Source organism: Bos grunniens, chromosome 9, assembly GCF_055505025.1.
Source record: "Bos grunniens cultivar Pamir isolate PY7600 chromosome 9, Bosgru_T2T1.0, whole genome shotgun sequence".
Classification (NCBI taxonomy): domain Eukaryota; kingdom Metazoa; phylum Chordata; class Mammalia; order Artiodactyla; family Bovidae; genus Bos; species Bos grunniens.
In genome coordinates this window covers 20,395,674-20,467,762 of record NC_141173.1, presented here as the reverse complement: position 1 = coordinate 20,467,762, position 72,089 = coordinate 20,395,674, and the positions used below count along the sequence as shown (strand labels likewise).

The 72,089-nt window shown below is 42.1% G+C and overlaps 1 non-coding gene and 2 pseudogenes across 2 annotated transcripts; all 3 read right to left on the bottom strand.

The window, feature by feature from the left end:
- Positions 1-29,184: 29,184 nt before the first annotated feature.
- Positions 29,185-29,290, bottom strand: LOC147365661 (U6 spliceosomal RNA). The gene has a single exon (XR_015133521.1). It is a non-coding gene; the product is annotated as a U6 spliceosomal RNA (small nuclear RNA).
- A 23,970-nt stretch (positions 29,291-53,260) lies between these two features.
- On the bottom strand, positions 53,261-60,118 carry LOC147365660 (mitochondrial import inner membrane translocase subunit TIM44 pseudogene; annotated as a pseudogene).
- A 1,404-nt stretch (positions 60,119-61,522) lies between these two features.
- Positions 61,523-62,292, bottom strand: LOC147365659 (peptidyl-prolyl cis-trans isomerase A pseudogene; annotated as a pseudogene). Its single transcript, XR_015132640.1, has one exon. The product of XR_015132640.1 is annotated as a peptidyl-prolyl cis-trans isomerase A pseudogene (transcript).
- Between the last annotated feature and the right edge of the window lie 9,797 nt (positions 62,293-72,089).

Sequence of the window (72,089 nt, the reverse complement as noted above, 5' to 3'; positions counted from 1 at the left end):
TACAATTGCCAACACCATACCACATCCCTCTTAGGTATTAATCTGGTTCCAAGAGACCCAAAAGGCTTAGCCAAAAGAAATGGGATTTTTAAATTCAAAAGAGCACATCATTTTCCAACACACACGCTTATTTTATATTTAAAAACGGTAATTCCAGAAACTCTAGATAGTTACAAAAATGGCAAAATCTCGCTTAGAAAAGCCTAGAATTATATTGTTGTTTCATGTCCTGAGAACTTAGCTTGGTAACTGTCAAGCTGTGTGTCAGTGTGCAGTCCTTCAGTCATGTCTGACTCTTTGTGACCCCATGGACTGTGGCCTGCCAGGCTCCCCATCCATGGAATTCTCTAGGCAAGAATACCCGAGTGGGTAAGCCATTCCCTTCTTCAGGGCATCTTCCTGACCCAGGGATCGAACCGTATCTCTCTGCATCTCCTGTGTTGGTGGACGGGATCTTTATCACTGTGCCACCTGGGAAGATGCTTGAGAGCCCCCAGTATGAGCAGGCATAAATGTGGGTTGAAATCCATTTGCAGCTAAGGGTCCCAAGAAACTGCTGTCAGGAGTATTCTGATGGAATAAGTTCATTTAAGAAGTACACTTGAAAATTGTTGTTGTTCAGTCACCAAGTCATGTTTGACTCTTCGTGACCCTATGGATTGCAGCACGCCAGGCCACCCTGTCCGCCACTATCTCCTGGAGTTTGCACAAGTCCATGTCCATTGAATCGATGATGTTACCCAATCATCTCATCCTTGTTGCCCTCTTCTCCTTCTGTCCAGTCTTAACAGCATCAAAGTCTTTTCCAATGAGTCAGCTCTTCGCATCAGGTGGCCAAAGTATTGGAGCTCAGCTTCAGCATCAGTCCTTCTAATGAATATTCAGGGTTGATCTCCTTTAGAATGGACTGGTTGGATCTCCTTGCAGTCCAAGGGACTCTCAAGAGTCTTCTCCAACACCACAGTTCAAAAGCATCAATTCTTCTGTGCTCTGCCTTCTTCATTGTCCAGCTCTCACATCTGTAATGACTTCTGGAAAGACCAAAGACCGTGTCCTTGACTATACGGACACTTGAAAGTAAGGCTTCCAAAATGAAACAAGTAGAATATGACACCTATTTTTTAAGGCGTTCTTTTTTCCCTGTTATTTATTCATTTATCTATTTTTGGCTGCTCTGGGTCTTTGTTGCTGTGTGGGCTTTCTCTAGTTGTGCCGAGTGGGGGCTACTCTCTAGTTGGGGTCCATGGACTTCTCCTTGAGGTGGCTTGTCTTGCTGTGGAGCACAGGCTCTATGCGCTCAGGCTTCATTAGTTGCAGCACAGGGGCTCAGTAGTTGTGGCGCATGTGCTAGTTGCTCCCTGGCATGTGAGATCTTCCTGGACCAGGAATCAAACCCACGCCCCCTGCATTGCCAAGGGGATTCTTAACCACTGGATCACCATGGAAGTTCTAGGCTAACTATTTTAATTGGTATGCAAACTCCCCCAGAAGATTTCAAGATTCTAAAAATAGCTTCACTGAGATATTCTTTGCTAAAGGGTAATGAAAAATTAAAAGACATACAAGGTGAGAGGTACCCAAAACGAAAGGCTGTAAGACCAACACAACAACTGCAGCTCGTCTCTACTTTCATTTGAGTAGTCTGTCAGTACAGGAGCTGCAAAGAGACACGGGTTCAATCCCTGGGTCAGGAAGGTCCCCTGGAGAAGGAAATGGCAACCCACTCCAGTATTCTTGCCTGGAAAATCCCATGGACAGAGGAGCCTGGTGGGCTACAGTCCATAGGGTCACAGAGAGTCGGGCATGACTGAGCGACTGTGTGCACACATGCAGAGTCATTCTAGTAATCCTTAGTCTGAACTATCCTTCCTCTCTGAAGAGACTGTGACTATAAAAAAAGCCCACCAACTTAGCGGTCTTGCAGACGCCCCTCCACATATCTATCCTTGAAGGAGGACCCCTGTAAGGGTCCCTCCAAAAGTTGATGGGACTCTGGGATTTTCTGGTAAAGTGTTATGTTATTCCTTTAAACACTCAGGGAAAAGCTAAATTAAAATTAATGGAAAACTTTGCCAAACTGTGGTAGATACTGAAGCTACAGGAAAGAGGATCCTGGGAAAACTGGTAGAAACCAGACAAGGGTGAAAATTCTTACCAGAGTCAGCGCTCCCAAGTCTTTGCAGTATCCAAACACTTTGCAGTGAAAGCGTCTGGGATTCCCAGGTGGTGCTAGTGGTAAAGAACCTTCTTGCCAGTGCAGGACCCAGGGTTGAGGCCCTGGGTTGGGAAGATCCCCGGGAGAAGGAAATGGCAAGCCACTCCAGTATTCTTTCCTGGAGAATTCCATGGACAGAGGAGCCTCACCGGCTACAGTCCATGGGGCCACAGAGAGCTCTCTCACATCTTTGTAGTATCCAGTAGAGAGAGGAAAATACCTTCTGCACCCTTTATGTGGATGCCTCTTGAGTCCATCATGTTGTTCAATATTGCCATAAATATATACTGTTTGTCCTGGCTGAAACCTGACAAGATATTTAAAGGGTTTGTTTTTTTTTTAAAGTAACTTTATAGTCAGATACATATTTGTCAGAAATTGGAAACTGATCTTCAGCATCTGATAGGAATCTTTTTCGGTTTCCTCCCCTAACCTAAAATGAAACTATGAACCCAGAGGGAAAGAAAAGTCTTCTAAAGCCTTTGTGAAAGGATTTATTAAAATATTCCAAAGACAAACAGCTCTAAATCCAGGACGCAGAAATCTTTTGATTTTATCTTAGTTAGGAATCTCCCTGATATTAACAGCAAAACAACAACCACAAATTAAAGATAATGTAGTTGGATGGGGATGAATCTATGATGTAATTTAGGTTGAACTCCAATTGTTTAAGGAATTGAGAGCAACTGTTCTTAGCTTACAAATCCTTGCAAAACTAGAAATGCAACTCTAGAGGCAATTAAAAATCTATCTGTTCCTTTTTACCAATTCTCAAACGTCCTCTATTTATCTCAGTTCATTTCAGTCACTCAGTTGTGTCTGACTCTTTGCAAACCCATGGACTGCAGCATGCCAGGCCTCCCTGTCTCAAAAGGCTTGTAAATATTGTGAAAATTCTCGCCTTAGGAAACCAAAGCCTTTCTTTGGGAAAATTGCATTTTTTTCTTCTTTTTTCTCTGTACTTTTGAGACCTAAGTGTAAGTCTCTTACACACTTCAGGGAGGTAACTCTTATCAGAAGGAAAACTAGAAGGGGAAAGGTCACTTGAAACTTAGGCAAATAAAATTTTTATAAATATCTCCTCCACAAATATTAGTAAAAACTTTAGCTATCTGAGCAGGTATTTTAACTTATTCTATCTACCAAAAAAAGAACTTAGATCCAACTTCTTTTATAACTAGTGAGTTTTGTATCACTGTAACTGATTCATGGCAGTACTTTTTAAATTACTGCCATATATATAATCATCTTCCCAGGTGGCTTAGTGGTAAATATATGTATATACATATATATATAATAGATGTGTGATATGTTATATTTTCTACCTCTAGATGGTATTACCAAAATTAACTTGTAAAAGAACTCTATTTTTTAAATTTTTCTAAAGAAAATTAAGCACTTAAATGGAGAAGGCAATGACACCCCACTCCAGTACTCTTGCCTGGAAAATCCCATGGACAGAGGAGCCTGGTAGGCTGCAGTCCATGGGGTCACTAAGAGTCGGACACGACTGAGCGACTTCACTTTCAGTTTTCCCTTTCATGCATTGGAGAAGGAAATGGCAACCCACTCCAGTGTTCTTGCCTGGAGAATCCCAGGGATCGGGGAGCCTGGTGGGCTGCCGTCTATGGGGTCGCACAGAGTCGGACACGACTGAAGCGACTTAGCAGCAGCAGCAGTAGAACAGCCACTGAACTTGGAGTTACATGATTAAGTTAACATTTCCCAGATTACTCAGTGGTAAAGAATCCGCCTGCCAATGCAGGGGACATGGGTTTGACTGTTTTCCTTTGTTCCTTTGTGCTCACTTCTCTGATTAAACTTATTCTTTGGCTAAAGTTTTTCCACAGAAAGAAGGCAGGCTGAGGACATTGGGGGGAAGGACCAAAGGGTCCTGCTCAGTAGCACGTCCACTTACTGGTACTTACGGCTGCATGCCCAGCTCCCAGTTCAGTGGCTAGCATGAACCAAGGGCTTAAGAAATCTCTGTTGGATAGAAATTGGATTGCATGATATAGAAACAATGGAGCAAATGAAGAAAAGTATCAAACAACACAGTCTCTTCACTGCACCCAGGAGGAGAAAAATCACATTGCTCTTTGGAATTTCTGGAATGATTTTAAGAGCTGTGTGTTTCACCAGGTCATAATTTCCCTGTTGGCTCATGGAATTAGAGAATCAGTCACTACAGCTGGGATGGGCTGGCATCATCACCACTCTTTGTTGTCTCTCTGTTATTACATAATGGCATTGCAGCAGGCATGAGTAAGGCATACTTACACAATCCTGAGTTTCTTGAAGAAGAAGTGCCTGTTAATCATATATCAACTCCTCGCCAGCCCAACAGGTAGATTTAATCTTGGATATTTAAGTAGATGACATGTCAGCAATATAGACAGAAGTTTTATAAGGAAAGAAATAAAAAGAAGAGGTAAAAATTATTTTCCAGGTAGCTTATTCAATTGCAAGAGAGACATATTGCTAACATGATGACAGGGAAGTGAATCGGTGTATTAGACGAGTTTCTCACACCAATATCAGATAACGAAGTATACATATTGTGGGTGATGATTAAAGAAGAAAACAGTAATCATTTAAGAGTAGGAATGGTGTGAATAACCAAGGATTAAATAGGAAAAGCAATAGATTGTTGGCGGGAAATGCACACTTAGTCAAAGGGCTTGAAACTATCCTTTTTTAGTTCTGTTCTTTAATTTATTAGTTTTTACAATTGAAGTATAATTGATTTTCAATGTTGTGTTGATTTCTGCTGGACAGCAAAGTGATTCAGTTAAACATATATGTACTCTGTTTCGTATTCTCTTCCATTATGATTTATTACAGGATATTGAATGCGGTTCCCTGACAGCCGTGTCGGACTCTTTGTGACCCCATGGACTATACAGTCCATGGAATTCTCCAGGCCAGAATACTGGAGTGGAGAGCCTATCCCTTCTCCAGTGGATCTTCCTGACCCAGTAATCGAACCAGGGTTTCCTGAATTGCAGGTGGCTTCTTTACCAACTGAACTACCAGGGAAGCCCGCTCTGTGTGGTAGAGTAGGCCATTATTGTCTATCCAATCTATAAATTTTAAGTCTAATCAGGTGACCACTACATGATTCAACAAAATGGGATTCAAAAACTCCTTATCTGCTTTCAAAAAATTCTGCACTTCTTAAAGCTGAAGATATTCAAAAAGAGTGTTGCTGACTCCCTTTCTACTCGTGTGTCCATTCACATAAGCCCCAGTGTGCACGTGATTGTTTTCACAACAGGAACATCTCGATGATCTGTTTCACTTTTATTTATTGAGTTAATTTTACTCAGTCTCTTTATGGACAGAATTTGAGGAGGTGTGCAAGCTAAGTTGCTTCAGTTGTGTCTCACTCTTTGCAACCCTATGGACTGTAGTCTGCCAGGCTCCTCTGTCCATGGGATTTTCCAGGCAAGATTATGGATTGGGTTGCCATGCCCTCCTCCAGGGGACCTTCCTGGAATCGAACCCATGTCTCTTTTCCTCTTGTATAGGCAGGCAGGTGTTTTACCACTAGCGCCACCCGGGAAGCCCAAGGCTAATGAAAGCAAGCAGTTCTTATTCAACCTGTTCACAACTCCTAGCATAGCCTGAAGCATGGTAAGCAGTTTAAAAATGCATGTTTAGGGAATGAATATAGGATCTACGGCCTTCCCTGGTAGCTCAACTGGTAAATCCGCCTGCTGTGCAGGAGACCCCAGTTCAATTCCTGGGTCGAGAAAATCCCCTGGAGAACAGATAGGCTACCCACTCCAGTAATCTTGAGCTTCCCTGGTGGCTCAGATGGTAAAGAATCTGCCTGCAATGCAGGAGACCTGGGTTCGACCCCTGGGTTGGAAAGACCCTCTGCAGGAGGGCATGGCAATCCACTCCAGTACTTTGGTCTAGAGAATCCCATGGACAGAGGGGCCTGGCAGGCTGCAGTCCTTGAGGCTGCACAGAGTCGGACGTGACTGAGGCGACTAGGCCGCAGCAGCACAGGATCTAAATGACTAAGGAAAAAATCTAGTTAAAATAGTCATTACTATATTTTGGTTCCAAAATCATTCTTTTCATGAGGCTAACAATTCCTTGGAAGGCATGCAGGTTCTATTCCTTATATAATCTAGTATCAAGTGGAATTACTGGTTTAAGGAGCTTATGTCTCTACTGGGGCTGTAAGTAGCCAAATGCCAGTGAAATGCCATAGAAAACATCACCAGTTCCATCACCAAGTACCTTAACTTTTCCTTTCCTGACAAAGTTATACTAAAATAATAACAATAACTTTTATTAGAAAATTCCCTTAAAAATGTAGCAGAATTTAGAAGAGGAATGGATGTGAGAGAACATCACATCACTGAGTTTCAAATGTGCTAAAAATGCAGATTCCCGGGTCCCTCTCCAGTCCTACAAGATCAGAATATTCAGGAGATGAGGCATGAAAACGTACATACTTTAAAAACTAAGTAATATTTTCAGAAGCACTGCCATCTCCTTTGTCATCTAAAGGACCTTTGGTCTAGAGGGGCGAGCTGATGAGACCCAGGATGCAGAGTTCAGAGTTCCAGGCAAGCAGGACAGAGTCATTCTTCTGCCTCTTTCCCATCCACTGTTCAGCGGACCCTTCCATATTTTCTCTTGATGCTTGCTTCTTGATTTCTAGCATCCATTCCCTAATGATTTGATCCTCCTTCTAAGCACACAAGTAGCCTCCTCTGGTATTCAAGGATCAGTGCCATACACTGGCAAGAGATGCTTGGCAGATGTGGGTTTGTGTCTTGGCACTCGGTGAATAACCTTGGTCAAGTTATTCCACTTCTTTAACCTGTCATTTCCACATCTGTAAACACTTGCGCAGTAATAATCTCACAGCATTACTATGTGCTCTGGACTGAAAGTTTGTGTAGACCCTTGCAGACTTGTAACTTTTAAGTCCTGGCTCTCAATATAATAGCATTTGGAGGTGGGACTTTGGGGAGGTAATTAGATTTAGATGAGGTCATAAGGATGGGACCTCCCTGATGGGATTAGTGCCCTTAGAAGGGAATGAATAGAATAAAGCTCTTTCTCTCTCCTCCATGTGTGGGTATCTTCAAGCCAGGAAAAGGACTCTCACCAAGAAACTGAACATGTTAACACCCCAAGCTTGGTTTTCCAGTCTCTAGAACTGTGCGTAATAAATATCTGTTGTTTAAGCCACTCAGGCTAAGGCATTTTTGTTGTAAGAGCCTGAGCTGACTAATATACCATGAAGATCACACCAGAGCATGCTTGGCACATATGAGATTCTCAATGATTGTTATCTTCCTTATGAGTTATTATAAAAAGGGTGAGTACTTGATATGTTAATTTCTTGTGCAACTACCTACCACCCTACCCTGTGGGATGATGGATCTGGACTAAGATGGATGCCAGGTGGCAAAAGTCCAGCACATTTGCATAGCAATGCTTTCAGAGAGGCAATGTGGCTAAAGGGGGCAACTTCTAGGGGATTTGTCTTGAAAATTCAAAGCAAGATGATTGTTTTTGGATTCTATGCTCTTCAGGTGGATTGAGGGAGACTTATTTCTTTTTTATTTTTATTAAGGTTGGATGATTTTTCTGTTTATTAAAATGAAAATAAATGTTGATTAATGTGGCATGAAAATCATGTTTGAAGAATTGATTATCAACTATTGAATGAAATAAAATGTATTTAAGTAATATTTTAAAAAATTAAAAAAAATAAAGTCACCTTGTCCCCTGTTCAGTTCAGTCTCTCAGTCATGTCTGACTCTTTGCGACCCCAAGAACTGCAGCACACCAGGCCTGCCTGTCCATCACCAACTCCCAGAGCCTACCCAAACTCAGGTCTATTGAGTTGGTGATGCCATCCAACCATCTCATCCTCTGTCTGGAGTTTCAGCTTTAGCATCAGTCCTTCCAGTGAACACCCAGGATTGATCTCCTTTAGGATGGACTGGTTGGATCTCCTTGTAGTCCAAGGGACTCTCAAGAGTCTTCTCCAAAACAGTTCAAAAGCATCAATTCTTCGGTGCTCAGCTTGCTCTATAGTCCAACTCTCACATCCATACATGACCACTGGAAAAACCATAGCCTTGACTAGACGGACATTTGTCAGCAAAGTAATGTCTCTGCTCTTGAATATGCTGTCTAGGTAGGTCATAAGTTTTCTTCCAAGGAGTAAGCGTCTTTTAATTTCATGGCTGCAGTCACAGTCTGCAGTGATTTTGGAGCCCAGAAAAATAAAGTCAGCCACTGTTTCCACTGTTTCCCCATCTATTTGCCATGAAGTGATGGGACCGGATGCCATGATCTTAGTTTTCTGAATGTTGAGCTTTAAGCCAACTTCTTCACTCTCCTTTTTCACTTTCATCAAGAGGCTTTTTAGTTCCTCTTCACTTTCTGCCATAAGGGAGGTGTCATCTGCATATCTGAGGTTACTGATATTTCTTCCAGCAATCTGGAGCCAGCATTTCACATGATGTACTCTGCATATAAGTTAAATAAACAAGGTGACAATATACAGTCTTGACGTACTTCTTTTCCTATTTGGAACCAGTCTGTTGTTCCATGTCCAGCTCTAACTATTGCTTCCTGACCTGCATACAGGTTTCTCAAGAGGCAGGTCAGGTGGTCTGGTATTCCTATCTCTTTCAGAATTTTCCATAGTTTCTTGTGATCCACCCAGTCAAAGGCTTTGGCATAGTCAATAAAGCAGAAATAGATGTTTCTGGAACTCTCTTGCTTTTTCGATGATCCATTGGACATTGGCAATTTGATCTCTGGTTCCTCTGCCTTTTCTAAAACCAGTTTGAACATCTGAAAGATCATGGTTCATGTATTGCTGAAGCCTGACTTGGAGTATTTTGAGCATTACTTTACTAGCATGTGAGATGAGTACAATTGTGCAGTAGTTTGAGCATTCTTTGGCATTGTCTTTCTTTGGGATTGGAATGAAAACTGACCTTTTCCAGTCCTGTGGCCACGGCTGAGTTTTCCAAATTTGCTGACATATTGACTGCAGCACTTTCACAGCATCATCTTTTAGGATTTAAAATAGCTCAATTGGAATTCTATCACCTCCACTAGCTTTGTTCGTAGTGATGCTTTCTAAGGCCCACTTGACTTCACATTCCAGGATGTCTGGCTCTAGGTCCGTGATCACACCATCATGATTATCTGGGTCGTGAAGATCTTTTTTGTATAGTTCTTCTGTGTATTTTTGCCACATCTTCTTAATATCTTCTGCTTCTGTTAGGACCATACCATTTCTGCCCTTTATTGAGCCCGTCTTTGCATGAAATGTTCCCTTGGTGTCACTAATTTTCTTGAAGAGATCTCTATCTTTCCCATTCTATTGTTTTCCTCTATTTCTTTGCATTGATCACTGAGGAAGGCTTTCTTATCTCTCCTTGCTATTCTTTGGAACTCTGCATTCAGATGCTTATATCTTTCCTTTTCTCCTTTGCTTTTCACTTCTCTTCTTTTCACAGCTATTTGTAAGCCCTCCTCAGACAGCCATTTTGCCTTTTTGCATTTCTTTTTCTTGGGGATGGTCTTGATCCCTGTATCCTATACAATGTCACAAACCTCGGTCCATAGTTCATCAGGCACTCTGTCTATCAGATCTCATCCCTTAAATCTATTTCTCACTTCCACTGTATAATTATAAGGAATTTGATTTAGGTCATGCCTGAATGGTCTAGTGGTTTTCCCCACTTTCTTCAATTTAAGTCTGAATTTGGCAATAAGGAGTTCATGATCTGAGCCACAGGCAGCTCCTGGTCTTGTTTTTGCTGACTGTATAGAGCTTCTCCATCACTGGCTGCAAAGAATATAATCAATCTGATTTTGGTGTTGGCCATCTGGTGATGTCCATGTGTAGAGTCTTCTCTTGTGTTGTTGGAAGAGGGTGTTTGCTATGACCAGTGCGGTCTCTTGGCAAAACTCTATTAGCCTTTGCCCTGCTTCATTCTGTACTCCAAGGCCAAATTTGCCTGTTACTCCAGGTGTTTCTTGACTTCCTACTTTTGCATCCCAGTCCCCATAATGAAAAGGACATCTTTTGGGGGTTTTAGTTCTAAAAGGTCTGGTAGGTCTTCATAGAACCGTTCAAGGTCAGCTTCTTCAGCATTACTGGTTGGGGCATAGACTTGGATTACTGTGATATTGAATGGTTTGCCTTGGAAATGAACAGAGATCATTCTGTCATTTCTGAGATTGCATCCAAGTACTGCATTTCAGACTCTTTTGTTGACTATGATGGTTACCCCTTAATACTCACCCTTTAATCCTGCCACTGATGTCCTGGGCTCTTACCACCAGACTTCTGTCATTAAAGTCTCTACCTGCCTTCCCTACTAAAGCCAGTGTGCTCTGCAGCAGGTAATCTTTGGTGTGGAGACGGTTATGATAGATATAGTTTCATTCATTTATTCAACAAGCAGTCATCAGTTCAGCTCAGTTTAGTCACTGAATCATGTCCTACCCTCTGTGACCCTATGGAGTGCAGCACACCAGGCCTCCCTGTCCATCACCAACTCCCAAGGCTTGCTCAAACTCATGTCCATTGAGCCAGTTCAGTTCAGTTCAGTTGCTCAGTCATGTCCCAGTCTTTGCAACTCCATGGACTGCAGTACACCAGGCATCCCTGTCCATAACCAACTCCCAGAGCTTACTCAAACTCATATCCATCAGTGATGCCATCCAACCATCTCATCCTCTGTCATCCCTTTCTCCTCCTGCCTTCAATCTTTCCCAGCATCAGGGTCTTTTCAAATGAGTCAGCTCTTCGCATGAGGGCCAAAGTATTGGAGTTTCAGCATCAGTCTATTTCCTTTAAGATCAACTGGTTAGGTCTCCTTGCAGTCCAAGGAACTCTCAAGAGTCTTCTACAACACCATACTTCAAAAGTATCCGTTCTTCAGTGCTCAGCTTTCTTTATAGTCCAACTCTCACATCCATACATGACTATAAAAATGACCATAAAAAAAAATGGGTTCAACTGAGCCACTGATGCCATCGAATTATCTCATGCTCAGTTGTCCCCTTCTCCTCCTGCCTTTGATCTTTCCCATCATCAGGGTCTTTTCCAATGAGTCAGTTCTTCACATAAGGTGGCCAAAGTATTGGAGTTTCAGCTTCAGGATCAGTCCTTCCAATGAATATTCAGGACTGATTCCCTTTAGGATTGACTCATTTGATCCCCTTGCTGTCCAGGGGACTCTCAAGAGTCTTCTCCAACACCACAGTTCAAAAGCATCAATTCTTCAGTGCTCAGCCTTCTTTATGGTCCAGATCTCACATCCATACATGACTACTGGAAAAAAGATAGCTTTGACTAGACAGACCTTTGTTGGCAAAGTAATATCTCTGCTATTTAATATACTATCTAGGTTGGCCATAGGTTTTCTTCCAAGGAGCAAGTTTCCAAATTTGCTTTTAATTTCATGGCTGCAGCCACCATCTGCAGTGATTTTGGAGCCCAGGAAAATAAAGTCTGTCACTGTTTCCATTGTTTCCCCATCTATTTGCCATGAAGTGATGGGACTGGATACCATGATCTTCGTTTTTTGCATGTTGAGCTTTAAGCCAACTTTTTCACTCTCCTCTTTCACTTTCATCAAGAGGATCTTTAGTTCCTCTTTGCTTTCTGCCATAAGTGTGGTTTCATCTGCATATCTGAGGTTATTGATATTTCTCCTGGAAATCTTGATTCCAGCTTGTGCTTCTTCCAGCCCAGCATTTCTCATGATGCACTCTGCATAGAAGTTAAATAAGCAGGGTGACAATATACAGCCTTGACATACTCCTTTCCCAATTTGGAACCAGTGTGTTGTTCCATGTCTGGTTTTAACTTTTGATTCTTGACCTGCGTACAGATTTCTCAGGAGGCAGGTAAGGTGGTCTGGTATTCCCATCTCTTTAAGAATTGTCCACAGTTTGTTGTGATCCATATAGTCAAAGGCTTTGGCATAGTCAATGAAGCAGAAGTATATGTTTTTCTGGAACTCTCGTGCTTTTTTGATGATCCAGTGGATGTTGGCAATTTGATCTCTGGTTCCTCTGCTTTTTCTAAATCTAGCTTGTACATCTATCTGGAAGTTCTTGGTTCACATACTGTTGAAGCCTGGCTTGGAGAATTTTGAGCATTACTTTGGTAGTGTGTGAGATGAGTGGAATTGTATGGTAGTCTGAGCATTCTTTGGCATTGCCTTTCTTTGGGATTGGAATGAAAACTGACATTTTCCAGTCCTGTGGCCACTGTTGAGTTTTCCAAATTTGCTGGCATGCTGAATGCAGCACTTTCACAGCATCATCTTTTAGGATTTGAAGTGGCTCAGCTGGAATTCCACCACCTCCACTAGCTTTGTTCATAGTGATGCTTCCTAAGGCCCATTGACTTCACACTCCTGGATGTCTGGCTCTAGGTGTGTGATCACACTATTGTGATTATCTGGGTCATTAAGACTTTTTTGTACAGTTCTTCTGTGTATTTTTGCCACCTCTTCTTAATATCTTCTGCTTCTGTTATGCCTGGGTGGTTTCTGTCCTTTATTGTGCCCATCTTTGCACAAAATGTTCCCTTGATGTCTTTAATTTTCTTGAAGAGATATCTAGTCTTTCCCATTCTATTGTTCCCTTTATTTCTTTGCATTAATCACTTAGGAAGTCCTTCAAGGAACTCAGGGTGTAATCTGGGAGTAATTTCTGGATCCTAGAAACTGTGCTCTGCTTCCATTCCACAATCTTTGACATTACCCTTGTTTCATGAAACAGTACAAGCCAGCCATGTCCTGTAAAACAGACTCATATTTATCAATCCTTCCATGCAGGTCCAAGTCCAGTCATAAGTTGAGCATGTTAAGAGTGGAAATGAGGGTTTCCTTTGTGGCTCAGTGGTAGAGAATCTGCCTGCTAGTGTAGGAGACACTGATTCAAGCTCTGGACCAGAAAGATTCATATTTCACAGAGCTATTAAACTTGTGTGCCACAACTATTAAGCCAGTGCTCTACATCCGTCTATTCAAGGCTATGGTTTTTCCTGTAGTCATGTATGGATGTGAGAGTTGGACTGTGAAGAAGGCTGAGTGCTGAAGAATTGATGCTTTTGAACTGTGGTGTTGGAGAAGACTCTTGAGAGTCCCTTGGACTGCAAGGAGATCCAACCAGTCCATTCTGAAGGAGATCAGCCCTGGGATTTCTTTGGAAGGAATGATGCTAAAGCTGAAACTCCAGTACTTTGGCCACCTGATTCGAAGAGTTGACTCATTGGAAAAGACTCTGATGCTGGGAGGGATTGGGGGCAGGAGGAGAAGGGGACGACGGGGGATGAGATGGCTGGATGGCATCACTGACTCGATGGACGTGAGTCTGAGTGAACTCCGGGAGTTGGTGATGGACAGGGAGGCCTGGCGTGCTGTGATTCATGGGGTCTCAAAGAGTCGGACACGACTGAGCGACTGAACTGAACTGAACTACAGACAGACTGTCATTACTGAGCCCATGTGACCTAGAGCCTGTGCTCTGCAACAAGAGAAACTACTGTAATGAGAAGCCCCCACGCTGCAATTAAAGCATAACTTCTGCTCACTGCAACTAGAGAAAAGCCCACATAGCAAAGACCCAGCACAGTCAAATATAAACACATAACAAATAAATAAATAAGACTTAAATGTTAAGGAAAAAAACGATGGAAATGAAATGTAAGATCAAATTCCACAGTTGTGGCTGACGGTAAGCACTTCAGCTTTTTCTTCTCCTGATACTGCAGTCACTCCCTGAGGGTAAGAGCAGGTTTCTTCTTTATTTTTAATTCAAAGCCACTAGTGAATTTCCAGTTCATTTAAATGTATCTGAGTGCCAGGCACATTATAGATAAGAGTCTCTTGAGCTTGAAGTCTAAAGGAACACACTTTGACAAATCACTCGGGGTCAACGGGGAGAAGGGCTTGGATTTCTCCCCCCACAGGAGATGACAACAGCGATCCCACAGTCATCAGTGACGGAAGGAGTGCAGCCCAAGGTTAGACCGTCACCATCAGCGCAAGCTATTCCAGAGGTGCTCTTCCAGTGTACTTTTAATAGAAGAAAGGGAATCTTCATTTCTGCTACTGGAAGCAGGGCCACTTTCTTGCGCAAGGGCTCCGAGGAAAATGGTTCTCGGTTTAGTCAGCTATAAGCTTGGCAGGTCCCTTTTCCTGTCCTCCAGGACCACCGTGAGAATGTGGACTCAGGAGCATCTTACCCCAGGCCGGCTGCCCGCTCGGCTGGTGTGATGTCCGTGATGGCCACTAGAGGGCGATGAGCTTCCGGACAACCACGGTGCCTGAGAGACCACGGTGGTCCCCGGAGCCCAGGGCCCCTCTGACCCGGCTCAGGTGTGTTTAGAACGCCCTGGAAACAGAAGGCATGAAAACAGTTAAAGACAGGATTTCCAGGCAAAATACAGGACCCAAGTTAAATCTGAATTTTAAACAAATAACAAATACAAATGTTAAATCACTGTTTATTTAAAATTCAGATTTAACTACGTGTTGTGTATTTTTCTTCTCTAAATATGACAGCCCTCATCAAAGGCCAAAGGGGCCTGGAAAGAATGAAAACCTTTCTAGGGGATGGGAGGCGAGGGGCGGGAGGCGGGGGTGGGGTGGGGGCAGGGCGGAGAGACAGGTTTTACTGCCTTCTTATTTCTTGAATCTAGAACAAAGCTTTGCATCCTTCAGACTGGAAAGCCTTATTCTCTCCACAGTTGGCAGAAAAGCAGAGTTGCACCCTGAAGCTGTGGCTAGGAGAAACATGTATTCTCTACACCAGAACACCTCCATGATCTTTTCCATGGACAAATGGATCATCAAAGTCCTTCCTATGTTCAGAATTTCTCCAAAAGGTGTAAATATTTTTTAAAGAGAACATCCCAGCTCAGGATGCCATAACATGAGCTCATGGTGAGGGCTCGTTTCTTGGTTTGCAGTAGCCACCATCTTACTGTGTCTTCACATGGAGGGGAAAAAGCTCTGTTCCCTACATCCCCTTTAAAGGCACTAATCCCATTATGGGGCCTCAGCCTCAGGATCTCTTTGCACCCTAATCACCTCCCAAAGACCCACTTCCAAGTACCACCATCGCCTTGGGGTTAGGGCTTCAACATATGGCTTCTGAAAGGATAAAAACATTCAGCCCATAGCAGAGGAAAAGAAGGAAAGCTCTGTCAGTGAACTTCCTGAAAGATTGCTGGGCAACCTGTGGGAAATCAATACCAGGCGAGAAAAAGGTATAGATTTAAAAGCCCAGGTTGACAAGCAACAGGCAACGAAGGGAACCAGGTGTGAAGACAAGAAAAATGAGGACCCCCAAGAAAAGGAGGGCTGGGGTTATAATTGCCACATTTCCAGTTGATGCTGTTGTCCAGTCCTGGAGTCCTTTTGAGGGTGCACTGAGGATCTGAATCCGTGGCTCATAGCAAGTTAACAGTAACTTCGGAGGCCCCCAGTGCACGGTCATGAATTGCTATTCATCAGTGATAAGTCTTCTCACACTGAAGGAAGTCAGTCAGTCTCAAGGAGCATTTTTATTTCTCTGAGCACTTAGAAAATGCCCTTTGTGTCCTAATAAAGGGGCCTTGTGCTCACCGTCAGCCAGCACGTCTCTCCAAGCTTTGCTTCTTTCCTTGTTTCATCTTCAGAGGTTACAAAGATACATGAAATAACGAGAAGGTTTTTAGGACAAATGTCTTTACAAGCATCACAGAAGGAAGCATTTCTTCTTTGCTTCCTTTGCCCCAAGGTCGGTATCAAGCAGAGTTCCTAACTGCTGGAAGAAGCTGCATCTGAGAGGACATTTAAATGACCTTGAAGTCACAGCACCATCCTGCACTCCTGCAGGTTGAGCATTTTCCCAAAACAATTGTGAAGCTGGTGATGTTAATATCGAATTAAAGCAGCAGGGGGCACAATTTCTTCACAATGTGCTGGGCTTTTTTGTTATTATTAGGAAAAGACAGAGAGAAAAAAAAAAAAAAACCCACCTAAGCTGTTTCTTTGTGCTGTTTTTGAGATCAACCCTACCGGGTAAATAATCCAGATCTCAAAATGTCACACACGTATTCATTTTACACAGAAAAAGGCAAACTAAGCCGTCTAAGAGGAGTAGGTGAATTTACTGACAGTGCCCTGCTAATGATATCATTTCTGCACTAGTAATTCTTTATTTTTATTTTTTAAATAAACAATCATAGAGTGAGAATGTGTAGGACTGTACTGTACGTGCAAAGTCCTGCAGGCAAAGGCTTTTTAAAAAATTTATTTCAAGTTTCTCCCTAGAAACTCCGAGCATGGTGGTGACCCCCATTCTCCGGGGCTCTAGAAAATTAGAAGGCAGATTTCAAACGATTGATTTCATCAAGATTTGTGGCAGTTACCGGCAGGGGTTGTGTTTGGTATCTGTCTTGCGTTTTGAGACAGGTTGTGTGTTTAGAATACCTCCAAATTAGGTTGATAGTATTTTCTTTTGGATTTGCTAAAACGGAGTAGGAATCAGTGCACTTGACTCGTAGCTGCGTTCGTATGTGTATACATATACATACACTGTTCATGTACAGAGCCCTGCTGCCAGCTCCCGCATTGTCCCACACTCAGTGCTATCTTGAATTAATCACCTTATTTCTTTTGGCTTTCATTTTATTATCTCCAAAAGCGAAAACAGCTTATCCCTATCACACAAGAATACTGAAGATTCTGAAAATCTCACCATGCATGCATGCTAAGTTGCTCAGTCGTGTCCATCTCTTTGCGACCCCATGGACTGTAGCCTGCCAGGTTCCTCTGTCCATGAGGTTTTCCAGGCAAGAATACTGGAGTGGGTTGTCATGCCCTCCTCCAGGGGATCTTCCTGACCCAGGGATCGAACCTGTGTCTCTTATGTTTTATGCACTGGCAGGCAGGTTCTTTACCACTAGAGCCACCTTTAATCACTGAAGAGGTCACCTTAGCAAACTCTTTGGGCTTCCCTGGTGGCTCAGCAGTAAAGAATCTGCCTGCAATGCAGGAGACAAGGGTTTGATCCCTGGGTTGGGAAGATTCCCCTGGAGTAGGGCATGGCAGCCCACTCCAGTATTTTTACCTGGAGACTCCCATGGACAGAGGAGCCTGGCAGGAGACAGTCCATGGGGTCTCAGAGTCGAATACGACTGAAGCAACTGTGCAAGAGCTCTTTAAAATAATTCTTACTAAATTCAGTACTAATAACAGCCCACACTTGCACAGAACTACTTCTGTTTCAAGTTTGAATTTTTTTTTTTTTTGCATTTATCAACTCATCAAATTCTTCTTCAGAGGGGTTAAGAAATTTGCCCAGATTCACTGATTTTGTAAAAGGTGCAGCAGAGAAACAAAGACACACACTGGCTCTAAAACTTATGGGCAAGATGTAGGATTTAAAAATTTTAATTTTTGGAATATGTAATAATTCACAGGTTTTAAAAGCCAAAATGGTACACAGTGAGAAGTTTTGGTTCCACTCCATCCACCCAGTTCTGCCATCTGCTCACTCCCTTGCAGTACACACAACCGGTATTTTCTGCAATTACAAACAAAAACAAATGTGAAAGTTTATCCTCCCCTTCATGAAACAGAAAGCATTGCATTGTGGTCACTATGCTAAACTTTGCTTTTCCACTGAACCATTTGCCCTGGGACCTTCCCAGAACACAACAGAGAAGGCATCCTCCTTTGAATTCAGCTGCATAGTATTCCATTGTGAGGACCTACCATAGTTTACTTATTTATTTTTGAAAGATTATTAATTAATTCATTTATTTATATTTTTTGGCTGCGCTGAATAGCATGTGGGGTCCTAGTTCCCCAACCAGGGATCAAACCCTTGTCCCTTGTATTGGAAGCGTGGAGCCTTAAACATCAGACTGCCAGGGAAATCCTACCGTAGTTTAATTAACCACTCTCCACCTACGGAAATGGCTTGCTTCTCATCTTCTTGTGCCTTGCTAAGTCGCTTCAGTCGTGTCTGACTCTGTGTCCCCGTGTACTGTAGCCCACCAGCCACCTGCCAGGCTCCTCTGTTCATGGGATTCTCCAGGAAAAAGACTGGAGTGGGTTGCCATGCCCTCCTCCAGGGGATCTTCCTGAACCAAGAATAAAACCCACACCTCTTACATCTCCTATTTGGCAGGCAGGTTCTTTACCACTATCGCCACCTGGGAAACGCTCTTATCTTACAGTATTGGTCAATTCCACATCCCATGCCTCTGTGCATCATTTTGTAACTGTGCAGAGATTTCTGCAAGACGAGTTTCCAGAGGAAGAGAATTGGGTTAAAGAGTGAAAGTATTTGTAACACGTATTGCATAGATACTGCCACATAGTACGCACTCAAGATGACACTGTTTCTGCCTCTTCCAGAAACATTGAAATCACTCATTTTCCAACAGTCTCACTAACAGAGTATATTGTTGAACTTTTGGATTTTTGCCATTGGCAAAATAAGTGAGAAGAGCATCTTGACATATTTTTAATTAGCATTTTAAAAATTATGACTAATATTGGGTTTATTTTCATTGGATTAAGGGCCATTTGGGAAGATCCCCTGGAGGAGGGCATGGCAATGCACTCCAGTATTCTTGCCTGGAGAATCCCATGGACAGAGGAGCCTGATGGGCTACAGTCCATGGGGTCGCAAAGAGTTGGACACGAATGAGCAACTAAGCACAGCACAGCATGCTTCTTTTTATGTGATTTGTCTATGTCCTTGCCTGTTTATCTGTTTTATCTCAACTTTTAGCAGTTTATATATATTAGAAAAATAAACCATTTTCACATGACAGGAGTTGCAAATATTTTTCTTGCTTTGCATTTGCTTCCTATTTTGAGTTTCTGAGTGTTTTTTAAAATTTTTATGTGCTTGAATTAAGATGTAAGACTTTATCTTATATCAAATACTGTATGATCTCACTTATATGTGGCATCTAAAAACACAACAGACTAATGAAAAGATCAGAAAGAAGCAGACTCATTTGAGTGCACAAACTAGTGGTTTCCAGTGGGGAGAGCCAAGACAGAGGTAGGGGAGTAAGAGGTGCAAATTATTAGGCATGAGACCAGCTCCGGGATTTCTTTGGAAGGAATGATGCTAAAGCTGAAACTCCAGTACTTTGGCCACCTCATGCGAAGAGCTGACTCATTGGAAAAGACTCTGATGCTGGGAGGGATTGGGGGCAGGAGGAGAAGGGGACGACAGAGGATGAGATGGCTGGATGGCATCACTGACTCGATGGACGTGAGTCTGGGTGAACTCCGGGAGTTGGTGATGGACAGGGAGGCCTGGGGTGCTGTGATTCATGGGGTCGCAAAGAGTCGGACACGACTGAGCGACTGAACTGAATTGAAGCTACAAAGATATATTGTACAACACAGGAATAATAGCCAGTATTTTATAATAACTATAAATGGAGTGTAACCTTTAAAATTTATGAATCACTGCATGCACCTGTAACATACTGTACAGCAGCTGTACTTCAATTTAAAAAAAGGTGTAGGACTTTAATGTTATAAGTTAACAACTATTCAAAGTGTAAATAGATTTTATTCAATAAGACTGTGTTACTACTGTGCTTCCAACCTTGTACTAAATGTTTGGGACAAAACTTCTCCCTTGGGAATGTTGCTAACCTGGTGGGTGAGATGGCTGGATAAGTCAGTCATTCCTGTGTGCCAGTGGTAAAGTGTTAGGGAAAAGAGAAATATGGAAAGGGGCTATTAGATTACAGATGGTTGGTCTAACTTTGAGAACTTTGTGAGTGATTTCACAAAGCAAGTCATTTTTAAGCAGGGTCTTGAGGAGTTTGGCAAATGAAAGGGAAAGTAGGGGGCAGGTTAAGTCCTCATAGCCTGTCTCCTTAGGGATGAGGTCCATTGGTAGCATTTGAAAATTTTCTTCCCTCCTGACCAGATAGGTTAATTTTCCTTGCATCAGTCTGCCAACACTCAGGTAACAGTCCCAACTATCTCTTAATTGAATGAGGCAATATAGTACTCTTACCTGAGAGAAACTTAACCATGATTAGAATTCTGCAAAGGGAGGTAGGCTTGCAATGGCTTCAGACCCTTAACGTCAAACCATTGAGGTCAACTCTGGCATTTTGGACTTCCCTTGGGACTCAGTTGGTAAAGAATCCACCTGCAATGTGGGAGACTTGGGTTCGATCCCTGGGTTGAGAAGATCCCCTGGAGAAGGGAAAGGCTATCCATTACAGTATTCTGGCCTGGAGAATTCCACACTGTATAGTCCATGGGGTCACAAAGAGCCGGACATGACTCGAGAAACTTTCACTTTCTGGTATTTCACCTCTAGAATGAAGAAAAGAAAAAAGGCTTCAAAAGACATTCAAGGCTGGTATGTCTATAGTCTTTGATTGTGAAAACTCTAATAGTTTTTTTTTTTTTTTTTCTTTTAGGTGACTCTCACAGTTTCTGTAGAGTTGGAAGTTGTTTTCACAAGGTCCTCAATCACCTAGTCCAGTTTGAGTAGGAGCCACAGTTGAATCACAAGCAGGGACAGACTGGAGTCAGCTACTGATAAGTCTTTGGGAGCTGAGAAGCTGGGACTGGCCACACTGGCTCAAGTGGCAGACACAGCTGTTGCCTACCCAATCCATTCTCCTCTCTGTCTCACCAGTGAAGCTCCTGTCTGGTTATGAGAGGCAAGGAGACCCACCCAGCAGTGTACTATGACCAGTCTGATCTAGTCTAGGCCAATCATTCCAATCTAGTTCCTCTCTTTCAAAACTGGATCTCTGGCCTCCCCTGAAGCTCAGGTTGGTGTGACCTTGTTAGGGCCAATAATACACAAGGGAAAGTCTGCAGACAGGCTTCTGGAAAAGCTATGGCTTTCCTAAAGTAAACAGATGCATAGCTGGAACCTGCCTTTACTGCTTCATCCTGCCTTGAATGCAGATGTGATGCCTGCCACCACAGCAGCTATCTTGGGACCAAGAAGCCTGCTAAACAGTGACACCAGCTCTGACGTAATGTCCATCACTTAACATAGCAGTTGCCCATGTCCAGACTTCTTAGCATGTGAGGAATATAAACATCCTCCCCCTCTTAAGCTACTGTTGACCAGTTTTTCTACCAAGCTGTTATCCACCTGTCAATGCAGGAGATATGAGTTCGGTCCCTGGATCAGGAAGATTCCCTGGTAAAGGAAATGGCAACCTGCTCCAGTATTCTTGCCTGGAAAGTCCCATGGACAGAGGAGCCTGGCGGGCTATAGTCCATGGGGGTCACAAAAAGTCAGACATGACTGTGTGACTAAACAGGAACTCCAGGCAGTCAAGCATTCTCTAGGCAGCAGCGTGTGGCCACTTGGAATGCAGTAAGATCAGCTTGCGACACTGCTAAGGAGACAACAAGCCCAGGTGGATTTAGACAATCTTAATAAGATCAGTGTGTGTCAGTTATCTGCGTCTCTGTCCCGCAGGACAACACCAAACCCAAAGGGCCCAATGATGAAGGTGACATGAGCAGGGGGACGCTGTTCCTGAGGACCCCGAGTTGCTTTAGAGTCTGCATCTGTTTCTGAAGGCTGGGGGATGGGTGGAAAGTCCCATGGCTCCTAGGGACCAGGGGAACAGATGAGAAACTGCCTTGTGGCATCTCTCACAGGTGGGGCAGTTGGATGGGACATGGCTCGGGGACATCTCCTCTCAAGATTGCCTCTTTCGCTGAGTTCCTGAGAGGATGATCGATGGTCACTGAGACAAGTCAGGCTGCAGCGGGGCCTTGCCTCCAAGGCTTATGTTGGGACCTGGCGTGAGAGCAGCCATGATGGAGCTGGTCCCCTACAAATTGCACATAAGAGCCTTTCTGACTGAAAGAGTTCTCATCCCAAGGCAGCATGGGGGAAAGGACTTAAGCTTTTTAAAGGACACAAGTTTTTCAGAGGAATAAAGTATTCTGCTTGGAGTCTTATCTTTTGCTGAACTATTTCCCAGTATCTCACAGGATTAACTACAAGGACATTTCCCTCGTATGTCAAAGTACATCCTAGACATTTGCAAGGACCAATTCCAAGGTCTTGAGTGTGTGTTTAAACACATGTGAAAGCAAAACATTAGCAGCATACTCACAGACCCCACACACTGTATTAACTTGCTTTCTGCAGCTGACTTCGGAAGTGATGTGTCTAATGACATATTCCAATTTATCCCAGCCATGCAAACTGGCTTGTCTCACTCTGCTTTATTAAATATATGATGCAGATGTAGAAATGTGACATTCCAATCCTAACAAGCCTTAAAAGAAACATTTTTACGTTCTCACCTCTCCATACCTGAAAGACAAGCTCAACTCACTGCCGAAGTAGAGGGCAAGTAACAAGGCTTGTTCATTTGCCACCCAAACTAGCACTGCTAATTCATCAGTCACACCTACCACATTGGGAGGAGACGTTACTGTTACTCATGAGTCAGAGTCTGCATAGCCTATCACCTTAACGTCCTGAAGTAAAATTTATGACTGGTTATGACTCACTGCCTGTTGGCTTGCTCTTGGCTTTGACTGACCTTCCTTTCCCTTTGAGGCATTCCAAAATCATCCCTTCTCAAAATACAGCTCTCTGAGTTTCCAAAGCTAACTGTGGGTTTAGTTTTCCAGTAGGACAATGACTTAAAGATAAATATGGGTGGAAGAAAATACATAAATTGGATATATGGATATCCATATACATCCACATATATATGATGACTGGAGCAGGAACTGGCCGTTCCAAGAATACTGGAACCCACTCTAGTATTCTTTTTTTTTTTTAATTTAAATTTATTTTAATTAGAGGCTAATTACTTTACAATATTGTATTGGTTTTGCCATACATCAACATGAATCTGTCACAGGTGTACACGTGTTCCCCATCCTGAACCCCCCTCCCACCTCCCTTCCCGTACCATCCCTCTGGGTCATCCCAGTGCACCAGCCCCAAGCATCCTGTATCCTGCATTGAACCTGGACTGGCGATTCATTTCTTATATGATATTATACATGTTTCAATGCCATTCTCCCAAATCATCCCACCCTCTCCCTCTCCCACAGAGTCCAAAAGACTATTCTATACATCTGTGTCTCTTTTGCTGTCTCGCATACAGGGTTATCGTTACCATCTTTCTAAATTCCATATATATGCATTAGTATACTGTATTGGTGTTTTTCTTTCTGGCTTACTTCACTCTGTGTAATAGGCTCCAGTTTCATCCACCTCATTAGAACTGATTCAAATATATTCTTTTTAATGGCTGAGTAATGCTCCATTGTATATATGTACCACAGCTTTCTTATCTATTCATCTGCTGATGGACATCTAGGTTGCTTCCATGTCCTGGCTATTATAAACAGTGCTGCGATGAACAGTGGGGTACACGTGTCCCTTTCAATTCTGGTTTCCTTGGTGTGTATGCCCAGCAGTGGGATTGCTGGATCATAAGGCAGTTCTATTTCCAGTTTTTTAAGGAATCTCCACACTGTTCTCCATAGTGGCTGCACTAGTTTGCATTCCCACCAACAGTATAAGAGGGTTCCCTTTTCTCCACACCCTCTCCAGCATTTATTGCTTGTAGACTTTTGGATCGTAGCCATTCTGACTGGTGTGAAATGGTACCTCATTGTGGTTTTGATTTGCATTTTTCTGATAATGAGTGATGTTGAGCATCTTTTCATGTGTTTGTTAGCCATCTGTATGTCTTCTTTGGAGAAATGTCTATTTAGTTCTTTGGCCCATTTTTTGATTGGGTCGTTTATTTTTCTGGAATTGAGCTGCAGGAGTTGCTTGTATATTTTTGAGATTAGTTGTTTGTCCGTTGCTTCATTTGCTATTATTTTCTCCCATTCTGAAGGCTGTCTTTTCACCTTGCTTATAGTTTCCTTTGTTGTGCAGAAGCTGTTAATTTTAATTAGGTCCCATTTGTTTACTTTTGCTTTTATTTCCAGTATTCTGGGAGGTTGGTTGTAGAGAATCCTGTTGTGATTTATGCTGGAGAGTGTTTTGCCTATGTTCTCCTCTAGGAGTTTTATAGTTTCTGGTCTTACATTTAGATCTTTAATCCATTCTGAGTTTATTTTTGTGTATGGTGTTAGAAAGTGCTCTAGTTTCATTCTTTTACAAGTGGTTGACCAGTTTTCCCAACACCACTGTTAAAGAGATTGTCTTTTCTCCATTGTATATTCTTGCCTCCTTTGTCAAAGATAAGGTGTCCATAGGTGTGTGGATTTATCTCTGGGCTTTCTATTTTGTTCCATTGATCTATATTTCTGTCTTTGTGCCAGTACCATACTGTCTTGATGACTGTGACTTTGTAGTAGAGCCTGAAGTCAGGCAGGTTGATTCCTCCAGTTCCATTCTTCTTTCTCAAGATCGCTTTGGCTATTCGAGATTTTTTTGTATTTCCATACAAATTGTGAAATTATTTGTTCTAGCTCTGTGAAAAATACCGTTGGTAGCTTGATAGGGATTGCATTGAATCTATAGATTACTTTGGGTAGTATACTCATTTTCACTATATTGATTCTTCCAATCCATGAACATGGTATATTTCTCCATCTATTAGTGTCCTCTTTGATTTCTTTCACCAGTGTTTTATAATTTTCTATATACAGGTCTTTAGTTTCTTTAGGTAGATATATTCCTAAGTATTTTATTCTTTTCATTTCAATGGTGAATGGAATTGTTTCCTTGATTTCTCTTTCTATTTTCTCATTATTAGTGTATAGGAATGCAAGGGATTTCTGTGTTGATTTTATATCCTGCAACTTACTATATTCATTGATCAGCTCTAGTAATTTTCTGGTGGAGTCTTTAGGGTTTTCTATGTAGAGGATCATGTCATCTGCAAACAGTGAGAGTTTTACTTCTTCTTTTCCAATCTGGATTCCTTTTATTTCTTTTTCTGCTCTGATTTCTGTGGCCAAAACTTCCAAAACTATGTTAAGTAGTAGTGGTGAAAGTGGGCACCCTTGTCTTGTTCCTGACTTTAGGGGAAATGCTTTCAATTTTTCACCATTGAGGATAAGGTTTGCTGTGGGTTTGTCTTATATAGCTTTTATTATGTTGAGGTATGTTCCTTCTATTCCTGCTTTCTGGAGAGTTTTTATCATAAATGGATGTTGAATTTTGTCAAAGGCTTTCTCTGCATCTATTGAGATAATCATATGGCTTTTGTTTTTCAATTTGTTAATATGGTGTATTACATTGATCGATTTGCGGATATTGAAGAATCCTTGCATCCCTGGGATAAAGCCCACTTGGTCATGGTGTATGATCTTTTTAATGTGTTGTTGGATTCTGATTGCTAGAATTTTGTTAAGGATTTTTGCATCTATGTTCATCAGTGACATTGGCCTGTAATTTTCTTTTTTTTTTTTTTTGTGGCATCTTTGTCAGGTTTTGGTATTAGGGTGATGGTGGCCTCATAAAATGAGTTTGGAAGTTTGCCTTCCTCTGCAATTTTCTGGAAGAGTTTGAGTAGGATAGGTGTTAGTTCTTCTCTAAATTTTTGGTAGAATTCATCTGTGAAGCCATCTGGACCTGGGCTTTTTTTTTTTTTTTTTTTGGAAGATTTCTGATTACAGTTTCAATTTCCATGCTTGTGATGGGTCTGTTAAGATTTTCTATTTCTTCCTGGTTCAGTTTTGGAAAGTTGTACTTTTCTAAGAATTTGTCCATTTCTTCCACGTTGTCCATTTTATTGGAATATAATTGCTGATAGTAGTCTCTTATGATCCTTTGTATTTCTGTGTTGTCTGTTGTGATCTCTCCATTTTCATTTCTAATTTTATTGATTTGACTTTTCTCCCTTTGTTTCTTGATGAGTCTGGCTAATGGTTTCTCAATTTTATTTATCCTTTCAAAGAACCAGCTTTTGGCTTTGTTGATTTTTGCTATGGTCTCTGTTGTTTCTTTTGCATTTATTTCTGCCCTAATTTTTAAGATTTCTTTCCTTCTACTAACCCTGGGGTTCTTCATTTCTTCCTTTTCTAGTTGTTTTAGGTGTAGAGTTAGGTTATTTATTTGACTTTTTTCTTGTTTCTTGAGGTATGCCTGTATTGCTATGAACTTTCCCCTTAGCACTGCTTTTACAGTGTCCCACAGGTTTTGGGTTGTTTTGTTTTCATTTTCATTCATTTCTATGCATATTTTGATTTCTTTTTTGATTTCTTCTATGATTTGTTGGTTATTCAGCAGTGTGTTGTTCAGCCTCCATATGTTGGAATTTTAAAAAGTTTTTCTCCTGTAATTGAGATCTAATCTTACTGTATTGTGGTCAGAAAAGATGCTTGGAATGATTTCAATTTTTTTTGAATTTACCAAGGCTAGATTTATGGCCCAGGGTGTGATCTATCCTGGAGAAGGTTCCGTGTGTGCTTGAGAAAAAGGTGAAATTCATTGTTTGGGGGTGAAATGTCCTATAGATATCAATTAGGTCTAATGAGTCTATTGTATCATTTCAGTTTGTGTTTCCTTATCCAAATTGGAAAAGAAGAAGTAAAACTCTCACTGTTTGCAGATGACATGATCCTTTACATAGAAAACCCTAAAGACTCCACCAGAAAATTACTAGAACTAATCAATGATTATAGCAAAGTTGCAGGATATAAAATCAACACACAGAAATCCCTTGCATTCCTATACACTAATAATGAGAAAACTGAAAGAGAAATTAAGGAAACAATTCCATTCACCATTGCAACGGAAAGAATAAAATACTTAGGAATATATCTACCTAAAGAAACTAAAGACCTGTATATAGAAAACTATAAAACACTGGTGAAAGAAATCAAAGAGGACACTAATAGATGGAGAAATATACCATGTTCATGGATTGGAAGAATCAATATAGTGAAAATGAGTATACTACCCAAAGCAATTTATAGATTCAATGCAATCCCTATCAAGCTACCAACGGTATTCTTCACAGAGCTAGAACAAATAATTTCACAATTTGTATGGAAATACAAAAAACCTCGAATAGCCAAAGCGATCTTGAGAAAGAAGAATGGAACGGGAGGAATCAATCTACCTGACTTCAGGCTCTATTACAAAGCCACAGTTATCAAGACAGTATGGTACTGGCACAAAGACAGAAATATTGATCAATGGAACAAAATAGAAAGCCCAGAGATAAATCCATGCACATATGGACACCTTATCTTTGACAAAGGAGGCAAGAATATACAATGGATTAAAGACAATCTCTTTAACAAGTGGTGCTGGGAAAGCTGGTCAACCACTCGTAAAAGAATGAAACTAGAACACTTTCTAACACCATACACAAAAATAAACTCAGAATGGATTAAAGATCTCAACGTAAGACCAGAAACTATAAAACTCCTAGAGGAGAACATAGGCAAAACACTCTCCGACATACATCACAGCAGGATCCTCTATGACCCACCTCCCAGAATATTGGAAATAAAAGCAAAAATAAACAAATGGGACCTAATTAAACTTAAAAGCTTCTGCACAACAAAGGAAACTATTAGCAAGGTGAAAAGGAAGCCTTCAGAATGGGAGAAAATAATAGCAAATGAAGCAACCGACAAACAACTAATCTCAAAAATATACAAGCAGCTCCTACAGCTCAACTCCAGAAAAATAAACGACCCAATCAAAAAATGGGCCAAAGAACTAAATAGACATTTCTCCAAAGAAGACATACAGATGGCTAACAAACACATGAAAAGATGCTCAACATCACTCATTATCAGAAAAATGCAAATCAAAACCACTATGAGGTACCATTTCATGCCAGTCAGAATGGCTGCAATCCATAAGTCTACAAGCAATAAATGCTGGAGAGGGTGTGGAGAAAAGGGAACTCTCTTACACTGTTGGTGGGAATGCAAACTAGTACAGCCACTATGGAGAACAGTGTGGAGATTCCTTAAAAAACTGGAAATAGAACTGCCTTATGATCCAGCAATTCCACTGCTGGGCATACACACTGAGGAAACCAGAAGGGAAAGAGACACGTGTACCCCACTGTTCATCGCAGCACTGTTTATAATAGCCAGGACATGGAAGCAACCTAGATGTCCATCAGCAGATGAGTGGATAAGAAAGCTGTGGTACATACACACAATGGAGTATTACTTAGCCATTAAAAAGAATACATTTGAATCTGTTCTAATGAGATGGATGAAACTGGAACCTATTATACAGAGTGAAGTAAGCCAGAAAGAAAAACACCAATACAGTATACTAATGCATATATATGGAATTTAGAAAGATGGTAACAATAACCCTGTGTACGAGACAGCAAAAGAGACACCGATGTATAGAAAAGTCTTATGGACTCTATGGGAGAGGGAAAGGGTGGGAAGATTTGGGAGAATGGCATTGAAACATGTATAATATCATGTATGAAACGAGTTGCCAGTCCAGATTCCATGCACGGTACTGGATGCTTGGGGCTGGTGCACTGGGAGGACCCAGAGGGAGGGGAGGGGAGGGAGGAGGGAGGAGGGTTCAGGATGGGGAACACGGGTATACCTGTGGCAGATTCATTTCGATATTTGGCAAAACTAATACAATATTGTAAAGTTTAAAAATAAAATCAAATTAAAAAAAAATAAAGTTTGTGTTTCCTTGTTAATTTTCTGTTTAGTTGATCTACCCATAGGTGTGAGTGGGGTATTAAAGTCTCCCACTATTATTGTGTTATTGTTAATTTCCCCTTTCATACTTGTTAGCATTTGTCTTACATATTGTGGTGCTCCTATGTTGGGTGCATATATATTTATAATTGTTATATCTTCTTCTTGGATTGATGCTCTGATCATTATGTAGTGTCCTTCTTTGTCTCTTTTCACAGCCTTTGTTTTAAAGTCTATTTTATCTGATATGAGTATTGCTACTCCTGCTTTCTTTTGGTCTCTAGTTGCATGGAATATAAAAATATGGAACGCTTCACTGATTTGTGTGTCATCCTTGTGCAGGGCCATGCTAATCTTTTCTGTATCGTTCCAATTTTAGTATATGTGCTGCCGAAGTGAGCACCACTCCAGTATTCATGCCTGGAGAATTTCATGGACAGAGGAGCCTGGCAGGCTACAGTCCATGGGGTCACAAAGAGTCAGACATGACTGAGTGACTAACACACACACACACATACACATGACTCACCACAGCTCTCCACAGTGAGAAAAATGAGATGAGCTTATTATTGCCCAGGCGAACAGAGGCTCTTTGAGTTTGGTTCAGTTCAGTTCAGTCGCTCAGCTGTGTCTGACTCTTTGCGATCCAATGGATTGCAGCACCCGAGGTTTCCCTCAGATCAGATCAGATCAGATCAGTCACTCAGTTGTGTCCGATTCTTCGAGACCCCATGAATCGCAGCATGCCAGGCCTCCCTGTCCAACACCAACTCCCGGAGTTCATTCAGACTCATGTCCATCGAGTCAGTGATGCCATCCAGCCATCTCATCCTCTGTCATCCCCTTCTCCTCCTGCCCCCAATCCCTCCCAGCATCAGTGTCTTTTCCAATGAATCAACTCTTCGCATGAGGTGGCCAAAGTATTGGAGTTTCAGCTTTAGCATTGTTCCTTCCAAAGAAATCCTAGGGCTGATCTCCTTCAGAATGGACTGGTTGGATCTCCTTGCAGTCCAAGGGACTCTCAAGAGTCTTCTCCAACACCACAGTTCAAAAGCATCAATTCTTTGGCGCTCAGCTTTCTTCACAGTCCAACTCTCATATCCATACATGACCACAGGAAAAACCATAGCCTTGACTAGACGGACCTTTGTTGGCAAAGTAATGTCTCTGCTTTTCAATATTCTATCTAGGTTGGTCATAACTTTCCTTCCAAGGAGTAAGCTTCTTTTAATTTCATGGCTGCAGTCACCCTCTGCAGTGATTTGGGAGCCCAGAAAAATAGAGTCTGACACTGTTTCCACTGTTTCCCCATCTATTTCCCATGAAGTGATGGGACTGGATGTCATGATCTTCGTTTTCTGAATGTTGAGCTTTAAGCCAACTTTTTCACTCTCCACTTTCACTTTCATCAAGAGGCTTTTTAGTTCCTCTTCACTTTCTGCCATGAGGGTGGTGTCATCTGCACATCTGAGGTTATTGAGATTTCTCCCAGCAATCTTGATTCCAGCTTGTGTTTCTTCCAGTCCAGCGTTTCTCATGATGTACTCTGCATATAAGTTAAATAAACAGGGTGACAATATACAGCCTTGATGTACTCCTTTTGCTATTTGGAACCAGTCTGTTGTTCCATGTCCAGTTCTAACTGTTGCTTCCTGACCTGCATACAGATTTCTCAAGAGGCAGGTCAGGTGGTCTGGTATTCCCATCTCTTTCAGAATTTTCCACAGTTTATTGTGTTCCACACAAAGGCTTTGGCATAGTCAATAAAGCAGAAATAGATGTTTTTCTGGAACTCTCTTGCTTTTTCCATGATCCAGCAGATGTTGGCAATTTGATCTTTGGTTCCTCTGCCTTTTCTAAAACCAGCTTGAACATCAGGAAGTTCACGGTTCACATATTGCTGAAGCCTGGCTTGGAGAATTTTGAGCATTACTTTACCAGCGTGTGAGATGAGTGCAATTGTGCAGTAGTTTGAGCATTCTTTGGCATTGCCTTTCTTTGGGATTGGAATGAAAACTGACCTTTTCCAGTCCTGTGGCCACAGCTGAGTTTTCCAAATTTGCTGGCATATTGAGTGCAGCACTTTCACAGCACCATCTTTCAGGATTTGAAATAGCTCAACTGGAATTCCATCACCTCCACTAGCTTTGTTCATAGTGATGCTTTCTAAGGCCCACTTGACTTCACATTCCATCACCAACTCCCAGAGGTTACTCAAACTCATGTCCATTGAGTTGGTGATGCCATCCAATCATCTAATCCTCTACAAACCCCGTCTACTCCTGACTTCTATCATTCCCAGCATCAGGGGCTTTTCCAATGAGTCAGTTCTTCACAACAGGTGCCCAAAGTATTGGAGCTTCAGCTTCAGCAGCAGTCCTTCCAATGAATATTCAGGACTGAGTTCCTTTAGAATTGGCTGGTTGATTCTCCTTGCAGTCCAAGGAACTCTCAAGAGTCTTCTCCAACACCACACTTCAAAAGCATCAATTCTTCGGTGCTCAGCTTTCTTTATAGTCCAACACTCATATCGATACATGACTACTGGAAAAACTGTAGCTTTGACTAGATGACTAGATGTCTAAATAATATCTCTACTTATTAATATGCTGTCCAGGTTGATCATAGCTTTTCTTCCCAGAAGCAAGTGTCTTTAATTTCATGGCTGCAGTCACCATCTGCAGTGATTTTGGAGCCCAAGAAAATAAAGCCTGTCACTGTTTCCACTGTTTTCCCATCCATTTGCCATGAAGTGATGGGACCAGATGCCATGCTTTTTGTTTTTTGAACGTTGAGTTTTAAGTCAGCTTTTTCACTCTCCTCTTTCACTTTCATCAAGAGGCTCTTCAGCTCTTCTTCACTTTCTACCATAAGGGTGGTGTCATCTGCATGTCTGAAGTTGTCGATATTTCTCTCAGCAATCTTGATTCCAGCTTGTGCTTCATCCAGCTTGGCATTTCCCATGATCTAGTTTCCCTGGTGACTCACACAGTAAAGTGTCTGCCTGCAGTGTGCGAGATCTGGGTTTGATCCCTGGGTCGGGAAGATCCCCTGGAGAAGGAAATGGCAACCCACTCCAGTACTCTTGCCTAGAAAATTCCATGGATGGAGATCCATGTCCACAAAGAGTCGGACATGACTGAGTGACTTCACTTTCTTTCTTCTTTCTTTCTACTCTGCCTATACTTTAAATAAGCAAGGTGACAGTATACAGCCTTGACGTATTCCTTTCCTAATTTGGAACCAGTTATTCCATGTTTGATTTTAACTGTTGCTTCTTGACCTGCATACAGATTTCTCACAAGGCAGGTAAGGTAGTCTGGTATTCCCATCTCTTGAAGAATTTTCCACAGTTCATCATGATCCACACCATCAAAGGCTGTGTGGATGAAGCAGAATTAGATGTTTTTCTGGAACTCTATTGTTTTTTTCTATGATCCAACAGATGTTGTCAATATGATCTCTGAAAGATGAACACCCCAGGTGGGTAGGTGCCCAATATGCTACTAGAGAATAGGGAAGAAATAACTCCAGAAAGAATGAAGAGATGGAGCCAGAGCAAAAACAATGTGCAGTTGTGGATGTGACTGGTGATGGAAGTAAAATCCCATGCTGTAAAGAACAATATTGCATAGGAACCTGGAATGTTAGGTCCATGAATCAAGGTAAATTGGAAGTGGTCAAACAGGAGATGGCAAGAGTGAACATCAACATCTTAGGAATTAGTCAACTAAAATGAACTGTAATGGGCAAATTTAATTCAGATGACCATTAAGTGTATCTATGGGCAAGCATCCCTTAGAAGAAATGGAGTAGCCCTCATAGTCAACAAAAGAGTCCAAAATGCAGTACTTGGGTACAATCTCAAAAATGACAGAATGATCTCTGTTCGTTTCCAAGGCAAACCATTCAATAGCACAGTAATCCAAATCTATGCCACAACCACTAATGCCAAAGAAGCTGAAGTTGAATGGTTCTTTGAAGACCTACAAGACCTTCTAGAACTAACACCAAAAGAAGATGTGCTTTTCATCATAGAGGAATGGAATGCAAAAGTAGGGAGTCAGGAGATACCTGGAGTATCAGGCAAGTTTGGCTTTGGAGTACAAAATGAAGCAGGGCAAAGGCTTAACAGAGTTTTGCCAAAAGAATACACTGGTCATAGCAAACACCCTCTTCCAACAACACAAGAGAAGACTCTACACATGGACATCACTAGATGGTCAATACCAAAATCAGATTGATTATTCTTTGCAGACAAAGATGGAGAAGCTCTATACAGTCAGCATAAACAAGACTGGGAGCTGACTGTGGCTCAGATCATGAATTCCTTATTGCAAAATTCAGACTTAAATTGAAGAAAGTAGGGGAAACCACTACACCAATCAGGTAGGACCTAAATCAAATCCCTTATGATTATACAGTGGAAGTGACAAACATATTCAAGGGATTAGATCCAATAGACAGAGTGCCTGAAGAACTACGGACAGAGGTTTGTGACACTGTATAGGAGGCAGTGATCAAGACCATCCCCAAGGAAAAGAAATGCTAAAGGGCAAAATGGTTGTCTGAGGTTGTCTTACAAATAGCTGAGAAAAAAAAGAGAAGCAAAAGGCAAAGGAGAAAAGGAAAGATATACCCATCTGAATGCAGAGTTCCAAAGAATAACAAGGAGAGATAAGAAAGCCTTCCTCAGTGATCAATGCAAAGAAATAGAGGAAAACAATAGAATCGGAAAGACTAGAGATCTCTTCAAAAAAATCAGAGATTCCAAGGGAATATTTCATGCAAAGATGGGCACAATAAAGGAGAGATACGGTATGGACCTAACAAAAGCAGAAGATATTAAGAAGAGGTGTCAAGAATACACAGAAGAACTGTACAAAAATCATCTTCACAACCCAGATAACCCTAATGGTGTGATCAATCACCTAGAGCCAGACATCCTGCAATGTGAAGTCACATGGCCTTTCAGAAGCATCACTATGGACAAACCTGTGGAAGTGATGGAATTCCAGTCGAGCTATTTCAAATCCTAAAAGCTGCTGCTGTGCAAGTGCTGCACTCAATATGCCAGCACATTTGGAAAACTCAGCAGTGGCCACAGGACTGGAAAAGGTCAGTTTTCATTCCAATCCCAAAGAAAGGCAATGTAAGAATGCTCAAACAGATTTGTGAAGGTCACTTGATAAAATGGCCAGCTCTTCCCAAAACCCCACAGGGAGGTTCACCAGGACGTGTAGCAGCCCTGCACAGGGCTTCCCCCAGCTGCTCTCACGTGGATGGAAAAAGAGAGCAGAGGGCAGGTCGATGCTGCTAACATGAAAGAGACAAAAGAGTAAAAATGAAAAGGAGCCCAGACAGGTTGGGGACCATACAGAGAAGAGAAGAACAACCTCCCCCAAACATTTTGTAATTGAACTCCTCTGGGGGCAACAAGAGAATGTGTTACATCCACAAAATAAGAAATGGAGAGCTCTTGAAGTCGATATCTGAAAGCTGAAATGGAAAAAGTCAGTAAAACTGCTAGGAGATAAACTTCAGGAAATAGACCAGGAAGTAAAACAACATGAAAACAACACCACCACTGTCACAACATCCACGACAAACCCAAGAGAGCTCCGAGGGGAAAATAGGAAAGAAACCGTAGGAAAGCCAGAGGGCCAAACTGGAAGGTAAATTTCAATAATTAGAACTGCTTAAAGACAAGAGACAACATGGAAAGGAGGAAATGACATAAAGAAGTCATGAGACCACTACTATATTTAAAATAGATAACCAACAAGAGGGGCTTCCCTCGTGGCTCAGTGATAAAAAAAAATCCACCTGCCAGTGCAGGAGATGTAAGAGATGAGAGTTTGATCTCTGGGTCAGGACGATCCCCTGGAGGAGGGCGTAACAACCCACTCCAGTATCCTTGCCTGGAGAATCCCATAGACAGGGGAGGCTGGTGGGCTACAGTCCATAGGGTCTCAAAGAGTCGGACACAACTGAAGTAACTTAGCCCACAAATGTGCTGCTACTGCTAAGTCGCTTCAGTCGTGTCCGACTCTGTGCGACCCCATAGACGGCAGCTCACCAGGCTCCATCATCCCTGGGATTCTCCAGGCAAGAACGCTGGAGTGGGTTGCAACAGTCCTAAAAATTCTGTATAAGTCAGAATTTTCCCAATATCTCAATATGTAAAAAAATTTTTTTCTCAGTACTATTTCTGGACCATATATTTGGGCCAGGAGGAGCTCTAGGCCTTAAACTCTAAGATCTCAACAAGCAAATACCTGTTAAAAACATTGGAGGACTTCCCTGGTGGTCCAGAGGTTAAAACTTGCCTTCCAATGCAGGACGTGTGGATTCAATCCCTGGCTGAGGAGCAAAGATCCCACATGCCTTGTGGCTAAAAACACCCCCACCAAAACATAAAACAGAAGCAATATTGAAACAAATTCAATAATGACTTTTAAAATAGTCCACATCAGAAAAATTATTAAAAAAAACAAAAAGATTGGATTCCCAGAGGATTTGTTGCCCTAAAATATTCCTGTCCATAATTAAACACAGAAGCCAAATCACCAAAATAAGGTTACTGGACAATGGTGGCATTGAAACACTACGCGGAAACCCCGGAGGACTGCACGTAAGCAGCTCAGGAAGCCCCCAGCCACTGTCTTAGCACTGGGAATGCACAGAGGGCAAAACAGGTCCTTTCCTCACAGACCTCATGTTCTACGAGGGGAGACGCTAAACAAGCAAACATGTTTCCCTTACCTGGTTTGTTTATTTCACAAACATATAACATGGCTGTGTGCCACATTCTGCTCCAAGGACTTTAAAGAGTAACTTAGTTAGTCCTCCCAACAGTCCCATAAAGCAGGCATGTTAACATCTCCAGGGCTTCCTCGGTGGCTCAGTGGTAAAGAATCTGCCTGCAGTGCAGGAGACACAAGTTCGATCCCTGGGTGGGGATGATCCCCTGGAGAAGGAAATAGCAACCCGGTCCAGTATTCTTGCCTGAGAATTCCATGGACAAAGGAGCCTGGCGGACAGCAGTCTGTGGGGTCGCAAAGAGTCGGGACTAAACAATGACAGCAAATTAACATCTTCATTTTTCAGAAGTGGAAACTGAGGCAGAGAAAAATAAGTCCTTTGTCCAAGGTTCCACAGCTGGTAAGTCACAGGTGGAGGCTGCACACAAAGGCTGCCACCTTCCCAGCCACCGGCCTGCTCTCCCGGGACAGATCAAGGAGCTGGAGAGTCTTGTGGGGCATGGGCTGCTTTCAGCACGAGTGTTGGGGCAATACGTCTGAATGGCTCTCCATGGGCTTTGGAGCTCAAGGTTCTCTGCAAATTCTCATGGTCAAGGGGAGTCTTTTCTTACTTTCCACCCTCATGATTAATTTCAAAAGGAATAGGAAGTTTCTTGTTTAACAAGTGATGTCAGACTCCTTAAATTATTCAAGGTCACAGTTGCCAGGAGCCGTGTCCACAATCCCCTTGCCAGCAATGGTTACCCTGGTTTCTTGGGAATTTTTTTTCCCTCTCATGACTATAAATTAGATTCCACCAATGCAATTAACTTTTGCCCCATTTCATACATGTGATAACACACTTCTGCTTCATTTTCTGGTGTGAATGGTTTAGCAGTATGTGACTATTTCTATGCTTATATTCACACACACTCTTTGGATGTTTTTATAGTTGCTATTAAACATCGAATCTGTAGGACCCCAGGAAAATATCCTAGGCATTATCTACCCAGATAGATTACCCCAAGGTTTCATCTTCCCTTTACTTTGGCCTTTAGCAAGGGAGTTATGGCTCAGACGGTAAAGCGTCTGTCTGCAATGCAGGAGACCCGGGTTCAATCCCTGGGTTGGGAAGATCCCCTGGAGAAGGAAATGGCAGCCCACTCCAGTATTCTTGCCTGGAAAATCTCATGGACCGCGGAGCCTGGTAGGCTACCGTCCATGGGGTCGCAAAGAGTCGGACACGACTGAGCGACTTCACTTTACTTTGGCCTTTACAGTTCATCTGTCAATGTTCTTATGATGCTTGCTGCTGCTGCTGCTACGTCGCTTCAGTCGTGTCCGACTCTGTGCGAACCCATAGACGGCAGCCCACCAGGCTCCCCCGTCCCTGGGATTCTCCAGGCAAGAACACTGGAGTGGGTTGCCATTTCCTTCTCCAATGCATGAAAGTGAAAAGTGAAAGTGAAGTCGCTCAGTCGTGTCCGACTCTAGCGACCTCATGGCCTGCAGCCTACCAGGCTCTTCCGTCCATGGAATTTTCCAGGCAAGAGTACTGGAGTGGGGTGCCATTGCCTTCTTCCTTATGATGCTTACCAGTGTCTAAATCTTTATTTATATAGCTTGGTAAAGAAATTGAAGAACGAAAGTCCCCAACGTGTCCTCAGTCTTCCTGTGCTTTCTTCAATTATTTTTTTAGAATTAATTTTTATTGGAGTATACTTGATTAACAGTATTGTGTGTCAGATGTACAGCAAAGTGAATCAGTTCTGCATATACATATACCCAAAGAACTGAATAGAGTTCCCTACGCTATACAGTGTGTCCCTATTGGTTGTCTATTTTAAATATGTGTGCGTGTATGCTCAGTCGCTTTGTGTTTGACTCTGCGACCCTGTGGACTATAGCCCACAAGGCTCCTCTGTCTGTGGGATTTTCCAGGCAAGAATACTGGAGTGGGTTGCCATGCCCTCTTCTTGGGGATCTTCCCAACCCAGGGATCGAAACCACATCTCTTGCATTGCAGGTGGATCCTTTACAACGAGTCACCAGGAAAGCCCCTATTTTATATATGCTTGTGTGCTAAGTTGCTCCAGTTGTGTCTGACTCTTTGGGACACTGTGGACTGTGTACATTTTATATACAGTAGTGTGTATATGTCAGTCTCAATGTCTCAATTTATGCCTTACCCCCTTTCCTCCTGGTAACAGGAGAATCTTAAAATTAAACGTATGGTGAGAGCCTTTCTTGGCAATGGCATTAGCACAGCTATGGAAGCTGGGAGCCCCAGGTAAACTTATCTTTTCACTGTTAAATGCCATACATTTTCATTAGGTGGTCAATAGAAATGATACGATTGCTCAGAAGCTCAACCCTGATATTTAAATTTCCTGTTCTCGACCTCAATGCGGGCGTATATCAGAGCCGTGGAGTGTGGTGACATTTATGACACTGCAGCTCTGCTCTGTGATTAGACACTGGTAATTCAGAGGTTAGCCTATGGGCCAGGGGTGATGCCAGCATCTTCTAAGTGGCATCGTGGTCATTGCAAAGCTTGCAATAAGAATAACAAATAATATCTGGTTTTGCAAACTGCACCTCCATTCTCTGTAGCATCACGTAAGTCGGTAGTTTGGGAGGAGGGTCTAGTCTGTGTCAGGCCCCCAACCCACGGGTGGGAGGAGGGGAGGATGAAGAAATAAAGAATCGGAGGAGGTAACGGAAAAAGATCGGAGAAGACAATGGCACCCCACTCCAGTACTCTTGCCTGGAAAATTCCATGGACGGCGGAGCCTGGTAGGCTGCAGTCCATGGGGTCGCTAAGAGTCAGACACGACTGAGCGACTTCTCTTTCACTTTTCACTTTCACGCATTGGAGAAGGAAATGGCAACCCACTCCAGTACTCTTGCCTGGAGAATCCCAGGGACGGGGGAGCCTTGTGGGCTTCCATCTATGGCACGCACAGAGTCGGACACGACTGAAGCGACTTAGCAGCAGCAGCAGCAGCAACAGAAAAAGATAAAAGTCACAGAAACTAGGTGTGTTCATCCGAGTTCTCCACAAAGGGTTAAATTCGGTCTGGTAAAAAGAGCAATTTGTGAACTTCATCTTATTTAAGTTTTCAGTCAGTTGATAAAAGTCGACTTCAGGACCTCCCTGTTGGTCCGGTGGTTAAGACTCCACGCTTCCCTCTGTATCCGGTGCAGGTTCTATCCCTGGTCAGGGAACAGAGATCGCACATGCCTTGCAGCATGGTCAAAAATATGCATAAATAAATAAAAATTAAAAGGTTAAAAAAAGACCCTTGACTTTATAGCCTTCAGGTCAAGGTATATCTATGTTTTTTAATCCCAAATTCCAAACAAAGGAGAGACCAACCAATTCAGAGTCTCAAGTGGGAGGTATACTTTACCGTGAAGCTGTAAAGTTTTCTCAGAACTGCAAGAAAAGTGATTTATCCCAAGGACGTTTGGGATAGCTGAGTTCCAGTACCACTGCATCCTGTTTCTGAACATTTGGATCCAGACAAACCTCGTCATCTTGAGACAGTTCTTACCTTTAGCAAATGTATCAACTAGTGAACCATCAGGCAAGAGCCACAGCAGATCTTTGAACTGCCAGGAGGGACCCTGAATCCAAAGTGCTACAGCCTGGCCCCTCTACTCCTAAGACCTGCACTTACAGGGCTGGTTACCACTCCATGAAGAGCTCAGTCACTGTCATGCCCTCTGACTGTATCTGCTCTTTCTTGCTCTGAATTATAGTTTAATTTTCTCAATGGCAGCCTTGCTTTTGCTTTTCATCAGATGGGACAAATTCCAGATCCTGTAGAAAGTCTTTTGCATTAAGCAAGGTCTTCAGTGAGATGTAGCTGGCTGAGTTAGGATGACAGGTGCACGAGATCCTTTCTTCTGGTCTGGGGGAAGCCTGGCTTGAGCACTTGGCCTCAGAGTTGACCATGGTCAGGAATCTGAGTCTTATGGGCAGAGGCATCCTGCTTTGTTACAGGTTTTCTGTGGTCTCCTGGGAGTGGTGATGTGGAGTCAGTTTTGAAGCCTTCTTTTTCTTCTTCTCTGACTCCTTCCTAGTTGTATATGTTGCAGGCAGCTGGGAAATGTTACTTGGTAACACAGGATCCACAGATGCTGTATTTGGACTAGTTAACTCTTCAGGTACATTTCAGTCTTCTCTGGCCTTTACAGATGGAAGAATTGCAGAGAGATTCTTGGAAACAGTTGATTGTGCTTTGGATTCTCCTTTCTCCCCTGGTAACAAGATCTTGAGTCACAGTTAACTTTAGCATCCCACAAACACCTCTGTTTTAGGCCAGTTATATCATCATCTAGATCGATTTTTTTCTTTTTTATAATTTTATTTGTCTATTTATTTGTTTTTGGTGTGCTGCATCTTCCTTGCTGCACAGGCTTTTTCTCTAGCTTCGGCCAGGGGGCTGCTCTCTAGTTGCAGTGGGAGGGCTTCTCATTGCAGTGGCTTCTCATGCTGCAGAGCACAGGCTCTGGGCTATGGGGCTTCAGCAGTTGCCGCACGTGGGCTCAATAGTTGTGGCCCACAGGATTAGTTTTTCTGAGGTATGTGGGATCTTCTCGGATCAGGGATTGAACTCATGTCTCCTGCATTGGTAGGCAGATTCTTTACCCCTGAGCCACCAGGAAGGCCCCTAGATCAGTCTTGATTGGAGATCTTTTCTTAGCCTTAATTTTGACTTTGAAGTAATATTTTCCACAGGCTTAGCTTTGGACAAAAACCTAACCTGTTCTGATTCTACAGTTCATACACTGGACCCATCTCATGTACCCATTTTTTTTTTAAGGGTGAGAAAAATGATTGCTTGGATTACAATGTTTTTAAATTGAAGTATGGTTGATTTACAAATATTGTGTTAGTTTCAGGTATACAGTGAAGTGACTCAGTTATATATATGGATAACTGAATATATACATTCTTTTTCAGATTCTTTTCCCTTTTAGGTTATTACAAGATATTGAGTAGAGTTCCTTGTGCTATACAGTAGGTCCTTGTTGGTTATGTTTTATATATAGTAGTGTGTATCTGTTTGGAGAAGGTGATGGCACCCCACTCCAGTACTCTTGCCTGGAAAATCCCATGGATGGAGGAGCCTGGTGGGCTGCAGTCCATGGGGTTGTGAAGAGTCGGACACGACTGAGCAACTTCACTTTCACTTTTCACTTTCATGCATTGGAGGAGGAAATGGCAACCCACTCCAGTGTTCTTGCCTGGAGAATCCCAGGGAGTGGAGAGCCTGGTGGGCTTTCGTCTATGGGGTTGCACAGAGTGGGACACTACTGACATGACTTAGCAGCAGCAGCAGTGTGTATCTGTTAATCCCAAACTCCAATTTGACCCTCTGCCCTCCCTTTCCCTTTTGGTAACCATAAGTTTGTTTTCTATGTATGTGGGTTTCTCCCTGTTTTGTAAATAAGTTCATTTGTATCTTTTTTTGAAGATTCTACATATAAGTGATATCACATGATATTTGTCTTTCCCTGTCTGACTTGTTTCACTTAGTATGGTAATCTCTAGATCCACCCATGGAATAGCATGCTTTCATTCTTTTTTTCTGTGGGTTGATCTCTATGAAGACGACACACTTTTCATCTTCAATTCATAGCTCCTTTGCTTGTGCTGAAACCTTATTTGCTACTCAAGTAACTTGAGCAGATCTCCAAAGACTTATTTCTAGGGGGCACTTGTGCCTACATTCACCAGTGTTTCACCATGTTTCATCCATGTTTCACCATGGATATCCAAGTTCATTTTCCAATCGGATTTTCTAACCACAGCAGTGTTTTCGGTGGCTGCATTAGGACACAAACAGCAAGATGAGGGGAGCGCACATTGTAAAGTGGAAATAAGATAGGATCCAGTGTGTGGGATTCTCTGGGTTGGTTTCCTTTCCAGTCTCCCAAGCCACACAGTTGGTGTCGGTATTCTTGGGCTGCTAGAAGGCCTGCCAGTCGCTTTGTCTGCCTCCAGTGTCCCTTCCTGGGTGTTCTACTATTGCAGAAGGCTGAGCACATGTGTATCCCGCAGTCACCGGCACTTCAATGAAGCAGCAGCACTAACAGTTGTCTGCGCCCATGATGACAGCCGGGGCTCCCAGCACCCCACACTGTGAGATAATCGTACTGGGCCCTCTCCCCCTTGATGTCTTTTGTACAGGAGCAGTGTCCAAAGTGCCTAACTGCTGTCATAATCACCTTCATTAAGAGGGCTTCTCCAAAGATTTCACACGTTGTCAGTCTACAATTGGCCTCTGGATTACCTGCTCACATTCACCCAAACCGGCTTCTCTCACAATCTTGCCCATCTTAATGAAGACAGTTAGCCCTCTAAACTTGGAGTTTGCCTCTGTGGATGTAAGCAGCTACAGATTGAAAGTATTCAGAAGAAAAAAAAAAAATCCAGAAAGTTCCAAAAAGCAAAACTTGAATTTGTCACACTCTGGTAACTACTTGCATAGCATTTACATTATATTAAGTATTTCAAGTAACCTAGAGATGTTTTAAAGTATACAGAAGGATGTGTGTAGCTTAAATGCAAATAGTATGCTGTTTTACATGAGGAATTTGAGCATCCTTGGATTTTGGTATTCAGAGGGTGGGGGTCGGGGAGCTGGAACTGATCCCCCCAAATGAGAATAACTGTAGTCCTGCTCGGGTGATGAGGCTCTTTACCAGAGTTATCCTTCATTTTTCTCTTTTTCCCATCCTGTATCCAACCCAGCCAGAAATCCTTTCTGGTCCAAACCAGTCATCTCTGGGGAGGATTTCTGTAATCTTATGTGATTTTCCCATTTGTATTTCTGGTGTCCCTCCCAGACTCAACACACACATGGTTTAGTGTGTGTGTTAAACTACAGCCAGAGGATCCTTTTAAAAGGCAATGTGGATTCTGATACTCTTTTGTGACAACACTCTAAATGCACTGACCAATCCAAAGTCCTCCCTAGGGTCTCCATGCCCCACATGCTTGTTCCCCTGGGTGTCTCTCTGACACAATTCACACACTCAACTCCTCGCTCACTCTGCTTGACACACTGCCTGGTCCTCGCACATCCCCTGCCTGCATCTGCCCTTGTACAAGCCTGCCCTGGATCCCTTGCACCTGCTCTTCCCACTGCCTGGAGCTTCTGCCTCTAGACAGCCCAAGGCCGGCCCCTAAATTCACTCCCTTCTCTCCTATAGAGAGCTCTACCTGGAATGTCACTCCCATCACCTCATCCTTGTCTTTTATCATAGCATTTATGGTGATCCAGTTTCATATTATGTATTTTTATTCATTTATTTATTGCCTCTGCCTAATAAACTAGGACCCATGAGAGCAGGAGCTCTGTTTTGTTGTCTGCAGGATCACCACACTGAGACAATGCTTGGCATCTAATATGTGCTTCATATGTATTTGCTGAAGAAATGGCAAAGTGGAACTTAAGACAAACTGTCCTGATTTCTCTGCTTTGTTTTACCCAAGGACAATTCTGCCAAAGGTAAGGATAATCCAGTGCGCAAATAACGTGGAGGTCCATTATCAGAAATTGACTGTAATTTGGACTCAAGTCCTGTTGCGTCCCTCTGTGGCTCCCTGTTCAGTTCAGATCAGTCGCTCAGTCGTGTCCGACTCTTTGCGACCCCATGAATTGCATCACGCCGGGCCTCCCTGTCCATCACCAACTCCCAGAGTTCACCCAAACTCATGTGCATTGAATCGGTGATGCCATCCAGCCATCTCATCCTCTGTTGTCCCCTTCTCCTCCTGCCCCCAATCCCTCCCAGCATCAGGGTTTTTTCCAATGAGTCAATTCTTTGCATGAGTTGTTGTAATAACATTTTATAATAGTCTGCCAGGTGAAACTTTAAATTCTAAATTCTTTCCCTCTAGAGTCTCGGAGTAACAGTCCCAGGCCTGGGCATGCAGAGGATGTGCAGGAGGTGATTTACTGGAATGGCATATATGCCTGGGACTGGCACAGTGATGTCAATGTCATATTTGCTAAATTATGTTGCTAATGAGGGCTTTCCAGGGAGTCTCAATGACAGACTCCTCATTTACTTCCAGAGCTGCAAACTCAACTCCAACAGCCCCTGAAACAAGCTTGGCAACATAAAGGCATAAATCCCTCTTCCACTGAGCAAAGAAATTATGTCATGACTCATGTTTACCCCGTGTAATAGCAAATGAAGGTGAGCATTTATTATTTACATACTTGGGTTCTTTCAGGTTTTTAAATCATTCTAGTTGGACTATAAAGCTTTATCAACTGTCTTAGACTGACCTACATAGCAGAGTGGAGGAATTTTTTAGTGGCAGTTAGAAAGCTTAGATTTGTTAGCGACGTGTAAACTTGTGGAAGCAGCTTGTCTCCCTTCTGTCCCTTTTTATAATGGAGGATAATATCGTTGAAAACTTCCCCAAATCCCATTTTCAGGAAATAACAAGTCTCATCAGCTTCCCCTTCTACAGCAAAAGAAACAGACAACTCAAAATATAAATAGAAAATATATTTATGGAATAAGATTTGTCTGTGTACAAATGTACAAATGTATGTGTAAAGAGTATGTGTCTCTCAAATTGTTTGTCAGTATTTGTAAGTTTCCTGCATTTCTTCATGCATCTAACACATAAATATTTATTGAGCATCTATTATGTTCCACTTCCTTTGCTAAATAGAGCCAGGGCTAAGCCATGCAGAGGACAGGTAGGGATGTACACATGCATTGCTTTTATCAATTAAGTTACAAGAATATGTTTTCTCTGACAAAAATCTGCTTGAGTTTGATAAAAGTTTGAGGGGAAGATAGAAGGGGTTATCAATATTTCAAGAAAAGTCTTATAAACCAACAACTGTAACAAATTGGATAGTTGTGTTGTATCTACATGACCACTGCAGAATCAGATGGCAGAAGTTCAGAAAATATTTGCAGCTTTTGAAACTAGTCTCTGATACTCCTCTTAATAGCATTTATTTCGTATCTGTGGTTTGTTTTGTAAATCTCTTCCTGAGGTTCTAGGGACCTACTGACCTCCCCATTGCCAGAGCTTCCAGTACCCAGAGCAGGGCCTAGCAGCTCAGGAATGATGAGGTCAAAGGTCCCATGCCTTCTGGAGGAAATGTTTACCATGCTTGTTTGGAAAGCAATTTGTAAGTATGCATTCTCCACCTCACATGACATTTGTGGAAAAACTTCAGACTTGGCCTTAAAAAAAAGGAAAAGAATTTGAAAAAGAACAGACACGTGTATCTGAACATGTATCTGAAAAGACACCAAATCACTTTGCTGTACATGTGAAATGAACACATTGTTAATCAACTATGTGTGTGTGTGTGTGTTAGTTGCTCAGTCATGTCCAACTCTTTGTAACCCCATGGATTGTAGCCCGCCAGGCTCCTCTGTCCATGGAATTCTCCAGGCAAGATACTGGAGTCGGTTGCCATTCCCTTCTCCAGGGGATCTTCCCAACCTAGGGATCAAACCCAGGCCACCTACATTGCAGGCAGGTTCTTTACCATCTGAGCCACATAATCAACTATACTCCAATATAAAATTTAAAAAATAATAAAAACAAAGATATTGATCAAGAACCTCCAATTCCCCTTTCTGTACCTTTTTCCTTCTTAAAGATACCTCCTAAGTTTCCTGGAACTTCATGTGCTTTGTCCACAGGCAAATCTGTTTCTAGGAGGTGATCTGGCTAGAGTCAGTCACACCAAAGTTCAAATGTCTGATGTGACTTTCTCCTTTTCCATAGACATTTACACTAACAAGACTCATCACTTCAGTCAAGTAGAATCATGTCTGAACTTCTTCCTTTACCACCTATTAATTGGAGATTTAGAGTGACTTTCAGCTCTGGTGTTCTGTGGTTCTAAACATATATTAACATGAAGCGGGCAGGGAGGAGGGAACATTGCAGGTAAAATTCTTTGTGGAAGACCCTATTCTCAATTAGGGTGATCTTCCTTACAAGTATTTCCTTAAAGTAGACTTCCCAGTTGGCTCTAGTGGTAAAGAACCCACCTACCCATGCAGGAGACCTAAGAGAGGTGAGTGCCATCCTTGCGTGGAGAAGATCCCCTGGAGAAGGAAACAGCAACCCACTCCAGTATTCTTGCATGGAGAATCCCATGGACAGAGGATGGTCCATAGGTCGCAAATAGTCAGACACAACTAAATCGACTTAGCCTGCATGTATCCTTACAAATAACAAAACACCTAACCACAGTTTAACCAGTAAAGTTACTTAATTACTCATGTAACAGGAAGTCTAGGGGTGGGAGTTTCAGGAGAGTGTCAGCAGTTCAGTACAGTTGGGCTACTGCTTCAGTCCCTCTGATGGGCTTGTCTTCCCATTGTGGTTCCCAAAGGTACCACATGGCTCCAGGCATCATATCCTCACAAAAGTGTTCAAAGAAGGAAGTCGAGGGGAGGGCAAAAGGGTGGACTCATGGGCCCTTCCCCTTCTGTCTGTGAGGAAACTCTCTGAGTCCCTAGCAGGTCCTCTGGAATCACATTGGCCAAGACTGGGTCATTCTGCCACCTCTAGGGGCAAAGAATTGATAGAGATCAATCTTCAGTTATGGGCTTCTCAGGTGGCGCTAGTGGTAAAGAACATGGCTGCCAATGCAGGAGACATAATAGACTCGGGTTCCATCCCTGGGTCAGAAAGATCCCCTGTAGGAGGGCTTGGCCACCCACTCCAGCATTTCTGCCAGGAGAATCCCATGGACAGAAGAGCCTGATGGGCTACAGTCCATGGAGTCACAAAGAGTCAGACAAAACTGAAGCAACTTAGCATGCATGCACACCAATCCTGAATTATATTCTAGGGTTAGGCATACTGAAAACTGATCAAAACAGAGATATTGCTATCAAGGGAGCAAGGGAAAGTGCTGCTGGAAGGCAGTCTAGCCTGGAGAGTGTCCACCACAATCTTGCAACCACATCACCAAGGAGCTCTTCTGAGCAGGTTTATGGCCAGGCTGGAAAATAGGTGAGTCAGACACCTGGACTCTCTCTAATCCCCACAGTCTCCTTTCTTGCAAATGTTCAGGTTAAGAGGGGAGGAGGCTGTGACAGAGAACGGATTGCTGTCGTTGTTCAGTCAGTCGTGTCTGACTCTTTGCGATCCCACGAACTGCAGCACGCCAGGCTTCCCTGCCCTTCACTATCTCCTGGAGTTTGCTCAAACGCATGTCCATTGAGTCAATGATGCCATCCAACTATCTCATCCTCTGTCACTCCTTCTCCTCCTGCCTTCAATATTTCCCAGCATCATGGTCTTTTCCAGTGAGTCAGTTCTTCGCATCAGATGGCCAAAGTATTGCAGCTTCAGCTTCAGCATCAGTCCTTCCAATGAATATTCAGGGTTTATTTCCTTTAGGATTGACTGGTTTGATCTCCTTGCTGTCCAAAGGACTCTCAAGAGTCTTCTCCAGCACCATAGTTTGAAAGCATCAAACTTTTAGGCGATGTTCTAAATTAAAAGAGAAACGAGATGTTGTAGCACTGTGCTCAACTTGCACATATAAGAACTTGCCTGTTCTTATATTTTCTCATATTTTTAGTTCTTTAACTTGAATTTATTCTGCTAAACATCTTCTTTAATCAAATCTGCAAACTTGCTAGAAAAAGCAATAGAGCTTTTTTTTTTTGGTGAAGCTATCCTCTCTCACTGAAATGGTCCAAAGATGATTATATTCAGTTTTATTTTCAAAATCTCCACTTACCAAAGGCTAGCATGCTAAGAAAACAGATGGTTTGATCTAAAGCTTCTTTTGTTGGAGGCAGGCTAATGTTTTAAACATCATGCCAAGATTTGAGTTGAAATTTTAAAATTGTTGTTTTCCCAGATTAAGCTTGGGACACTATCAAAATTCTTAGACAGTCTTCATGAGGGGAAAGCAAAGTTTGTGCATGAGGGCCAATTTAAGAAAAATAAAAATGTTTAAAAAACACATATTTCCCAATCAAAATGAAAATAGTTTTATTGATCCCCATGGAGGAAAAAGTCTCTTTTTTAGGACATACGGTACCTATTGCATTCAATAGGAGAATATCAGTTTACAAGTTCTTCCTTTTTTATAAAACAATTTAAGAAAATATTTTTATTATTTACAGTTGTGATTTCCCTTCTTTTCCAGCTGCTAAAATATTTATATATTAGAATCACCATAAAGGAGCAAACTTAGATTCATCTTTCTAATCCTTCATCTTTTATAATTGGATAGAGTTTGAGTTCATGAAATCTGCTTATGCACATCATTTTGTGTTACCTTTTAATTCACCTGTCAAAAATATTTTTTCCCATTTACAGATAAGAAAACTGAGGTTCAAAAATATAAATAATTTTCCTAAGGTCACAGAATGTTAGTGATGTAGTTAAGGCTAAAATGAGATTGTCATACCCATTGCAACTCTTACTAGTGTCTATCCTATGTCAAGCCCCATTTGACACTGGAAATAAGAAAACAGTAGTAATCAGATCTAACATTTACTGGATGCCAGGCACTGTCCTAAATATTTACATGCATTCCTTCATTTAATCCTCACAAAAACTCTATGAAGTAGGAATTCTTGAATTTCCCACTTTGCAGATGTGGAAACTAAGGTCTAGCCTCTGGGATAAGGTCATATTGCTAGAAATGGGGGCTTGTTGGCTCCTGACCATGTAACAAACACAGACCTGTCTGTGCACAGGTTACGGGAGCTGGTCACAGGTAGGGGCTGGAGCCATGACTGGCTGCCGTGATATACAGCTGCTCTTTGCACCATCGCTGCATTTTTTTTCATGACTCTCAAGTTGCCATGGTGCAAACCCGACTCAAAGAAGCTGATGCGAAAAGGATGTCTCTGATTCATAGAATCTAGGTGAGGGCTGAACAGCCAGACCACCCACCACGAGAAGGACAAGGATGCCGCCGGTCTCAGGCGCCGCTGGAGCCAGGAACCTCGGTGCTCACTGAGTGTTGTCATCTCTTGCCTTTGTTTCCTCGTGCCCCGGCTCCATTCTTTTTGCATTACCAATGGTTTTTATCAAATGGTAGGAACCCTAGTCACCAATAGTTTACAAAATTCATCATTTGACTTTCGCTAACAGAGAAGGTCTGACTCTCTTGGGTCTAGTTGGAAAAAAATTCCACTGAAGAGCTCTGATTGGCCTGGCTTATATAAGAAGCCACCCCTGGACCGATCAAATGGAGCTAAGGAGACACATCACATAAGAACATGTAAGAACTAACATGTATTGTTGTTTTTGTTATTCAGTTGCTCAGTTGTGTCTGATTCTTTGTGACCCCATGGACTGTAGTATGGCAGGCTTCTCTGTCCTTCACTATCTCCCAGAGTTTGCTCAAACTCATGTCCTTTGAGTCAATGATGCCATCCAACCATCTCATCTTCCGTTGCCCTCTTCTCCTCCTTAATCTCTCCCAGTATCAAGGTCTTTTCCAATGGGCCAGCTCTTCTAATCAAGTGGCCAAAGTACTGAAGCTTCAGCATCAGTCCTTCCAATGAGTATTGAGGGTTGTGCAGTTTGTGCATTTCACAAAATGCCTACCTAAAGGATGTGTGGGATTGAAATCAAGCCAATACTCTGCTCACCAAGCCATGCAGCCTGGAGAAGAGATCTTCCCAGAGGCAGGGTTACCCTATATTTCTCTCAGACACTGGGACTTACCAAGCTGGGCACCCATTGGGTTGGGTTCTTATTTTTTTTAACTGAGCTATAATTGACATATATCATTATGTTAGTTTCAAGTGTAAAATGTAAGGATGTGGTACTTACATATCTTGTGAAATGACACCACAATAAGTCTAGTTAATGTCTGCCATAGCTATAAATTTTTTTTCTTGTGATGAGAACTTTTAAGATCTACTCTCTTGGCAACTTCAAATATGCACCATATCAACTATAGTCACCATACTGTACATTACATTCCCTGGACTGACTTACTTTACAACTGGAAGTCTGTACCTTAAAATCCCTTCACCCATTTCAATCTCCCCCACACCCCCCATCCCAGCAACCATCAATATGTTCTCTATGGATGAGCCCTTCTGCCTTTTTTTCACACAAAGGCATTGATTAGGTTTGCGGTTGCCCTTTGTAAAACATGACCGCTCCCAAGGAAATATTGTATTTGTAGATGGAGGAAGAAAAAGCAAGTATTAATTTCAGGACAGAGGAGATATTCAACAGGACAATGAGTGTAAAACTATTTCTATTTCATGTAAATTAAAAAAAAAAACAATTCCACAATTAAGTCATGAAAAAAGATGATAAATAGAGTCTATGATGTGAGCAAAACCCAACTGCCCCTTCAAGGCCTAACAGATCTTGGGGAGTGTCTTGTTACTTTTCTAGGCAAATACATGTCCTCTCTTTGAGAATTCAGAACCTCTCTTGCAATGGATTTCAATTAAACAATTTCATGGTTTTTATATGAAAAGACAGTCTGACATTTCATAGAGATGCCTATTAATCTGATGGTCTCTGCTAGCAAAGTGCTACAGAAAGCAGCTCTGGTTACATTCAAATGGTATTTTAATGCTAGGTTTGTGAAGCTGTAAAAGCTTAATTTTCAATTTTTCCATACTTTTTAAACAAACTTTACTGATTTCTCATGGATCACAGCAAGGTTTTCTCTGGAATACAGTCATCCCACCTCTACCCAGCAATTCCAGCCAGTTCTCCAAAGCCTTGGTCCTCACGGAGGTAGTTCGACTGGGCGTTTGTCTAATGATGGATGGAACGGGCTGCCCTGGGAGCATGACCAGACTGCCCTATTCAGGGCAGGTCAGTCCCCAAACCATGAGGCCAAGGGTTCTGTGGATTTATTCTGGGATGACCAGTTCCCAACCTATTAGTAATTGTCCCAGAGACAAGTCTCAGGAGGGTGAGCTTCACCATCATCATCAGGCAGAGGGCAGCAGAGGAAGAATCTGATATTTCAAGAAGATGAGCAGTTTCATCAGCTGCAGTGTCTCCCTGGCTTAAGCAGATACTGAATTTTAGACTCTCCGTGGCCACTTCCATTTTCCTTGGCCCCTTTCTGTTCCTTGTTCTTCCTCCAGTTGCCCATCTTGGAGAGTCCACACTCAGGCATCTTTGAGTCACCATCCCCCCGCCCCCCATCACGAGTTCCATTCTGAGTGCACGTCTGTTAAACCCAGTTTGTTCATAAGTCCAACAGAAGTTACCCCAGGTACCCAACTAGCACAATCACAATATACACATGTATACACATTACATACAGACTATAGTACTGTGCTGTAATTGATTTATAATACTTTTCACACAATACATAAAAAACAAAAGTAAACAAAACACTTTTAATCTTATAGCACAGGACCTTGGAAAGTACAGTAGAACAGTACAACAGCTGGCACACGGTGGCTGGCATCCAGTGAACAGACAAGAAGAGCTATGGACTAGAGGAGGAAGAGGAGGTGGGAGGCGGGAGAGCTGAAGGATCGTCAGCAACGGGAGACGGAGGGCAAGCTGCAGTCTCACTCACGCCTGACATTGATGGCACGTTGATGGTTCTGGTTCCTTGCTAGAACCAGATGCACATTTGCATCTTTGATAGTTAGCAACTTAAAGGTTCATATGTAGGAGACTTACTGTGCCGACATCATCGTGCCCTTCCCTTCTGCCTCCTCTTGCCTACAGGTCTTTCTTGGTTCAATTAAGTAGTCAGAACCTAGAGAAATGAACAACCATGGAGCATCAGAGGAGGAGGAGAAAGCTGTGCCAAAGCCACCTCGGGGGAAGATGGGCAATACTCACGCTCATGAATCTCCTTCTTGCCTTCACTTCTCTTATGTCTCTATTTGCTTCTCAAGCTTCACTCATCCTCTCTTCTCTGCTTATTCCATCATCTCTCTTTCTTCACCTTCCTATGACCAGACCATCGTTACAGAGTTATTTTGTCAGGAAAGCTAACTGCCTGCTCAGTACATTTCAAATTTGATTATCATTTTCCTAATTAAAGCCGTATACCCTTCATCCAAGGACTCAAGTGATTCCTTTGGAATATGGGATCAGGGTCTGTGGCCACCATCATTCTGCTGCCTTTGCCCATGTGTGGCATCACTTTGGACCAGCAGAAGTCACATCCACCACTGCTGGGCGGGGTGGGGGGGGAGGTTTAAGGGCCCGAAGAGATAACAGCTTTAAGCAGAGGCCACACAAGGCACATGCCCGCATTAAACATGTAGATAAACAAGAAATAAATGTTCCCTGTTTTATGCCATAGAGGTTTTTGGGCTGTTTGTTACTGCAGCTAATGTTGCAGCCTAGCTGTTACAGAACAGGACCTGATGACAACCATGCAGACAGAATGACATGTTTCCTACTGAGTAATCCTCATGGAAAATTTCCATCTGCAGCATGAAACTGCAGCTTGTGACTCAGAGAGATCAAGAAGGCAGGCCAGTGACAGAGGGTACGTCTGATGCTGAATGTCTTAGTTTTACTCGTGTGTGTTAGTCGCTCAGTCGTGTCCAGCTCTTTGTGATTCCATGGACTGCAGCCTGGAAGGCTTCTTCCTCTGTCCATGGAATTCTCCAGCAAGAATACTGGAGTTGGTAGCCATTCTCTTTTTCAGGGGATCTTCCAGAACCAGGGATCAAACCTGGGTCTCCTACACTGCAGGCAGATTCTTTATCCTCTGAACCATCAGCGAGGCCCTACGCTCATCCCAATATCAGAAAAGCTCCAGGAATATCCCTGCCTTAGAACCTTAGCCCCAGAGAGAAGGAAAACTTTCTCTCCTAAGTGGCTTACAAAATCTTTATTTCTTATCCAAGGCCTGAGTATTTCCCAAGATGACTGATTCCAGGAGTTTCTTCTCTTTTCAGGAAACTCCATCCTCACCTTCACATACTGTGATCTGATCTGTGACTCCAACAAGACCATCACACAAATGTACTGGAAAGAAGAATCTAGGCTCTGCTGCAGTAAGAACCCAAGACTTCAGACGGATGGTTCAGGGATCTGAAAAGGTCTTTTGTGTGCTCTGCATGCTGGTATCAGGAAAAGCTTTTTTTTTTTTTTGCTCTTTTTTACTTTGGTGTTTTACTATTTCCAAATCTGGCTTATATGCAGGATAACCAGGGCACTGTTAAGGAAAAAAAAGGAGCTTAAACAGCCTGGCTGATGTGGCCAGTGGGCCCAGCCCCCACGGCTCAGCCCTGGGAGGGAGTCTCGGGGCTGGGAGCCTCTGGGCCCTGCCTGGTTTGTGCGCCTGTGGCCCAGCAGCCACCAGCCTGCCGGGGGCAGGGCAGCAGTGCAGACTGTCCCCTCCTCGCCCCATTTAGCTGGGGTTGCAGCCAGCCTGGTAGGGCAGCGACAGAGCTGACGGTCCTGTCCCCAGAGATCTGGTTGCTGCAGATGGACACCAGTACCCCGTGTGTCCTGAGTGAGGGTCAGTCCGGGAGGCCTCAGTTGTGGCCACCCTGCTCATAGGAGCTGCTCTCTGCTGGAGGCTGAGATGTCCGGGAGCCACCAGGAGACAGAGGGTTTCAGCTCATCCTGGTCTGGGCAGAGCACCCGCATGTACAACATTAGCGGTACCTTGTCCAGGTCGCTCTCAACCAACTCGCCTTTGGGGTTCTTGATCACCATCACCAACTGGGCCTGGAAGGTGGTGATTAGCACAGGCCTCTGCATCCATCATCTTGCTGTGACCTTGACTGTCAGCAAGTCCTTGACCTTGACTATCAGCACTGTGGGACACCCAGCCCAAGGCGTTGTTGCTCTTGGCACACTTCATCTTCATCTCAAAGAACCGATCAAGCACCACATTGCTGTCCCTGAGGTCCTTCAGCTGCTGGGCCCACTTGGAGTCCTTGTGCAGCGACCTCCAGTGCCTCCTCATTGGCTTCAAACACTTCCTCTTCCTTCAACTTCTCTCCAGCCACAGGTAGGCCCAGTCTGCCTGAGGATGCTCTGGTCCGTCTCCTTCTAGAGGGACTCCACACCCTGGCAGGTGGCTTTGAGGGTGGCAGTCCAGTAGAGCTTCTCCCCGCCTTTGGACAACAACTCGGCCAACGGCTCAGCTGTCGTGGCTGCTTCTTCGACACCCTCCTTGATTTTCCCGCCAAGGTCACTTTGACTGACTTCATCAAGACTCTCCTTCCTGCTGCCCGTGATCTCCCCCAGCTTCTTTCCTGATCACCTCTTTCCTTCTCAGAATTTCCGATTCGATGGTTCTGTGTCTCCTCGGCTTTCTGGCCTTGTCTCAGAACTTTTTTTTAACTTTCTTTCATTTCTTTGTTTTTGGCTAATTCCTGTGTGATATTAAGGAGCCAGCGAGAGAGAAAGCCGTTTCTGTTTCCCAAGGCACAGGATTTGGACAGGGTCCGCTCTCCGCTCGGCTGGTAGCAGCACCAGGTTCTGGCTGGACCAGAGGTGGACTCTGCTGCAGACCATCTCTGTGGGCACGGTACCAGCCTGCCCGCAGCAGCGCCGCCACCCTGCTGCAGGATCCCACGTGGGGGAAAGCTTTGATTGTGTTTTTAGAGCATTTACTTTTTAGAATTGGAGAAGGAAATGGCAACCCACTCCAGTGTTCTTGCCTGGAGAATCCCAGGGACGGAGGAGCCTGGTGGGCTGCCGTCTATGGGGTCGCACAGAGTCAGACACGACTGAAGCAACTTAGCAGCAGCAGAACTTTATTCATTCCAGACCTTTTCTCCTTTTTGTCTGGCGAAATCCTATGCCTTTAAGGGTCCAGCTCTCTGTGAAGTCTTCCCTGACTTCAGGAAGGGTGGATCTGTCCATTCTGAGAATTCCACAGCACTGCTCTCTATATCTTTATGACAAAATTACTTCCCTTACTATATTGTGATTTGCCATTTTTTTTATGTCTCTCGCCAGTTACTTAAAGATGCCTTGCTGAGGACAGGAATTGGGTATATTATTCCTGGGTCCCTCCTAGTGCCCAGCAGGGGTACATGGGACACAGGAATTATAACATGTATGTCAATCATATGGATGAGAGGCATCAAAAGGCATCGTCATTTCTCAACTCATTCTTGGGTTGTGCCTGTGTGTTTCTGTATTGTGGGAGTATGGAATACAGTTATGTCCATGTAGCCATCAGATATGAAGGCTGTGTCCACAATGGTCCATAGAGAATCTGTGAAAATAGTTCTTGGGCTGAAATATACAAAAGGCTTGAGAACTATTTATGCAGGCAATCACACCCTGAAAAGGAAGTGTGAGAGCCTTATTTGCCAAATAAGGCTACCCATACCATGTGTTATAACCCCATGTTTATCCCTACACCATTGCTTTTGTATTTAAAATCAGAACTTTTAAAAACATTTTCTTTCTTTTTTTTTTTTTAATGTGCATTAAGGGCACATAATGCACGATTGTATACTTAAACTGACAGTTGTGATTTTTCAGTAGAAAATAAAGGAAATGGTCAATTTTTTTTTGGTAGGGAGTTTTAAGCCCACATGATAAATCAACATTTTAAACAAATTTCTCCATCTGACTTCTTGTTTTCTGGTTTCATCTCATTGTGTGTGTGTGTGAGAGAGAGAGGGAGAGAGCAAGACAGATGAGCATTGTAAACCTTGTTGAAAAACAACCAAAAAAGGAGTGGCAGATTCTAACTGAGTTATTATAGAATTGCATTACTACATCTCTCCCCCTATTATAGGCCATGCTATTTTGTCATTTGTCAACTCCCTGAAAATATCCTTTTTCCCCCCACAAGTCAAAAATGTCTTCTTTAGGGCATACAGGATAAGTTGTAATAACACATTTGATAGCTCTAAGTAATTCTCTGCTACCAATGTACACAGTGAATGTTATTAATGGGAGACTCTTTCCATGGGCCCTGAAAATAGCCAATAACTCAACCTGTCAGCATTTTGATAACTACAGCCTTCAATTTAACATGAAGAAATATCAGATTCAGTTTAGTAGTCTCAAAAGCAATGAATACAGATGATGAAATCTCTTCTTTCAGGCAAAGAGACTGCAAATTATACATAGACACTTATTTCTAATAATGTCATTTCAATTTGCTTCTCAGTTGCCTGATATTAGAAGCATTTATTCAGGAATTGGATGAGAATTTAATCATCATTTCAGAGCTCCAGGCCCATCTCAGGGACCAATGGAATATCATATCAGCAACTGAGCGGCAATTCTTCCTACCCGCTTCCTGCATTTCCTTATCTCCTTTTTCTTCTTACTTTCCAAGTTTTATTTCTTTGTTTAAAAATTTTTCATTGGAATATAGCTGATTTACAACATTGTGTTAATTTCAGATGTACAGCAAAGTGAATCAGTTATACATATACATACATCCTGCCCTCCTTTTTTAGATTCTTTTCCCATATAGATTATTACAGAATATTGTGTAGAGTTCCCTGTGCTATACAGTGGGTCCTTATTAGTTACCTAGAGCTCTGACAAACCTAGATAGCATATTTAAAAGCAGAGACATCACTTTGCCAACAAAGGTCCATATCGTCAAAGCTATGGTTTTTCCAGTAGTCATGTATGGATGTGAGAGTTGGACTATAAAGAAGGCTGAGCACCAAAAAATTGATGCTTTCAAATTGTGGTGCTGGAGAAGACTCTTGAGAGTCCTTTGGACAGCACGGAGATCAAATCAGTCAATCCCAAAGGAAATCAACCTTGAATACGCATTAGAAGGACTGATGCTTGAAGCTCCAATACTTTGGCCACCTGATTCGAAGAGCTGACTCATTGGAAAAAGACTCTAATGCTGGGAAAGACTGAAGGTAGGAGGAGAAGGGAGCAACAGAGGATGAGATGGTTGGATGGCATCACCGACTCAGTGGACATGAGTTTGAGCAAACTCCAAGAGATAGTGAAGGACAGGGAAGCCTGGCGTGCTGCAATCCATGGGGCCATAAAGCGTCGGACACAACTTATTGACTGAACAATAACAAGTGCGTATATGTCAATCCCAGTCTCCAAGTTTATCTCTCCTCTTCCTTACCCCCTAGTAATCATAAATCTGTTTTCTATATCTGTAACTGTACTTTGTAATGGGATTTTATTTGGCCTGTAAAGCCAGCTCCGATGTAAAAGGCAAGCTCACTCTTAGAGATGGTATATTGTAGCAAGGACCAGTGATATGTTGGTAAATGTTTATCAGTGTAGCTGATTTCCAGCCACCAGCATGTTAACACTGAGGGCAGCCTCGGGAAAAGAGGCCCTGAAGCACATTATTCTGCAGCACTTCCATCGTACAGTGACAGTGTAAGAAAGTGTCCTCAAGAGCATAGATAACAGTAAAATGTACTGACATAATCAGAGAGTGGAATGGTGTGAGCATTTATTACCTTTGTTTTTTATATAATTTATGTAATTGTATTTTTAATATAATTTTTATAATGGCTATACTGGCTGACAAAATTCCTGATAATTTAATTTTTTCTTGTGATACTATGGGCTTCCATGTGGCTTAGATGGTAAAGAATCCTCCTGCAATGCAAGAGATCTGGGTTCGATCCCTGGGTCAGGAAGATCCCCTGGAGAAGGGAATGACTACCCACTCCAGTATTCTTGCCTGGGAAATCCCATGGACAGAGGAGCCTGGCGGGCTACAGTGAATAGGGTCACAAAAGAGTCAGACATGACTGAGTAACTACTACTTTCACTTTTCATGATACTATAGGAGCTAGCTTCAGCTATCGGATAGGATGCTTTACTCAACCTGCCTTCAGAACCCACACCCTCCCCATCCAACCCTGAACCCATACGGCATCACTTCAAGCACTTCTTTGCTAGTATCTTCAATCAGGAACATTTCTTGTTTGATTGGGATGGCCAATTGTTTTGGTTAGTGGCGGAGAAGTGCAAAGATTCATAAGAAAGAGTAGATAGATCAGAAAGAAGATTGGGACATCCTTTAACTCCCCCAAACCTAGAAACTTTTACTAAGTATCTTGAGTTACAGACAGACAGCCTGCTTCAATTTTATATTCTTGAATTTGGCTCACCACCTCCCAATGTCTTATAATTCACAGTTTATACACACACACACACATTTTTATATTCTCTTGAAAAATCTGAAAGTCTGGGCCAGTATTACCATAGGACTACAACCCCCTGGGTCTGAATAGTGACCCTTAAATGGCCTTGAGCTCTCCAATTCAATCTTCAATTTGCCAGTCCCTGGAGAGTGAATGAGTGGTCCCATTACAACCACGGCTTCCCCCCCAACCCCTGCCACCACCCCGCATCCTGGCCATTTCTACATATCACCACACCCCAAGTCCAACTTGCTTTCAGTCATTCATTTTCTGGCCTGTATGTCTCCTTCTCAATCTTCTTGATTGTACAAATGGCCTTTGAAGTCTCATTTCATACCAGAATTGTCTCGACTTTGGATGAAAGGTAATGATTCCTCTACCATTACTCTGGGCTTGTTTCAGTGGTAAAGAATCCTCCTGCCAATGCAGGAGCCACAGGAGATGTCGGTTAGCAGGTTCGAATCCTGGATCAGGAAGATCCCCTGGAGTAGGAAATGGCAACCCACTCCATTATTCTTGCTGGGATCCCATAATCCCATGGACAGAGGAATCTGCCGGGCCTCAGTCCATGGGGTCGCAAAGAGTCAGATGTGATTGAGCACGATGATTGAGACCATTACTCTGCTTGTTCTGCCTTCACCAACTGAAACAAATTTTTTATTTTTAAAAAACCACCAAAACACTTCTATGCACCTTGATTTTATGAATATCTTATGAATGTACAATTTTCATTGCCCTGTTCTTTTACAAGTCCCTTTTAGACAGCCTGTTCTTGAAGGGCAGTGCTCAGGAATCATAACCATTTAGCTTTCTTTGCATCTCACTTAGTAAAGAATCATGGACAGCTTTCTAAATGTTCTTTCATAGCTTCAAGAATGGGGATATTCACGGTGAGCTTATTGATACACGCCTGTGAGTGGCAGCATATGAAACAATCACTCTATCTTAGAGCAAGTTCAGTTCAGTTCAGTTTAGTGGCTCATTCATGTCCTAGTCTTTGCGACCCCATGAATTGCAGCACGCCAGGCCTCCCTGTCCATCACCAACTCCCGGAGTTTACCCAAACTTATGTCCGTTGAGTCAGTAATGCCATCCAGCCATCTCATCCTCTGTTGTCCCCTTCTCCTCCTGCCCCAAATCCCTCCCAGCATCAGAGTCTTTTCCAATGAGTCAACCCTTCACATGAGGTGGCCAAAGTATTGGAGTTTCAGCTTTAGCACCAGTCATTCCAAAGAACACCCAGGACTGATCTCCTTTAGAATGGACTGGTTGGATCTCCTTGCAATCCAAGGGACTCTCAAGAGTCTTCTCCAACACCACACTTCAAAAGCATCAATTCTTCGGTGCTCAGCTTTCTTCACAGTCCATCTCTCACAGCCATACATGACCACTGGAAAAACCATAGCCCTGACTAGATGGACCTTTGTTGGCAAAATAATGTCTCTGCTTTTGAATATGCTATCTAGGTTGGTCACAACTTTCCTTCCAAGGAGTAAGTGCTTTTTAATTTCATGGCTGCAATCACCATCTGCAGTGATTTTGGAGCCCCCCAAAATAAAGTCTGACACTGTTTCCACTGTTCCCCCATCTATTTCCCATGAAGTGATGGGACCAGATGCCATGATCTTGGTTTCTGAATGTTGAGCTTTAAGCCAAGTTCTTCACTCTCCTCTTTTACTTTCATCAGGAGGCTTTTTAGTTCCTCTTCACTTTCTGCCATAAGGGTGGTGTCATCTGCATATCTGAGGTTATTGATATTTCTCCCAGCAATCTTGATTCCAGCTTGTGCTTCTTCCAGCCCAGCGTTTCTCATGATGTATTCTGCATATAAGTTAAATAAGCAGGGTGACAATATTCAGTCTTGACGTACTCCGTTTCCTATTTGGAACCAGTCTGTTGTTCCATGTCCAGTTCTAACTGTTGCTTCCTGACCTGCATACAGGTTTCTCAAGAGGCAGGTCAGGTGTGTGGATCTTAGAGCAAGAGCCCTCACTAAAGAGTAAGTCATGGTGCTAGTAAGAGTGCTTTCAATTTTCTAGCAGTCTCCATGGCTTAGCAAATTATGTCTGCATCAGAGCTTATGCAGAAATTGTGCCAAGACACACTCTCAAAAATCCACAATCATTGTGTCTTTCTTTAAATGTCTTCTAAGTTATGAATATATAATGCATAAACAAGTTCTAGCTATTTTGTGCATTAAGAGTAATGAAACAATATTTCAACTGCCTTATCCTCACAAACAGAAACAACCACTAGCTTTTATTTCTAAATGTTTAATTCATCACCACAGCCACCATCATCTGGACTACAGATGGCAGACATACTTTCTGGAACTCTATTTCCAAGTAAACAGCATTTCCTTCAATGGTTCTGTAGAGAGAATACACAGTGTTTATATTCCTCTCAGCTCTTCTCTGCATTTTGCCCAAGATTATAAGCACATTTGGGATGAGAACAATCTCACTAAAGAACAAGTGTATTCTGTCAAATTGGGTTAGAGAGAAAAACTAAACTCAGAGGAGAGGGAAAATCCTTATAAAGAGATTCTTTTGGTTGGGTTGGGGTTTTTTGTTTAATTTGTATATTGCTTACTCAGTCTTTTGTGAGGGCACAGTTATCATTTCCAGTTCTATTTTCTTTGTTCATAAATTCCTGACCAGACATAATTCACTTAATTAACAGCTCTTTGAGTCAATCGAGTTTGCCGCCTTAGGGGACAGACACCAGAGGGCCAGAAACTCCTGAGTGAGCTGGCGAGGCTCCAGAAGTACATAATCACACACTTGGGCTGTTTCTGAAGAAACAGAACAGACCCGAATGCAAAATGACAGCAGCAGAGCCCGCGGCCGCTGTGGACAGGAGGTGAGTCTCCCTCTGTCTTCCATGTTGGAAAAGCTTGCTTTCCATGTACGTGTGAACCCCAGTGATACACACAGATACAGTGAGCTCAAAAATCAGAGCAGGCAGATGTCAGTAGCCAGCTCACTGGAATGTCTGGAACCAATAATTTCAACCACTTGACACAAGCATTTGATCACTGCAAGTATGAAACATACAATCAAAAATAAAAAAATAGAATAGATAAAATGAAATGAGTGGAAACCATCACATTACTGGGTTCACTGTGCTTTCAGGGATTTACACCTGTTTACAGCATGAGTACTAAGTTTTTATTTCTGAGGTCTGCTGGTAACAGTGTTGATTTCTGGGCTGCAAGATAACTGGGGCAAAGGTTGTTTGGGATCCTATTGAATGATCTGGCTGTGTGCTTTTAGAAAGCAATTCCGTATTTCATATGGTGGACATTAAAGTGGGACAGGTGCCTTGGGGCCTGAAATGTTTATGACTGCTAATTACTGATTTTTTTTTTTGTAGAAAAAATATATATGAAATTTTATTACCAGTACCATTTGAATATAAATATAACAAAAACATATTTACTAATCTATAAACCACTTGATTTCAAACAGTATTCTATACATAAAGTTATTATATCAATTATAATAATAGTTCAGTTTAAAGTAAACTTGAACAATCTAATGTTTAACTTTAATAATTACTAATATTTAGCTATACTTAACTATATAGCATATCTAAATGCTTATTTGGAAGTAGTAATAGATCAGAGGTCTTCTGATTCCCTTTTATTTTTGATTTATTCATTTTTAATCTGAGGATAATTGCTGTACAATATTGTATTGGTTTCCGCCATACATCAGCATGAATCAGCCATAGGTATGTATATGTTTCCTGCCTCTTGAACCTCCCTCCCAACTCCCACTCCACCCCACCCCTTTGATCAGCATTTTATGTCTTTCTCTATATTTCTTTCTTTTTTTTTTAATTGTTTAGTTTTTATTTCATAATCATAAATTTAACTTTGCAATCCAGCTAAACTTGGAGGGGGATAAGGAAAATATGGAACCCAAAGAACTGTAGCAAGAGCACAAAGATTATAGGATATTTCAAGCACATGGGGTGAAGGGGTGCTCTCCTGGGCTACAGAAGGAATGGTCTGGTGCTTAAGTAAAACACAAGTCAAATTTAGTAGATTTGTCCACAGTCAGCAATGGTGATCTTCTTGCTGATCTTGCCATTCCTGGACCCAAAGCGCTCCATGGCTTCCACAGTATTCATGCCCTCTTTCACCTTGCCAAAGACCACATGCTTGCCATCCAACCACTCAGTCTTGGCAGTGCAGATGAAAAACTGGGAACCATTTGTGTTGGGGCCAGCATTTGCCATGGACAAGATGCCAGGACCTGTATGCTTCAGAATGAAATTCTCATCATCAAATTTCTCGCCATAGATGGACTTGCCACCAGTACCATTATGGCGTGTGAAGTCACCACCCTGGCACATAAATCCCGGAATTATTCTGTGAAAGCAGGAACCTTTATAACCAAATCCTTTCTCTCCAGTGCTCAGAGCACGAAAGTTTTCTGCTGTCTTTGGAACTTTGTCTGCAAACAGCTCAAAAGAGACGTGGCCCAAGGGCTCGCCGTCGACAGCGATGTCGAAGAACACGGTGGGGTTGACCATGGCTAGACAGCAAGGGAAGCTCTGGGGTGGTGGTGTCTGCAAGGCCCCTTCTCTATATTTCTTCACTCCTAGGTTGATCTGATATTTGGCCAATAAGGAGTATCCAGAGGGAAAATTAATACTTTTTACAGGTAGATAGCACCATATCACCTGTGGTAAACGGTTGAATGTTGCTGTATATTACCTTTTCTTGTGTTCCCTCCCATAGAGCATCCTGATTAGACAGGTCAAGCTCCATTTCTGAGTCAGGGAATCTTACAAACCAACTTCATTTATTTAAGCAACTGCTCTAGGAAAAGCAAAACGCTAAGCACTGAAAGCAACCTACAAAACTTTGAGTAGTAAAAGGAAAAAAGTGAAAGTGAAAGCAAAAGTCGTTCAGTTGTGTCTGACTCTTTGTTACCCCCTGGACTGTAGTCCATGGAATTCTCCAGGTCAGAATACAGGAGTGGGTAGCCTTGCCCTTCTCCAGGGATCTTCCCAAACCAGAGATCAAACCCAGGTCTCCCGCATTGCAGGCAGATTCTTTACCAACTGAGCCACAAGGGAAGCAAAGGAAAAAAGAGTGTAGAAATACAGATTATACACTGTGATTTTGCAAAGAACTAACTGTGGCTTCATCACTTCATGGGAAATAGATGGGGAAACAGTGGAAACAGTGTCAGACTTTACTTTTGGGGGCTCCAAAATCACTGCAGATGGTGACTGCAGCCATGAAATTAAAAGACGCTTACTCCTTGGAAGGAAAGTTATGACCAACCTAGATAGCATATTCAAAAGCAGAGACATTACTTTGCCAACAAAGGTCCATCTAGTCAAGGCTATGGTTTTTCCTGTGGTCATGTATGGATGTGAGAGTTGGGCTGTGAAGAAGGCTGAGCGCCGAAGAATTGATGCTTTTGAACTGTGGTGTTGAAGAAGACTCTTGAGAGTCCCTTGGACTGCAAGGAGATCCAACCAGTCCATTCTGAAGGAGATCAGCCCTGGGATTTCTTTGGAAGGAATGATGCTGAAGCTGAAACTCCAGTACTTTGGCCACCTCATGCGAAGAGTTGACTCATTGGAAAAGACTCTGATGCTGGGAGGGATTGGGGGAAGGAGGAGAAGGGGACAACAGAGGATGAGATGGCTGGATGACATCACTGACTCGATGGACGTGAGTCTGAGTGAACTCTGGGAGTTGGTGATGGACAGGGAGGCCTGGCATCCTTCAATTCAGGGAGTCACGAAGAGTCGGACATGACTGAGCGACTGAACTGAACTGTGGCTGAGTAGTCCTGGCCTCAGAGCAGGGCTAGAAGCACAGTCCTTTTTTTGGCCCACTTGTTGTTTTTCTTTTTAAAAATTGATTCAAGAACAATAAAACTGCAATAGGCAGCCAGGTCCACCTGCCATGTGATGCTGACCCCCCTCATCAGCACTTCTGATTTCCAGAGGCTGGAGTCCGAGGCAGCCTCAGCAAGTACACAGATTAATATATTTGCCCAAAATGGAAGAGTTTTTGAGCTGGCAGTTGTTGATAAAGATGTGCCATCCCTGGTTTTGTTCTTTACATAAGGTCTTTGCACCGAGACGGTGAAATTCTTGTGACTTCTGTGTAGGTTGTTGTTTTGGTACAAATGAAGACATGGGAGAGGGTGGTGATCATTCCTAAACTACTGAAACAAAGGAAGGTGGATTCTATTATTCCAAGGGCCCTGGGAATTGAATGTCTTCAGAAACATTCGAGAAAGAAGGAAGCTAAATGTTAAAAGGCCTTGAGTGAGTGAGTGAGTGAGTGAAGTCGCTCAGTCGTGTCCAACTCTTTGCGACCCCATGGACTGTAGCCTGCCAGGCTCCTCCATCCATGGGATTCTCCAGGCAAGAATACTGGAGTGGGTTGCCATTTCCTTCTCCAGGAGATCTTCCTGACCCAGGGATGGAACCCGGGTCTCCCACATTGTAGGCAGATGTTTTACCATCTTAAGGCCTTAGTGTTGATTAAAAAGTAAGACCAGAAACAAACAAAAAATAAATAAAGTGGATTCAGTATTTTACAATTAGATTATACACAGTGACACACAAACTTTTATGTTTTTGTATTCTCTTGAAAAATCAGAAAGTCTGGGCCTGTGTTAGCACGGGGCCACAATCCCTTGGGTCTGATTACTGATCCTTAGATGGCCTTGAGCTTTCCAGTTCAAGACAGTCTCACCAGTCCCTAGGGAGTGAGTGACTGGTCTCATTACAACCATACCCCCCTCCCCCCATGTATCCTTCCTGCCTGGACAAGAAGACACTTGGGTCTCTGTCGTAGAATTCCTCATGAGAACTCGGTCACTTTAGTCATGTCTGACTCTTTGGGACCCCATAGACTATAGCCTGCCAGGTTCCTCTATCCATGGGATTATCCTAGCAAAAATACTGGAGTAGGTTGCCATTTCCTACCCCAGGGGATTAAACCCACGTCACCTGCATTGGCAGGCAAATTCTTTACCACTGAGCCACCATAGAAGTTTCATAACGTTGCTCATAGAAATTGTTTCAGATCCTCTACTAAAACTCCGTGACTGTGAACAAATCACGTATCCTCTCTGTCCTCTGTCTCCTCATCTCTGAAACAGGGATGATAATACCTGTAACAGTACACCTATCTCATAGTGTTGAAGTGTAGATCATACAGCCTGCAAAAGAGCTTCTCATGTGTTGATTACTGCTGTTCATTTATTATTAAATAATTTTGTAATTATATGAGTGTTAATGATTGATCTAAAACCATTAAATCAGAAGTCAAATAAGTTTCTAATTCTGATTTTTTTCTTCATTGTATATATAATGTCATCAGCAACACATTAAGAGTAACCAATGAACTGCAATTTAGAGATGTAATTTGCTGATGGGGTCAAAAGCAGGTTTACTATAAAACTGACAAAATGTCAGAGCCCCTCATTTTTAATGGACCATTTCCAAGGCCTGGGAGAGAACCTAGAAATGAGTTCACCTAGTCATGTGCTTTTCTAAAATATGTCAAAGTAAGATAGTTTCACTGTAAGTTTCAAAGTAAGATAGTTAAGACAATTGTCTCTTTCCACTCATTTTTCCTTTGTCATACTTGCCCTGTGATATCAGGGATTTTAGAGTGGCCTGGCTTTTGGGAGATACAGATAAAGGGAGCTGAGCAAAGGAAGCATATATTTTTGGTTTAATGGAGTATATTTATGTAGCTTATGGTCTCTTCTGGCATTGTTACTTATTGCTAGGTATCCAGGTATAAAGATGACTTTCAGGAAAACCACCATTGTCCACCAGGCTGACTCACCCAACGGTAACACAAAGTGTAGGGTCAGAGATGAGGCTGCAACACGAAAGTGTTCTAACCACTCAGCCCTAGATACGGGGGCCATGTGGGAGAAACAAGGTTTGGAATGTATGGACCGAAGCTAGTCTGCAGAAATCTCTTTTAATTATCAGACCCGCAAATCAAAATTGTTAGTGGAAGATTTGGTTCACTACAATACCTACCCAAATGGGAGTGTTGTCAGGGAAAGATAAAATAATTCAGAATATACAATTTTAAATACTCTATACGTTTCTTTTTTTGTGGGAATCATGCAAATACAAGTTTATAAGAATTCTTATGTTTATAGAGCAAAACTGTGGCAGTACCACGTGCATCTGAAATGTCTGTGTGGCATTCTGTGCTTTTTGCAATGCATTAACTTGTTACTCAACAAGCTTTACTGTTGTTACTCAACATCTTGTCCTGACAGTAGTTCCAGAAGAAACAACCTATAACATTGCCATTGGCATAGTGAGTCTGCACACAGATTGTCTAAAAGCAGTAAGATGACCCAAAGAATAGCGGGTCTCAGTGATAAAAATTCCTACACATATACATCAACAAGTTAATATATGTAAAATAGAAATTGTGTGATAGATAACCAGTAAGGACCTACTGTTCCCTACTGTACAGGGAACTATAATAAATATTTTGTAATAACCTAAAGGAAAAGAAGCTGAAAAAGAATAGATATATATGTATAACTGAACCACTTTGCTGTATACGTGAAGCTAACCCGACACTGCAAATCAACCATACCTCAATTTTTTTTACAGTTGTTTGATTACCAATTTATATGGCTCTATACAAGGTAGGAGCAATTAAAATGTATTTGAAACGCACTTTTGCAAACCTTAAATTCAGATTGTGTACACTGCTATGAGTTATGGACTATGCCAAAATTTAAATAAAATGAAATTAAGTATCCTACTGCAAGCCAAAAACCTATTCTGAAAGAAAGAAGACTGTACGGGCCTCAAAATGGCCAAATTCTCCTACTGGGTCTGAAGGAAATGGAAATCTCTTGGAAGCAACATCGTGAAAAGATAGATATATTTACTAGAATGAGAATACTTTCAGAAGGAAGAGCAGTGAAAGAAAAGGAAAGTTAAGAAGGGAGAAAGTGTGTATGTTAGTCCTTTTCTCCCAGTTCGTCCCACCCTCCCCGTGCCGCCTATGTCTAGTCCGTTCTCTATATCTGCATCGCTATCCTGCCCTGTGAATAGGTTCATCTGTACCATTTTTCTAGATTCTACATATATACATTAACATATGATACTTGCTTTTCTCTTTCTGACTTAATTCACTCCATATGACAGACTCTAGGTCCATCCACATCTCCATCATATGACCCAGTTTTGTTGAGTTTTGTTTTTTATGGCTGAGTAATATTCCATCGTATATATGAACCACATTTTCTTTATCCATTCATCCGTTGACGGATGTATAGGCTGCTTCCATGTCCTGGGGTACATGTGTATACATATAGCTGATTCATGTCATTGTATAGCTGAAGCTAACATTGTAAAGCAATGTTGCAAAGCAATTGTACACGATGAAAAACATTTTTAAAATAAATTTAAAAAAAAAGAGGAGAGAAATTATAAGTCCACCAGAGCATTCAAGACAGTCAGCAACCACTTATCTTGAGGAAGAAGTTGATTTTGTTAGGAACCATGTCTCTTTCCTCATGTTGTTACGGAAAGCAATAAAATGTTCAACATTGTTAATGACAGCAGGTTTTCAGAATTGTGATCCTTATAATATGTAGAGAGAAATGAACAGAATGCAAAATAAACAAAAAGTCTTAAATAGATATTTTGAGAAGAAAAAAATGTAACTGGTTAAATTATTTTGAGATCCGGACTAGGCTAGCCCAACATTAAACTGCATGAATCGTTTTAAACTGTTTTCAGTGAGACAGACACAACCGACACGAGACAAGTGCTCAGTTGGAATGACCATATTGAGAATTCTCAAGTCCTGGAGATGACACCGAATCCAAGGAGGCTGTGTTTACTTGTTTTATATGCAAGTGAAGCCAAACAAAGCACACTGAATCAGGATTTTAAGACCAAAGACAACTTACTATTATTCCTGGAGTGCTAAAAAGTAGTTACAGTTGTTCAATTTTAAGTGAGAGTTTTGTCCTTCAGGGTCATAATGAAAGCGAAATTCTTAAATAAAACAAATTTAGTGGGAATTATGTAGTTATTGAATTTAGTCCATTGTTGTGTCAGGACTTGGAAAAAATGTCAAAGTGAAAAAAAAACAAATGTGACTTACTTATACAAACATTTAAAAAAATTTGAAATAATGGGAGAATCCGTACAAAATGAAGTGGCAAACCAAACACCACCTACCACTCCATTACTGTAGATTCTACCCTGGTCACTTGGCAATAACAATGCACACTTTTTACAAAAGGAAATCCTATGAGCAGTTTTAAGCTATTTTTTTTCCCTTTGGCCAAATGAAAATCATCTATTTGTAAGTTTCTTAAATCAATAAAATATGTTCTGGACAATTGCAACCTGTCATTGAAAACCATTTGCCATCAGTTGTGTGGCAACATAGCAGTTACGAGAGATGAGAACCAAGATCTGTGTGAATGTGTAACACGTGTTGCTCCATCTCTGCATCTCATCAGACGGAAAGTTGCTTCTTAGGACCAGAAGTTATTAATTACTTTGGTATTTTATAATAGTTTTGTTTTCTTTTCAGATCCATCTGATTGATGGAACAAATGAAACACATATGCTATCCTGGATTACTTTTGAAGAGTAAGTATAACAAGATGGCCCATCTCTAATAACACTGGGGCTAGGAATATAGATGAGGCAAGATTGGCCTGTTTATGTTTGGGGCTGGAGAATGGGTTCACTATACTGTCTATTTATTTTTATATATGTTAAAAATTAAAAAAGGTTAACATTTTTTGGTTTGGTGGTAAAAGGAAAAAGCTGATTTTCTGTTCATTCAAGTTATGTACAGACCCAGATTTATTCATTAACTCACTTCCTCTAGCAGAAGCTACAAAATTTGAGGGGAAAACTTCCTTATGTCATTTCTCCCTTTTCTATAGATTTCATGCTCAAAAGCTGATGGGCTATAAGAAAAGCAATAAAGACGAACAACAAAATAAATAGACATATATGGGGGCACTGAGAAGCAAATTGTAGCGAAAAATTTTCAGAGCATGATAACAGCAATAATTCATTACAAGATAAACTTCTAATAGAAGTAATAAACAGGGTATTTGATTGTTTGCTGTTCCATCCAATTAGTGGAAAAGAATTTTATGAACAATGAAGAAATATTTATAAGATTTGTTTCTTGGACAGGAAATACTAATATCAACGAAGATAATCTGAAATTCATAGCACATTTTCATCACTACAGAAAGCTTCCTTGTCCCAATTTTCAGTCAACCTCCCCACCTCCAGTGCCATAATAAACAACCATCAGTATTCTCATTTCTGACTTACAGCTTAGTTTTCACTGTTCCAGTGTTTAATATAAACAGCATAATATACTGTTCACTCTTCTGTGAATGTCTTCTTTCAGTCAAGGTATTATTTGGAAGATTAATCTCTGTTTTATACATATCACAAGAGGGGCCATGGTGAAAACAGCTTCCCAATGACTCCCTTTCCTGTTATCTTATCCTTGTATAATGGAAAATTGCTACCCCTGCCATCACGTGACTAGGTCTATATACTACCCCATGAAACGGACTGCTTTTATGACTTGATTGACCAATAAAATGTGATGGAAGTGATATTCTTTGACTTCTGAATCCAAGCCTTAATAGAGCTTATAGCTTCTACTTTATGTCTTGGAAGAAAGGTGTGAACGTGCGAGCTCCGTCATGTCCAACTCTTCACGTCTCCATGGACTGTAGCCTGCCAGGCTCCTCTGTCCATGGGATTCCCAGGTGAGAATACTGGAGTAGGTAGCCTGCCGGGAGCCGGTGAGGCATTCCGCTCGTGACAAAGGTCATGAGGAAGGAGGCTCGGCATACGCAAAGGCGGGATCGAGCCTCAGGAGTCCGCCCGGATATTCTCGAGCATTTTCCCCCCAAAAAACCAGAGTCTGCCTACTTTATTGCTTTGTGCTCTCACCTCTGACTTTACTGGGGGCTGTCCCCTACCACCATCTCGCTCTCTCTGTCGAAGAGTTAACTTACAGCTCCAATTAATAAAGTTCCTGGGCAATTAGGAGTGTTTAAATCCAAACCCCTCAGATGTCTCTCTAACTCGCCTGACAAGTTTACCCGGACTCCTACAGCTATGCATACGATTGTTTACAGTCTCCCAGCCTCGAGAGGCACAGGAAGCTTAAGATATTCAAATAGCTTTAGAGCCTCTCAGAGAGTTAGAAACTGTCAGAATAAACTAGTAAAGGATTTCATTGATGAGCCAATGCTTGTTGCCAAGTTTTCACATCCCCTGAATTGTATCCTTGAATGTGTATTAATTAATATAGTTGGTATGTAGAAAAAATAAGTAGTGGCCTTGGTGTTAGTAACTTTAGACCCTTAAGGTAATAAATTCTTTCCTTTGTTGTATACCCATTACACATCCGCCCTATAGGAATGCAATTTTATCTTTGGAAGATGGCGCCAAACCTTAAAATAATTACTCTTAGGGAAAATAAGTCTTTGTTGATAAGTCCTTGTCAAGAGTCATAAAATGTTAGTAGGCCTTCTGGCCAGAAGATGATGTAAATCACCTAAACCATTTGTATACGATAAATTTGCAGGAAAGAAACCCTGGTTTTTGATAAGAATCAAAGACTGCTGACTTTGCATCCCCTATTATCCTCTATGTGTAACTTAGGGTATAAAAGCCCCTGTTAAAAATAAAGCTACGGGCCTTGCTCACCAATGCTTGGTCTCCCCATGTCAATTCTTTCCTTTAACTTCTGGCTGAAGTCTCCATCTGGAGCGTGGATATCCTCTGCGACCACTTATTTGCCTGGGCTTCTAAGACCCACTCGAGAAGGTGTCTAAGGTGGGGCACCTTCTGCTATTCGAGAGGGCGCCTGCGGCCTCCGTGGTCAGAGCTAACCTGGTGTCACGGGTTATATTGATTTCCGCGTAAACCAAGCTACTCAGCCTCTTTTCTCCACTGAATTTTCCTACTGAGCTATCCTCATTCTATTACTCTTTATATCTCTAATTACCATTTGAATAGGTCGCCGACGCTGTCTCCCCTTCGAATACCCTGGATCAGCAGGGGCTGGTCCTCGGCAGTAGCCGTTTCTTTCTCCAGCAGCCATATAAGGAAGTTCAGGCTATCCTGCTGAAGAGACAGGCCACATTTATAGGGAGTACCCCTGGAGGATGGGAAGACCACCTGGATAAAGGGCCACATGGAGGCAGGTGTCCAGCCCACTGCCAGCATCAAGCCACCAGGAGGTGAGTGAGGCTCTCTTGGTTCCATCCAGGCAATTGAATATAAATGCAAGAATCAGCCCAGGCAGAAATGCCACTCTTAACCTACAGAAATAATACACCATAGTTGTTTTAAGTCACTATATTTTGAAGTGATTTGTTACACAGTCCCAGATAACTGATATACAGTGGTTTGTTCCTTTTCATTGGTCAGTAGAATTTCATTGAATGGGTATGCCATCATATAATTCAACAATTTATTTCCTTAGTAGTTTTTTCTCCCCTAGTTTTGACAATTATGGAACAGTTGCTATGAAAATCCTTATACAGTTTTTTTTTCTTTTTTAAGTGGACCATTTTTAAAGTCTTCATTGAATTTGTTACAATATTGCTTCCAAATATTTTTTTTTGCTTTCTTTGCCCCGAGGCATGTGGGATCTAGTTCCCTGACCAGAGATCAAAAATGCATTCTCTGCATTGGAAGGTGAAGTCTTAACCACTGGATCTCCAGGGAAGTCCTTTGTACAGCGTTGTTGTATTTTTTTTTTTTTTTTACTGAGTGTATTTTTATTTCCCTAGGAGTTGAATTGTTAAATTATATTTTAAATATATGTTAAAACTACCAGATCGGTTCCCAAAGTACTTGTCTTTATACATTTCCAGCAATAGTGCATGAGAGTTGCATTTGTAACCTTCCCCAATACTTAGTATTGTCTGTGTATTCTATTTCTAATTTGAGCTATTCCAGTTACTGTAAATTATGCTTTTAATCTGCATTTCACTGATGTTTAGCATCAGTGTGTATTGGCCACTTTTATAATTACAATCATATAATTTCTTTTGTGAAGTATGTTTCGGTTTTTGCAATTTTTTTAACAAGATTGCTCAATTTTCTATTAGTTAGTAGTGGAATTATTTATATATACTGGGTATGAGTCTTTTATGAGATATTGGTATTGGAAATATTTTCTTTCAGCTGTAGCTACTTTTTCTTTTATCATCTTAATGAAATCTTTTGATGCCTGGAAATTTTGTATTTTGATGGACTATATTTTATAATTACTATTTTTCATCTACAAAACATGTGCCATCTGTGTCACAAAGATCTTCTATGTTTCCTCTAGAAGTTTTT